Raw genomic sequence first — 72089 nt, forward strand, 5'->3', positions numbered from 1 at the left:
GAAGCAGCAAAGGCGTCACCGAGCTCGCCGAACTGCCACCCGCGATCTACCCGAACTCAGAGGCAAGGTAGAGGTAAGTTCGGGCGAGGTAAAAGCTACTCTGCTTCTTTCAATTCCTTCCCCCTGTCACCAAAGCTCCTTGTTGTCCCCATGCCAAGGGACTTCAAGCTCCCCCATGCCAAGGCCATTCATGAAAATGGCCAAGACCAAAATAGATGTGGATGAGGGTACCCTCTCCGTCGAATGTGACGGAGAGACTATTAAATTTAATATTTTTGAAACTATGAATTACCCAATTGAAGACTGTTCGATCTATTCGGTTGACACTTTTGATCCAACTGTGCAGGAAATTTTTGAAAAAGATATGAATGAGGAGTCAGAATCGAGTGCACAATTGGATACGAAAGCCCCTATTCCAGATTTGAACCCGCCCATGATGGATGGAAGGGGCACACCGGAAGCTGCAACCACGAGACTTAGGGTAGTAAGGGATAACGTCGAGCATAACGACGTTAAACAATTGCGCTTGTGGGAGGCAACCCAATGTGTTTAGTTAATTTTGTTATTTTGTTTGGTTTTGATTTTTGTGTTTAGCAGGAACCCAACAAGACAAACAGGGAAATACCCCCAAATCCTTCTACTTTATGCATAATCACATACATTGGGGACAATGTATAACTTAAGTGTGGGGGGATTAGGGAAATCTGATGCAAAATTTGGGATACCTTACCTTCTTGAAATTTCTGCTCCCGAAAACTTATCCTTGAACGATTTCAACTTATCAGGAATCATGTGCTTAGGCTAAATAGATAAGATAGGATGCAAGCATGACTAACTGAATCTTTCTTGGCTGCATATGGTACCTCATGATTTTAATCGATCAATAGGCAAGATGCATAAGGGTTTGATTGATTTTCACATAATTATCTGTCAAACATGGGTTGATTATTCTAGAACTTGCTGTATTAGGCATATAGAGACCACGATCAATGAATTCATGGATCAGGCAGTGAAACCCTATTATTCTTGTGAAAAAAAAAGGAGTTTGAAAATAAAATCGTGACTAATGTGAGATGGAGCATAAAATGCACTCACATCTAGAAACAAAAACAAGTGTGAAATGGAGCATAAAATGCACTCACATCTAGAAATGAAAGCAAGTGTGAGATGGAGCATAAAATGCACTAACATCTTGAAAAGAAGGCAAGGGTGAGATAGAGCATAAAATGCACTCACCCTAGAACCCCAACCCCATTCTCACCTTCAGATCCTAAGAAGTCACACTAAGTGGTGGAGATGTGATACATAGCAAGCTTATGGCAATAAGCACACCTTGTTTTGATTCAAAGAAAAGTAATTGCATATGGCTGAATTGGTTGTTAAAAGCAATGAGCACCCGTGCAGTCCAAGGAGATTCAGCCCTGCAGGCTTGTCTCCTTGACTATCGATTTAACTTGAGACCATGAGGAATGGTGATTTGCGATCACTCTTGGACAAGAAAAAGGGGAGAAAGAGATGAAAAGGGAAAGGTTACCAAGTCTAGACTAAAGCATGCAATGAACCAGACCTCATGTAGAGAAAAAGAAAGATTGAAAATCAGTAGTTGGTTTCTTTTGTGTTACTTGAGTTTTTGCCTTGCCCGAGGACGGTCAAAGTTTAAGTGTGGGGGGATTTGATGAGACCAAAAAGAACCCTGTTTTTGTCCCCTAATATTCACTCTTTTACATTTATTTAGCACTTAAATGGACTCATTACTCTTGTATTTCGATTCAGGGCAATAAAGAAGGCAATTGGAAGAAAACAGGACAAATCGGGTGATTTTGCACAGTTTCGGAGACATTCAGTAATCTAGGCCTAACTCTCAATTCCGGACTCTGAATTGGATAATTCAAGAAGCATTAGAAGGATGAAAGGAAGGCCCACAACCTTTATGTTTTGGGTCTTGATAGATTCAGCCCGCATTGAGTACGAAAATAATCCCGAAGTTGGAGCAAGTTCGTAGCCAGGCCCATTTCACAACTTAAGCCCAACTCGCAGAAGTACCTTGAAGCAGCCCAAGTTTTAAAGTATCCCAACTCGAACTCAAGAGTCAAGAGTCCAAACCTCGAATGTAATCTCCAAGGAGAGAGTCTTATCAGATCTAAAGTCTTGAATGTAATCCTAGAGAGATAAGAAGATTGAGATTAGATCATTAGATAAGAGATATGATAGGATTAGTTCAAAGAAGATCAAGACTCCCAAAGATAAGATGATCTCCTAGAAGGAGTTGGAAAACAACCCTCTCCTTTGGCTATATAAAGAGGGGGGCGAACCAGCTCTAGCATCACTCACTCTTAGATCCAAGAGATCATCAAGAAGACCAAGAAGCTCAAGAAGGCAGTTCGGCTATGGAGAAGCAATGCATGGAGATTGCACGAAACATGAGCAGCTAAGCTTCTTTTTCTGTTCAAGGGGGGGAGGTTCGATTGTGTCATTGTGAGGTTCTATAGTTAATTTATTTTCTTGCTTTTTAATTCAAGTATTCATTGATTCTTGAGCATATTTTTAGTGGATGTTAATGTTAATTAGTTTGACAAACTGAATTAATATTGATTTTCCTACTGCTATCCATGATTTCGGTGATCCGTAATTGTCACGAATAATGGTACAAGTAGCAATTAGGTTGATATCTTTTTGGGTCAATTGTTCATGATAGCCTTTGACCAATGTTTTAACATGGTTCAACCTAAAGGAATCGATGGAACAAGATTCAGTAATTGCAGCTATCTCAATTATTGTTATTTTGGTTTAACTGTTTTCACAAATCTTAATGCTATCACTGTTTAACATGGAACGCTATCGTACCTAGTTGAGTGGTGATAAGTGTTGATCGAATGCTGGGTTTGGTCAACTGAATTAGGAAAACACAAGGTTTATTATGGCTATCCTAATAAATCTAAGGTTAAATTCTTGAATTGCAAGAATGCTGAAATTTACCTAGGATCTATGGCCAATCGATTCAACCCGAACCCTTGAACCAGAATTCGGTAAGATTGATTTTCTCTTGTTTGTTTAAGTGCTTTCTTATTCTTTTAATTTTAGTTATTAAATTTCCCCACTCAATTATAGTATCCATTCGGCTAAGAGATTACTGATTTGCTCCCTGTGGGATTCGATCTAGCACCACTTTTACTGCAAACATCTTATTGTGGGACTAGTACTAATTTTGAGGGCTTCAACAAACCCGTCACACTGTCAAAAGAGTAGCCCGCACTTGGTACCGAAACCTCATGCCAGGTTCAATAAGGAGTTGGGCGCAGTTCGTACAGGTCTTCATCTCCCACTTCGTCACCAGTAAAAGGTGCCCGATGACCCAAGAAAGCCTCCTTAGCATAGTCCAGAGGGAAGGAGAGTCCATCCGGAACTACATCAAGTAGTTTAATGACGCTTGCTTGCAAATCCCCGATCTAGACCCTGCAGTTTGGCTCACTACGGCCAAGCGGGGCATCACCCACAAGGAGTTCAAGTGGCATGTGGTTGTCAACCAACCCAGGATCGTGACCTAGTTCCTCGAACTCGCAGATCGGTTCATAGGGACAGAGGAGGTGATCAACCAGAAGGGCGAGCAGGCCCTTGAAAAAAGGAAAAGGGAACCGAAGCCCCTAGCTCCAAGTGACAGCAAGAAGAAGAAGGACCAAGCTTGGGGGGCAAAGCCAATTCAGCCTTTCCGAGCTCCTGCAGCAGAAAGGGACTACACGCCCCTCAACGCAAAGCGGGCCGAGATCCTCATGATGATCAAGGACGCCCCATATGTGAAGTGGCCACCTCGGCTTAAGGCCGACCCCAATGTTAGGAATAAAAATTTGTATTGTAGTTTTCATAGAGATCACGGTTATAGTACCGAAAATTGTAAAAACCTCCGTGACGAGATAGAAGAACTCATCCGTCGCGGATATCTGAGAAGTTTTGTACAAAACAATAATAATAATAAAGCTGGTTAGTAGGGGGAGCAGAATAAAGAGGTTCCCGAGTCCAGTAGACAAGCAGAACAGCCACAGAGGCAGCCTCCCGATGAGAGACCAGTCCAAGGGACCATACATGTAATTGTCGGAGGATCAATTGTTGCGGGCTGCATTTCGGCTGCAGCTCGGTCAACAGCCTGCAAGGCCGCCAGGGAAGAGCTTAACCCCCCGAAGTGGCCAAGGGTGGAGGAACCGATCTTCTTCACAGAGGACGACGCGCGAGGGGTCCATTATCCCCATGATGATGCGCTGGTCATAAAGATAAAGATCAACGACTTCGAGGTCAGGCGCGTCCTAGTCGACTCGGGCAGCTTTGTAGACAATTTCTTCAAGGCGGCCTTCGGTCAGCTACAGCTCCAAGAAAGCGACCTGAAGCCCACAAACACTCCACTTGTGGGATTCAGCGGTGAGGAGGTCAGGCCTTTAGGGAGTGTCACTGTACTTGTGGAGGTCGGCACCTGGCCTAGTGTGGTAAGGCTCAACCATGAGTTCCTGGTGGTCGCGACCCCCTCCCTGTACAACGCAATAGTAGGTCGGCCCATCACCCACTCCTTACGAGCAGTAGTCTCCACCTACCACCTGGCGATGAACTTCCCTACAGACTTTGGAGTCGGAGTGACGCGAGGTGATCAGCTTGAGCCCCGCAAGTGCTACATAGCTGCCCTCAAAAGAAAGGCCAAGGTAGCAGACGACCTCGAGCTAGAACGACCTGCGGTGCGAGCTGCACCTACCGAAGAGACCATCCCCATCCCGGCTTCAGCAGAGGACCCAGCTCGGGTACTTCAGATCGGTGCTTCTGTTAAAGAACCCCTGCAGTCTCAACTGGTAAGTTTCTTACTCAAAAATTTAGATGTTTTTGCATTGTCAGCGGCAGAAATGCCCGGCATAAACCCCAGCATTATAACTCATAGGCTCAACACTGATCCTGTAGTTAGGCCCGTTAGACAGAAGAAATGCAACCTAGCCCCAGAGCGATGGAGGGTAGTCGACGAGGAGGTCGAGAAGCTCCTTGCAGCTGATTTTATCAGGGAAGTTCATTACCCGAGCTGGGTGGCCAACCCCGTTCTAGTGAAAAAGGCTAAGGGTAAATGGCGCATGTGCGTCGACTACACCGACCTGAATCGAGCTTGCCCAAAGGACTGCTTCCCACTTACCAGGATCGACCGTCTAGTGGACGCGACCTCGGGGCATGAGTTGCTGAGCTTCCTAGATGCCTATTCGGGCTACAATCAGATCAAGATGGACCCAGCTGACGAAGAGAAAACTGCCTTCATAACTGAGTTTGGCCTGTACTGTTACAAGGTCATGCCCTTCGGGTTGAAAAACGCTGGGGCCACTTTTCAAAGGCTTGTAAATAAACTGTTTGAGCCATTAATTGGCAAAAATGTAGAGTGTTATGTAGACGACATGGTCGTCAAAACCCAATTTTCACATGATTTAATACAAGACTTACATTCATCTTTTGAAATCTTGTGTAGATTTAATATGAAACTAAATCCGAACAAGTGTGTCTTCGGTGTCACCTCGGGTAAGTTCCTAGGGTACATCGTTAACCGGCGAGGCATTGAGGCCAACCCGGACAAAATCAGAGCCATCCTAGAAATGAGACCACCCCGGAAATTGAAGGAGGTTCAGAAGTTGAACGGCCGGTTAGACGCTCTGAGCCACTTCATGTCCAAGTCAACAGATCGCTGCTTGCCCTTCTTTAACGCCATAAAAAGCAAAGGCTTTGAATGGACCAAAGAGTGCCAGCTTGCGTTCGACGAGCTCAAAAGACACCTCGCCAGCATCCCAGTCTTAACCCGACCCGAAGAGGGTGATGTTTTAGAGCTATACCTCTCAGCAAGTGACGAGGTGGTCAGCTCGGTACTAATAAGAGAAGTAGATCGGGTCCAACGACCCGTCTATTATGTTAGTAAAGTGCTACAGGGAGCAGAGACAAGGTACACAGAGATAGAAAAGTTAGCCTATGCACTGGTCATAGTAGCCCGAAAGCTTCGCCCGTACTTCCAAGCTCACACCATCGTTGTCCTCACCGACAAACCTCTTAGGCAAGTCTTGCTCAAGCCCAAGGTCTCAGGAAGGCTGACAAAGTGGGGTATCAAGCTCAGTGAATACAAACTCCAGTATAAGCCGCGAACTGCTATCAAGGCCCAAGCCTTAGCAGATTTCATCGCAGAATGCACCTTTAGCTCCGAAGTCACCAGGCCGGTGGAACACGAGGTCCCTAGTGCGGGTGAACCCGGGGTTCCTGGGCTGGTTGAGCTTGAGCACCACGAAGTAGCAACTAGCGCGGCATCTCTCCTAGTTAGGCCAAGCGCGAACTGGGACGAGGAACCCTGGATCCTTCACGTAGATGGCTCATTAAACCGGTAGGGCAGCGGAGCTGGGATTGTTCTGTACGGGCCAAGCGGTGTGAAACTGGAGTACGCACTACGCTTTGAGTTCGCGGCATCCAACAATGAAGCAGATTACAAGGCACTACTAGCTGGGTTGGATCTGGCAAAGGAAGTAAAAGCCAAGCACATTGTCGTCTACCTCGATTCCCAGCTCGTGGTCAATCAGGTTATGGGTGAGTACGAAGCTCGTGAGCCAACCATGGTAGCTTACTCGGCCAAAGTAAGAGGGGCTCTGCTCAACTTCCAGTCACACTTCATCCAGCAAATCCCAAGAACAGAGAACGCTGAGGCCGACGCCCTTTCCCGGTTAGCCAGCACTGGTGATAACACCATGAGAACTGTTTATATAGAGAACTTGCCTCGGCCTAGCATTCTCAGGGGGTAGAGGAGGTTGCTCCCATCGTTCAAGCAGAGCTGAGCTGGATTGATCTGCTCACGAGCTTCCTGCTACACGGAACCCTCCCCGCAGATCGTAATGCCGCCAGGAGGGTAGAGCGTCAGGCAGCCAAATACGTCAAGATAGACGAATGGTTGTACCAAAGATCCTACACGCTCCCCTACCTGCGCTGCCTGCGACCCTCCAAAGCCGAGCTCGTCCTCCATGATACTCATGAGGGCCTGTGTGGTGGACAATTGGGGGGCAGAGCCCTCGCTCAGAAAGCACTACGACAGAGGTATTACTGGCCAATGATGAAGGCAAATGCGACCGAGCTCATCAAAAATGCGACAAGTGTCAAAAGCACGCCAACATCCACCACCGGCCTACCGCTGACCTAAAATACCTCACTAGCCCGTGGCCATTTGCACAATGGGGGATTGACTTACTCGGGCCATTCCCACCAGCGACAGGGCAAAGGAGGTTCCTGGTGGTGGCAGTTGACTACTTCACGAAGTGGGTCGAGGCTGAACCCCTCACAACAATCACAGCCCGGAATGTGTAGAACTTTTTTTTGAAGAACATAGTGTGTCATTTCGGATTACCTCGGGTACTGATCTCCGACAATGGTAAGCAATTCGAAGACATCAAATTCCAAAACTGGTGCCAAGACATGGGAATTCAACAAAACTTCACCTCAGTAGCGCACCCTCAGGAAAACGGTCAGGCGAAAGTCACGAACAGAGCTATTCTCTGCGGACTAAAGGCGCGCCTGGACTGAGCTAAGGGACTATGGGAAGACGAGCTGCCTAATGTATTATGGGCCTATCGTACCACGGAAAAGACCGCCATAGGAGAAACCCCCTTTAACCTCACCTACAGCACTGAAGCAGTCATTCCAGCCAATGTCGAAGTTCCCTCATTGAGACTAGAAGCGTATGATGACAGGGCAAATGAAGACGAGCTACATACCAACCTTGACTTACTTGACAAAGTACGGGACCTCGCATACATCAGGACCGCGGCCTACCAGCAAAGGGTAGCTCGGTACTATAACATCAGGGTCAAAAAGCGGACTCTCTGCATTGGCGACCTGGTTCTCCGTAAGGTTATGGTGCCTAAGCCCGGTGTTGGTAAGCTCGGTCCGAATTGGGAAGGACCCTACCGAGTAAAGCGAGTACTCGGGGAAGGAACATATGAGCTCGAAACCCTGGAAGGGAAACAAGTACCTCGGGCATGGAATATTGTCAACCTAAGGCAATATTACCTATAAATAACTAAGTAGACCACGTGTCACTCTCAGAACCTAAGGGCCAAAATGCCGAGCTAGCAAAGACCTCAGCGCAATAAAACCCAGTCGTTTCTACGCCATGGGCGAACTCCAAGAGCAGACCACGAGTCACTCTCAGGGCTTAAGGGCCAAAATGTCGAACTAACAGACTCCAGCGTAATAACCTAGCCGCCTCTATGACACGAACGAATTCTAAGGGTGGCTGAAGCCACTCCCCCCCCCCCCCCCCCGGCCAAGGGGCTAAAACACTGAGCTGACCAAGGAGCTCGGCACCACAGTACATAATGTATCGAGGGTGCAAGCAGACCAGTAGATTCTAAGACGCTTAGCCCACCTCGGCGTACAACCAGAAGACAGTTCGGGCATATGCCTTACTATGTCAATCACCTCGGTGTACGCTACAAGACAATTCGGGCATATGCCTTACTATGTCAATCACCTCGGTGTACGCTACAAGACAATTCGGGCATATGCCTTACTATGTCAATCACTTCGCACACTCAACTATGACAGCTTGGATAAAACAACACTTGGAAAAGAAAAGTCAATTTCATTAACAAGTAAGTTTTGTACAATGAGCTCGACAAAAAAAAAACAACAACAACAGACTAAGCTCGCAGGCTCGGAATGCAGAAAATAATCACTTCGGGGGCTCTTCATCTCCGTGCGGGATCTCCTCGGGAGCTTCAAGCTGATCAGGGGCGTCTGCTTCTTCGTCACCGTCCTCCTCCTTGAAATCCGAATCCTCTGTGGCTTGACGAGCTATCTCATCCGTGATTCGCGTCGCAGGCTCATAATACAGAAAATAATCACTTCGGGGGCTCTTCATCTCCGTGCGGGATCTCCTCGCGAGCTTCAGGCTGATTAGGGGCGTCTGCTTCTTTGTCACCGTCCTCCTCCTCGGAATCCGAATCCTCTGTGGCTTGACGAGCTATCTCATCCGTGATTCGCGAGGTGGTGATGGCGCTCGTGTCAAGCTCGGGGTATGTGTGCCTTATCAGCCACCTGCTAAGCTTGAACCCCTTGCGATAGGCCTCTCCTAGAACGGCATCGAATTTGTTAGACTAGATGTACTCCGCGAATGCCTTGATCTTTGTTTCCTCTATGGCTTGAGTAAATATCTCAGTCTTCTCCTTGATGTCAGCCTTGAGGAACTCCACCTCGTGTAGGAGGGTCTTCTTGTTCTCCTTAAGGCCTTCCACTTCTGCCCTGACTCGCCCCTCAATGCACCCTTCTCGTGTGCCAGCTCCGCCTTGAGGGCCTCCACCTCGCCCCTCAGCACGTCCTTCTCGCGTGCTAGCTCGTCCTTCTCCGCCGTCAGCGTCGCAATAGCGTCCCTCTGGGCCCTGGCGCCGCTCTCCAACCGGTGGATTTGCTCGTGAGCTGCCCTCAGATCGGTATGAGCTACACGGGATGACTCCTCGGCGGTCAGAGCCCGCTTCAGGTTCCTCTCAAACTAAAGAGTTAAGGCATGCACGACGAAATTCGCCTGACAAAGAAAGTTGGTTAGTAACAAAGAAACATACATATAAAAGAAAGAGAGAGAAGGGAGAACTTACCACCATAGTGTGGGTAGCAGCTCAGGCTCCGAGCTGGGCAGGGGTGAGTAGATCGGCCCAGGCCGAGATTTCCTCGGAATAAACGGCTCCTTTGCTTTTCCGAAGGCCACACTAGGGGACCAAGATACTTCGACCCCCATTCGGGCTCCCCGAGCTGGAGACCGCCGTCTCGACTGTACGAATGGGCTCGGCGGAGACCTCAGCTGCTACGTCGACAGCCCCGGTGATAATCTCGGGCTTTGCTACTGCCTTCTTAGCGGGCTCGGCCGAGGTCTCGGGCTCCCGAGGTGGTATGGACTCCTCCAAGTCAATGATCGGAGGAGCGCCAGGGAGCTCGGGCTCAGAAGAGGGAGCTGGGGGAAGCTTGGACTCGGGAGTGGGGGCCGGCGGTGACTCGATGCGAGCTCTCTTAACAACCCGCTTCTTCCTCCCCTTCATATGCTTGAAGAGTCTATCCCCCTTAAGCTTATCCGCTTCCATGGGACCTGCAACAGAGCTCGGCATTAGTACTCGAGTAAAAGAGAAGGAAGGTGCAAGCCAAACAACTAAGGTACTAAGACTACCTACCCAGGCTCAAGCCGGCCTGGATGAGCTTGCTCTCGGTGATGTAATCCTTGTAACAACACCCGATCTCAGCCCACGACTGGAATGTCTCCCTTGTCTTCTTATCGAGGATGATGTCGTGGTCTTGGATAGTCGCCCTCCAGTGAGTAGGGAAGGGCCACCCCGCGGGGTTCTGGACTACGAAGTAGTCTTGCTTCCAAGTCGGGATCTTGCTCGGGAGCTTATGCATCAACTTGAAGCCCGGGCAAGGGAACAAGTAATAGGCCCTCCTGTGCTCGGGGAGAACGCATGAAGTGCTCTTCTTTATTGTGAGGATGGAACAAAATATGTCCAAGTTCAGGGGGAGGACATACTTGTAGTAGAGGGAGATGGTCCCGACCATGTTACGGACCGAGTTCGGGTGGAGCTGGTCTATTGTAACGTTAAAATGGTTCAGGACCTCCACTATAAGTGGATGGAAGGGAAGGCGGAGCCCGGCTATGAGCTGCTCCCGGAAGATTACGACCTCGTCAGGGCTGTGCTCCCATGGGAAGTAACCCGCAGGTAAACTGTAGGTGTACTCCCCCGGCAGGTTGTACTGCCGAATAAGGTAGCGGTGCCTCTCCAGGGTCATAGTAAAGGGTCCGAACCTATCTGGCATCCGACCTCGGTGAGAGGTGGACGCCAATTTACCCGAGGCCTCCCGCACCTCGAGGGATTGGACTCCAGCAGGGTCACCCTGAGCTGAGGTACCCACCTCGAGCTCATCTAGCTGACTATCGAAGGAAGACATAACAGAATTAAAGAGGAGCTAGGGTGACTCACCAAAGAAAGATGAACCGGACTGGGAAGAACTGACCCGAGCTGGAGGCTTTGGACGCGAGCTCAAGACTACGGCTGAAGATTTGTGGCGAAGGAAAAATGGCCAGGACCCCTGCTATTTATAGCCATGGTATGCGGGCATCAATGGTTGAGATCGTAACAATCTGACGGTCCTCATGAAAACCGGTTGTGCGACCCTCGAGGCGAAATCGATTTAGCGCATTTTTTGACATCCGCGGAGTCCCTAAGTCGCATGACGTCCGCGCGTAGACCGTACGCGACCCAAGCGATGGGGAGTGAGGGGCAACTGATGTAGGGTGATTTGGCGGACAAGAAATCTTAGGCCTCGAGCCAAATCCACCCGGCAGACCGCAAACTCCCCGCAGCTGGGTCAAAACCCCCAGCATGGGGAGTGAGGGGCAACTGATGTAGGGTGATTTGGCCCGACCTCGTAGCACGGGGACACGTGGACATGACCTGGCATAAGTGACAACTCAGCGCGGTAGCCTGGCCACAACTCGGCGTAACAAGCTCACCGAGGCCCGACCAAATGACTCAGCGGGTGTGACAACTCGCCGAGAAGCAAGGCCCAGCTCGCCCCAAGCCTGAGGGTGGAGCGCCCCGAGCTCCCTCCGTGCAAAGGGACCCGTGCTCCCCTTGAGGCCCGAGCTCCTCCTAAGGGGCTCCGAGCTCTCCCTCCCTGAGAAGGGAGCACCCCAGCTTTTGGCTAAGTGTCCCGAGGGAGAAACACCTTGGGACAGCACCGTCGAGACTCTTGTTCGTACTTGCTTAATGCTCACCTCCAGTGCGAGCACCTCGGCGTACCTCGGCACCTCGGTGCAAGGCAATCCAGCCCCAGGCGGTTCGGTGCAATGTAGCTCGGCAACCTGCAGGGAAGATCCGCCTAACATCCGTAGCTGTCGGATCTGGTGGCAGCGCCCACATCTCTTGCCAGGCAGTGTCGTGCCTGCCGTCTCTGAAAAGCATGGCATGCCTGACAAGTCCGTACCCTGCAGCAGCAGCCTGCACCTGCCACCTCAGCCCTGGCAGTAACGGCTAGGGCAGTGGTAGTTACGCCTGATGTGACTGAGCTCCGGTATAAGAGGACCCCGACCCTCACGAAGAAAAGGTATTTGAAGCTAGCACTTTCAGCACTCTTAACTCTCTGTGTTTTCCTCAGAGTTCTAGCTTAGCCATCGGAGTGTTCCCGCCGGGAGAGCTCCTCGAGAACCCTTCACGTTCCTCTTCATCTCAGGTGCCGTCTGTCACAGCTAGGAGCCAAGTTTCAGCCAACTAGGAGTGCCCAGATCGTGCTGCGTCAATCTCTAATGAGGAATCCAACACCAGATTTGAGAGTTCCAAATGCCCCGTCTACATTTAGTTTGATCATACCATGAGGTGGTCTACACCACTGTTGTTGGTGTCTAGAGTGACTATCTTGGCGTCCAGAATGAGTAATGGGAAGGTGTGGAGCAGCACAAAGTGTGGTATAATAGGAATTAGCTTGTAATAAGACGGTGGCTGGGCTGAAAACCTTGTGATTGAAGTAATGGTCATTCGACACTTCTAAATGTTCCACATAACTAAGGACCCAAGATCATATCTTCATTAATTAGATGAAGTTGATCCATTATCGGAAATAATTTCCCAGGAATTGCAAAAGGTGCTCCAATTACTACGCTTTATTTTTCAAAGTTCAAACCTTTGGGCCATGAGAACTACTTTCTTTTCTTTTTGGTGATCAGATTCCATTGTACTAATTTGGATAATTACTACCTGTGAGATGATTGACCTGGATCTTTCAAATCCTGTAATTTTATATTTCTTCCATTCACATCTTCACACTTACAGACTCAGAGATCAGCTAGAACTTGTATCAAGTTTGAAGAATGTATTTCATTCCATCATCCACCCATTTACTTTAAATTGATCTTTTCACATGTAAATCTATTTTGCAGGTTTTCTATCTGCATTTTCATGACCATCAGCAACAAAATTACAATGAACCAATGGCATGAAGTAATTGATGGCCTAGAGGATTTGCTGTATAACTAGTCCAAGGTTAGTCCATGAATCATGACCATCAGCAACAAAACTATAATGACAAGTACTTGCCGGGAAAATAACTTCTTCCACCTGTGATGGTGGTGGTGACCACAATCCTGCTTCAACGACATCTTTGCTCACTGGTTTCTGTCTCAGATTGCAGGAAAATCACCTTGAGTTAATCAGAGGTAGTGAGCTAGTTATAGAAATCCGTATCTCGCGCCAACAAATTTATAGAGGGAATGAAAGAAAGGGAAAACAATAGGTTAAATAGGTTTTAAGAGAAAAAGGCAAAAAAAAAAGAAAAAAAGTTTAGTGAGATATTTTGGTAATTTAACGCATTCCGTTATCTGACTTAACGGTCAAGGGGGGTCTTTGTTTATGGTCATAGTACAGGGGGGTCTTTGTCACAAAGCAAAGGACAAGGGGGTCTTTGTCACAAACCCTATAGTATAGGGGGTCTTTGTAATTTACCCAAATACTAATAATAATAATAATAGTTTCAAATTAATGAAAAGGAGAAAAATACGCATGTGCTTATATCATTTGGAGCATCTTTGTTTGCTTAATCTTCTTTTGTCATTTAGTGACCTTTATTTAATTAGATATCATTTATTTAAGTAGTTTTTCTTTACTTCTTATGGAAGGCTGTTGTTGAAGGGGATGAGAGATCCATCGTATGGACGCCCAAATCTTGTAGAATAAAGGGGCGAATTTCAAAAATTTTTCTCTCCCTTTCAATTGGGAATCACATTCCCTATTTAGAAAATCATATTTTCAATGATCAATCTTGAACCATAAACTGAACCAGATCTGAACCAAAAGGAGTAGGAGAGGATTATACCTGATGCGGAGAAAAAGTATCTCCCAATGAAGGTGTTCACACCCAAGGAAGGATCCAAAAACTGCTCCCACTGAAAATGACGTCTGCTCCCACTAAAAATGACGTAGTGCAGGATGGAGCAAAATCAACAGTATTCTTCTCCAAGAATTCTGTCCTTCGTAAGAAACAGCAGGATGGCATGTGAGCACAGCTTCCTATCAATTCTTTCTCAAAGAACTGATGTCAAGATCGAATCTTGACTTCTCCCACAACTAGAGATCGAACTGGATGTCTGGCGGCTGCGGGAAGGAGGCGGCAAGAAAGATCTTTGCAGGGATTGCAGAAATCTTTCTTCTCTGATTTTAGCTTTGAAGAGGATCTGATTATGTGATTCTTCTTAAGGCTGCCGCCCCCTCCTTTTTGTAAACCCAAAGGATTAGCTCCTTATCCAATTAGGAGCTGCTGATCCAAATCATATTTGGATCAGACCTCTCTTTAGGTGATAAGGATAAACCATTATCTTATCTGCAGATTAGATCAGCCCTCTCCTAATCTCATTAGGAGGCTTCTAGATCTGAATCATATTCAGATCTGGACTCTCTAAGTGGATAGGGTTAAGACCCTATCCTATCTATTGATCCATCTCAGAATTCACCCATATTTAACTTATTAAATAAGTCCAGTTCGAAATGGGCTTTAGGCCCATTAAGCTTATGTACTCACTTAACCTTCCTAACATCTACCCAGTTGGGCTTCTTTGTATGGCGTGGGACCCAAGCATTGATCTACACATCAGCCACATGGGTTCGGCCCAGCCTTTCTTACATGGCCTGGCCGAATACAATGTTATGAACAGTGCACCCCCTGAAACCCATCAAATGGGCTCTATGGGCCCAACACTTACCCTAAGTGGTCCCTGGGCCAAGCCACCTTGTAACACCTAGGGACTATGGGCAGATGCAAGATTAGCCAATCAGGTATTATCCTCAATGGTCTTACACTTAACCTCTCAGCCCATAATGATCATACACTGCCCGACAAGAGAGGACCTCTCCCTCGGCTGCAAGGAACAGTGCTTCACTCTCTACTTATATGGATCCTAGGAATTAAAATCTTCTTGCAAACATTTTAGAAACCATAATATATATATTTTTATATCTCATATAAAATATATTTTGCAAAACAAATCTTAACGATTGAAATCGGTTGCCGGCAGTCTTGGTTTTCATCAGTGAGAGTGCATCCCCGATCATTACTTTTGTCCGACAAAGGGGCTGATCCTATCACTATGATCACCCACTCAGATGAATTCTCAGACTGTCCCAACATACCCAGGTTTTGACCCCCTCTAAGGATCTCACTGATTGGTACATCAAAGACAGACCAATCCGACACCTAGTGCAATATCATAATCGAGTCTAGGGATCGGGTGTAGCTTTCCAGTTTTGCCCATCAATCTCCAAGGTCCAGGGCAATACTGAAAATTTGGTCCAGTTCAAAGATTCAATTAATCCTACATTGTATGTGCCTAGGGTCTCACCCTGGCAACTGAGACAGGCCACCCCAACCGACTTGGTGGCACAACAGTGTCAGCCTTATCAGGATAGGTCTCCCCAGACCGACCCACTGGCTGTGAACATTCTAAACTAACACGATTCTCATTAAGTGTCTAGTTTAAGGGTATTACACAGAAACATACCAAGGGAACATGAATAAAATATGCATTTTTATTCATTTACAATAAACTCATAAAGTACATCATTCTGATTGAAGCTAAGGGCATTCAAAACTGTCCAACAATTGTTACCATGTGGGCCCCACCTATTGGACCCCGGAGAGGGGTGCCTAACCCTTTCCCTCTCCCATTTGACTCTTATTCAGATTAGTTAGCCAATGCCACGGGCTTTGGAGTCACTACTAAAATGAAAAATGATTTTGAAAATTATTTCCGGAGGTCCCATCACTTCCATTTCTTAAATTGATGGGTTGTGGCTCCGATTCCAGCCCAAGTGAGCCGTTTTCTTGATGCTCACAATAATCAGTCCCTTGGGAAGGCACGAGATGCCGCCTCGCCAAATATATTACCACACAAATAATTAAAACACAAAAACTAAAACCAAAGGTGCATGATTACAAATACATAATTACAGTTGTGCCCTATTTTGCCAAGCTATCAGCAAAAGCATTAGTTGATCTCCTCACCCACTTTACAGTAGTAGACATATTCCTTGTCAAGTGTTCATCACATGATATGCCTTTACCGCGTATCTATATTTTGAACCTTAGTTGCAGGTGTGAGATTTTGTGCCACAAGTGTTTATCACATGAATAAAATTAATAAAAAAATACATAAAAGAAAATAATAGAGGGAAAAAGAGTAAATGTTGGGAAACTGCAGAAGAACTGAGCTAATCTCTTCAGGTGACAAGGTCGGGAGGTTGGTTTAATAGATAGGATGTTGGCAGAGTGTAAAGTAGGATAGGGGTAATAAGGGCAGGAAAAAAATTGGAATAATGACAAAAAAAAAAGAGAAGAGGAGAAAAGTAGTAAAAATATGTAGTAGTAGAATTTCAGCATAGAATATGATAAATAAATGGTAGAATCCAATGGATAATAAAGGAATAAATATAGATGGAAATAGGGTCCCGCAAGAAATAACAAAAAAAGTATGTATAATTGATAAAATAAAAAAGAGAAGAAATGAAGATATAATAATAAAAAAGGAACAAATAAAAAGATTAAAAACTCATAATTTTTTAATAAAAAATAATAATAAATAAATGAAAATAATAAAAATAAAATGGGTAGAATTTACATTTTTGTGTTGGCATGCTCTTGGGGTTTGCATTTTTTATTATTGTGTTGCTTGATTAATTGTGTATTTGCCATTATGCTTGTTTGAGATCACCATGTGAGTTCCATTTATTGGACCCGGGAGAGGGGTGCCTAATACCTTCTCTTTCCCATCCGAATTTTAATTAGTTGATGTCTCGGATTATTAGAGTCATTATTGAACCAAAATAATTTTGATATTATTCTTGAAGGTCTCATCACCTCCATTTCTTAATCTAATGGGTGGCCACTCCATTTCCAGCCCAAATGAGCTATTTTTCCAACATAGATGAGTTAGGGTTGATCCGTAGAGGTACCTTTCCCTTGGGTTTGGCTTGATTTGTGACCTCAACTAGATCCAACCTGGCCCGAGTTGATCCATACCCGGCCCGAGAGGACTATTGCTATGCTAAATGAGCTATTTTTCCGACATAGATGAGTTAGGGTTGATCCGTAGAGGTACCTTTCCCTTGGGTTTGGCTTGATTTGTGACCTCAACTAGATCCAACCTGGCCCGAGTTGATCCATACCCGGCCCGAGAGGACTATTGCTATGCTATCCATTCTCTAGGACCAAAGGGTTTAGGGTTTTACTTGTAGGAATTTTGAAATGGGAGGTTTCGTGGCTTTCGTGCCGGATTCTTTTAAGCCTCAGAGATGACTCTGGCCATTTTCGGCTTGTTAAACTTCACAATTTCTGTTTATTACGTTTGATTATCCTGGTCCCTAAGTGCAGTGTTCCAAATTTCTGCAACAAAGAAAGTAAAATTTCAGGTATTGTGTCGAAAACAGGGTTTATGGTTGTTTTGTTTGGAGGTTGGACCTCAACAGTTGCTTGTTTTTGTTCTCCAGTATTTGGCTAGTTTTTAGTACTTCGTTGACTTCCTCCTAAACAATCGGAATTTTCTCGTGTAAGCATTTAGTTATATTTCAATATCCACACCTATTATTTGCAGATGGGTAGGTTCTACACCTTGAGGTCTGGAACCATCTTGGCTTTTTATATTAGATTGTTTTTGGGTTCTTTTGAGAGACCAAACATTGCGTATAATGGTGTACTCATTGGGTTTCGATGTGTAACTTATGAATTTTGTCTGTTTTTAACTTTTCATCTAATTCTGATACATGCAGGAATATGGGATCACAAAATATCAGAGACCTCTTGACATCGTTTAGTCCTTCATTTGATTTCTTTGCTATTAGTTCTGGAGATGGTCGGATTAAGGTACTATTTGCCTAGTCTAGGAATTGTTTAAAACTAAAACTACTAGAAATATAAGAAAGAACTACACTTTGTGAATGAACGATTTTGGGTTCACTGCCTAGGCAAGCATTTTGTGAATTGGTCCTTATTTTATTAGTATTAAGTTAAAGTCGTCATCATATAGATACTGTGTTTTTATGAAGAACACCAATATACCTTTTTCTTTAATTTTTATGCATTTCATTTTGTAAGGATGGATGGAATGTGTTAATAGGGAATTTTTCCCTTTTTTGCAGATTTGGGATACTTTGAAGGGGCAGCTCCAGACCGAGTTTGCTGACATTACATCAACTGATGCTGGGGATCTGTACACAAAGCCAGAAAAAGGGCACCTTTCAATTGACTACACCTGCATGAAATGGTTATCATTAGAGAGAAAGGTTCACTTTCTGCATAGACTCAACTCAGAAGTCTGATGTTTTTTTTTATGCTTTTTAATGTTTGACCTATATCTTTGTCATTTTGATTAACCTTTTGGGGATCTTATTCCTTGATGATTGCCAGAGAAAAAAGGAAGTTGCGCATTCATTGCTAGTTTTGGGGACAGGTGGTGGTGATGTTTTAGCATTGAATGTATCTGCTGGTCAATTGAAGTGGAGAGTTAGTGACTGCCATTCTGGGTAAGTGTCTTGTTAAGAGTTTGTTGTTCCTTGGCATGCACATTTGTAAGGCAAAATTTCCTAACTTTCCATCAATGTTTTAACTCAATTCAATCATTTATCTGGTTAACTAACTTTACTTGCCATCACCTTGGACATGGTACTAGCCTTATCTGTCAGGTTCTTTTGCCTAGACCCTAGAGTTTATTCTTTCTTGAAATTTGAGTTCTGGATGTAGCATGGTCAGTCTTTTAAAAGTGAGAAGTGCAACTAAAGTGCAAGGGTTTTTCCTAGAGTCCAATGTGCAAGGTACAAACTTTTGAATGAATAAGGTGCTACTTTTGGAAAAAAAATTAAAACAAAAACTTAACATACAAGAATATGAAAATCTATATTCTGAAAGGAATAAACTATTTCCTATCAAAAAGAAAATAAACTGTTTGAAAAAAAGCCTATTAGCTCATTCAATTAGAGCATCGAGTTATTAACATGAAGTTTGTTGCCTTGGTTTAAACTCTGAACATCATATGCTCAGCCTTCAATACAATAAAATACCTATTCAACCTTAAATTCAAGGTGAATTCATCAAAATATATCAATAAGTTGCACCTGGGTTTAGGTGAGGCACATCCCATAAAATGAGCCTTTGCTTGAGTCCACAGAAATGCACCAAATTAGATAGATCCACTTTCTTGTTTTTCTGGACAAGTGCTTCATAATTGATAAATTCATACTTCATAATAATTTTATATGCTTTTGAGATTCAGATTTTTCATAATCATGTATATCGTATTAGACCATGTTTGAGTTAGCTAGTAAGTTACCATGCTATTATAGTATTATACCATTGTTTCCGTTTTGCAATGCATGGGTACCTTATGTCATATTAGACCATCAAATTCTACTTAACAGTTTTGTTAAGTAGACAAGAAAATCCATGGTAGTATGAATAGGGTGAACTTATTTGTGTTTTAAGCCTTTTGTTTTTGCTTTTTTTTTGCAATCTTCTATCTTGCAATTTAAGTCCTAAAGTGCATTACTTTCTTAAATTGTTATATGCTAATGTAAAGTGGCTTGAATAATCACAAAGCCAAATACATTCTCTAACCAGTGACCACTTTTTCTTGATAATGAGCAGGGGTGTCAATGCCATTTCATTCTCCACCCATGCTTTATGTATATATACTGCAGGAGTTGATGGTATGGTTTGCCAAATTGATTGCATGACAGGAAACCTATTAAGGAAGTTTAAGGCTTCTACGAAGACAATTTCCTCAATTGCCATCTCGCCAGGTATATATTTTTGATGAGTTCAATATAACAATGTTTTATTGATTAAGGAAGTGAATGTTGTACAGGATAAAATGTTTTTTTTGGGTTGCTTTATATGCATCTGTTGCTGTCTAGTATGGAACTTAGAGGATGTGGGAGTAGGAAACTTTTCTGTTTTGAGTGATTTCATTCTAATGCTAACAACAATTTTCGCAGATCAGGTATCAATGTTTCCAGAGCTGTCCCAATTTAAAATCACAGTCTAAAAATGGTATAAAACCTGGGAAGATGGGGTGCTCCATCAGTTATTTGGTCAAATAGTGCATTGAGTTTGGTGTGTTAGTATACCCAGAGCACTTGGTATAGAAAGATGAAATTGAGATTGGATCAAATTATGCCAGATATTTTGTCTAATTGGACACCTCTAACACCTATTAAAGCAATCTGCTTTTTCATCAATTACTAAACCCACTACATGTTCTTTGACCAAATCCAATACATGTTGCTTTGCTTTGTTAATGCTTCTATCAGACACTCTTTTAGTTTATAAGAGTATGTTTTGGGGCTGTTTGCCAATATGCATGACTTTGCTTTTTGAAACAAAAACAACTTCCATGTGTTTCTGTTTTGAAAAACAAAGCCATGCATATTGGTGAACAACCCCTTTGTTTATTTGACACTTTTTGGTTGGTATATAGATGCTTGTGCCACTCATGATGGTTATTCACTCTTACCAGATGGAAAAATGCTAGCAACTGCAGCTGGTCAGTTGAAGATTTTCAATTGCTCAGATAATAATAAAATACACAAATTTTCTGGCCATCCTGTGAGTGTAAAGCAGTTGCTATTTAATCTTTTGTTCCTTGCTTCAAAATTTCTTTCACTACCTGTTCCTTGTCAATTTAAGCAAGTTATCTTCTGCTGAATAGGGGGCTGTTCGTTGTATGATCTTCAGTGAAGATGGGAAGTACATCCTCTCTTCTGCTGTTGGTGAGAGATATCTTGCAGTATGGAGATTAGGTGGAAGCAAAAAAAAGTCTGCCAGCTGTGTACTTGCAATGGACCATCCTGCTGTTTTTCTTGATTGCAAGTGCAGGGAAAATGAAAGTACAGACGATGTTGGTCTCTATATTCTGGCTGTTACGGAAACTGGTCTGTGCCATTTTTGGTATGAGAAAAATATTGAGGAATTAGGCAATACCAAACCCACGATAATCTCATTATCAAGTGAGGCTCAGATTACAAAGAATGATTCTTTACATGCAATATTTGCTGCCAAATTACAATGCCCTGTGAAACCTGCCTCTGCACAGATATTGGTTGCCTGTGGTTCACTAGTAAAGCCATCATTTGAGAAAATCTTAGTGCGGCATGGTGTAGACATAAAGTTGAGTAGTTATCAAGATGTGGTTCTTCTGCCAATGGGTCAGTCCAACAAATCTAAGAAAAGGCAGGATTTACAAATTGGAGGTAAGTCCTCACAGCTATTTATGGCCATTTTTGAATGTGTTTCTTCTGAAAAATTTGAAAGTAAACACTTGAACGGCAATGCTTTGTGCAATCTGATTAGGAGTAGTTGCAAAATATTCATCTAATACTGTCTTGAGAATTCATCCATTTTTTTGGGTCCCAGGATTTCTTCACCCCCTTTTTTTGGGTCCCAGGCATAAGAAATCCTTGTTAAGGGTCATTTTTTGGTGCAATGGTAAAACTTTGGGTTGATAAACATGAGAGTACAGGTTTATGTCATAGACTCACTTTGTGTAAAAAATGCCAAAAGCTAAGTTCGGATCCAGTCCACCCCTCTTGCAATCCTGTATAGCAGCTCATAAGAAGTCCTAGTTAAATAATCCTAGTTGGATGATGATATCAACTATTAACCATCTAAGTTCTATAGTCTTGTGGACTATTTCCCAAATTATATCTAACCTTCCTAAATAATGCCATAAATCAGATGTTGCAAAAATCTGAATGTTATTCTGGGATGGCTTTTCAGCCAGGATGTCCTTTATTTTGGAACTATTGAATAATGTGGGTCCAGAACCTGCTTGACTATGAACTGTGTATTACTCTGTTAATGGGTTGGGCAGAAATGACAGATCCTAACTGATGTAGGACAGCATAGGGGTTGTAATATTTTAAGATCTGGTTATGGATTTACATAGCCATCCATCGTTTTCAAGGCGCCAAGGCAAGGCTAGGCGACCATGGGGCGCCCAGGAACCTAGGGCGCCTAGGTGGGCACCTAGCCCTCGCCTAGGCGATGGAATTTAAAACTAAAGCTTGCCGATGGATTACTACCCCCTTTGAACTAGTTTTTATTGGTTTTATGTATTCTGCACTTACTTTTGTGCTTGTATTTCTTGCAGTGTTGCTTCAAGTAGGCAAAACAATATATTAGATTTGCAACTTACAAGTTAAAAGTTAGAACTTGAAAGAACTGAAGGGGGCAGAGCCCCTATTTTAGATCAACAATACATAGGGAAAAAATACTAAAATAAAAGAAGAAAATGAAAAAAGAAAAGTAGGGGGTGGAGTCCCTGTTCTAGACCCAGAATATCTCGTGAAAAAATATTAAAACTAAAGAAGAAATATGAAGAAGAAAAGAAGGGACGGAGCTCCTGTTTCAGAAATCAATGATGAGAACAAAAAAGCTAAAAAAATTGAAGAAATTAAGAACAAAAGAAGGGGGCGCAGCCCCTGCTCTAGACCCAGAAAAGCTGGTGAAAAAAATACTAAAATAAAAGAAGAATATGAAGAATAAAAGGAGGGGCGGAGCCCCTGTTTCAGACACCAATAATGAGAAAAAAAAAGCTGAAAACATGCAGGAAATTTAAGAACAAAAGGAGGCGGAGCTCCTGTTTTAGTCCAATAAAATGATTAAAAAAACTTGGGGAAAAGATTCAAAAAGGAAGAGGAGAAAATGGGGCGTAACCACTGTTTTAAAGCAGGAAACAGAGAACAAAACGAACCTTAACTTTAGAGGACTGTGTGGGAACGATGGAAGCTGTTGTTCTCTCATCTTCCTTAGTTCGATACTTCAATTCTATTGTCAATGTGAAACCCTTTTACTTTCCTCAAAACAAAAGTATGATAACATGCAATAGGTTCTATTATAAAAACTAAAACAACCAATAAAATAGTATATATTTTATATTTTTTATTTAATAGATATTTATATAGTATATATTTGCTTCAGCCCACTAAGCATGCGCCTAACATAGTTGGCATTTGGGCGAGGCATTCTTTGAAAAGCGCCTAGTCGCCTAGGCGTCGCCTTGACAACTATGTAGCCACCTTTTATTGGGATTTATGGCCCAATTTAAGAGTAGATTTTTTTTGGAAAAGGTAATGTAATTTTATTCAAACCAAACTCAAATACAAACTGAAATCAGACCCAGGAAGGCAGTATGAAAACAGCCTCAGAAATAGAAACCCAAGAAATCAACTTGCCCACTGCTCTCTGAATTACATCATCAGGACTTTTAGCTCTATTACAGAAAATTTTACTATTCCTTTCTGCCCAAATGGACCACAAGACAGCAGCAGGGATGGTCCTCCACATCAAAAAAAAAATAAATAAAATTAAGAGTATATTTGATTGAAAACATGTAAAAATTTCATTTACAAATGCACATATACATATTTTATACATATATAGATGTACATATGATTAGAAACAAAAGATGTTTAATATAAACATAATACATATGTATGTATTTGTTCAGATGGGCTTGGGTTGGGTTGGGCCTGGGTTGGATTGGGCTCAGGCTATACCTGAGACCTCAACCCAAGCCCAACACAAGTTAAGGTCAGGCCTGAGTTTTCTGACCCAGGCCCAACCTGCAGCCCCAAAACTCAGGCCAATCCATGCAAAAGCTCAGGTTGGGCCTGTTCAAGTTGCACCCCTATGTCCACCTTGACTTGGACCGACCCAATGACTCTCTCTCTCTCTTTCTCTCTCTCTCTCTCTCTCTCTCTAGTAGGGATGATACTGTGGTTTTGGTTTTGGTCTCATACTTGAATACCCTTGGATGCAAATTTTGTAAATTTGAATATGTAAGCTTCTATCTCAAGATCTTTATGAATCACTAATTACTTGTCTTGTTTTTGCAGTCACTGCTTTAGACCGCTCGAATGCAGAAGATGCATTAATTCCAATTCCAAGGATTTATGACTTTCATGATAAAAAGAGAAAGCACCGACGCTCTAGCATAGATGCTGAAACCGCTGTTGATTTAGACAGTAATAAGAAAGAAGTTAACCCTGTGGATAACAATGGTAAGCTTACCATAACTAGAACAGAAGGCACATGTTATTTTCATCATTACAAATCTTGATTGATGGGTATTGCTGAAATCTTTCATTTTAGCTTTTTTGTCTTTGCAACTAGTAGTTAAGAATTTACTTGTGACATTTTTTTGATAAGTTGTACTTATGGCAATTTCACCGTATTTTCTCTAGGATTGCATGGAATTTATTTTCCATTGGTATAACATTATGTATTTTTTGATGCATTATTTATTCGTTTTTGTTGATTTATCTGCTTATTGTTTTGGTTTATGCAGTTGAGAAGGAAAAAGTTGCAGCAGATACTGTTACAATATGTATTGAGGACCGCCTTAGGTCATTAGGAATTCTTACAAATGAAGCTGATGTTACTAGAGAAAGTTTTCCGCAGATTAATTCAAGTCTAAATTTTACTATGTTCAGTGATGCTTACTTGGAAGCCAATATCCCACAAAAGAAGGTTTATGTATTAAAATGAATAGGACAATGAATAGTTTGGAAGTCATGATTTCTTTTTGCATTTCTTGATAACTATATTTTAATTTCCAATGACCAAGTTCAATTGGTTTGATTCAGTATCCATTGCTGATTATATCTTCTTCTTCACCAGATTAAGGCAACTGTTTTGTCCATGACACCTCCTGATGCACACAAGTTGCTGACAAGCCTGGTGGCCATGTGGAAATCAAGGTTTATTAATTTCTTTTTCTTGGAACATATAGGATTTCCAACATACTGAACTTTATAAACCGATCATACAAATTATTTATATTTGTCAACAAGTTATGAATGTAGAGTTTTTTTTTTGTTTCAGGCAAGGACAAGAAGTTCTTAGGGGCTGTTTGACAACAGCAGAAGTTGCTGAACTGAGACTTTGCATTTTAGTTATTAAAATAATAAGTAATAAAATTTTCAAGGGTATAGTGATCTACCGAAGTTCAGTTTCACCATTTAAGGTGCTCACAACCTCCTTGAAAATTTATTCACTAAAAAACAAAGCAATAAGCTTTTCAGTTCAGCATATTCAGCTGTTATCAAACATCCCTTTTATTATTAATACTTGGAAGTTGATCAAATAGTTACTTTTCTGTCATTCTTTTTTACATGGTGGATCCCAGTGAGTCATATCACATCTTATAAATTATGTTGAACATCAATCTCTGGACATTATGGTTAAACTGTAAACATCTTCAGCAGGTCTGGCATTGGAAAGTATGTTCTTCCATGGATTTATAGTATATTAGTGAATTATGGTCACTATGTCATGTCTCAAGAACCGTCAAATCAGTTGCTTGATTTCTTGTACAAGGTAAATGTTTGTTCTTTTGAAGTTATTTCCACCTACTAATTTGTGTATGAAATTGATATTCATATAAGCGTTATCTCTATTTCTTTCGTATGTTAGTTCTATCCCTGTGATAAGTTGAAAACTTGAAATAGATGAGAATTTTGGTAATAGAGTTGTTTAAATACAATAAGAACAAGTCTAAGGCTTGTTTAAGGCTTTAAGAAAAAAGGAAAGAAAATGGAAAAAAAATTTAAGGCTTGTGTTTGAGAAAGATTCTGCAATGTGCAGAGATTGCCTCCTTCCTTCTAAGACTGAAAGCTATGACCTGATCTTTTTGGCTCTTTTGCTGTAAATTGCAAGAGATATTGGACCTACCTTCAATATTTCTAGGATTCCATAATCACCCAAAATCTTAGAAACTTGACAAGACTTGTAATCTAGTAATGACATTCTCTGTTCCATTGTTATGCTTACATAGATAACCCAAAATAAAAATTTAGCTGATTAAAAAATATAAATATGTAGTTAATGGGTTCAACTATGATACCAGAAAAACTTGTAACAATCAACCGATATCATAAATTAACCAATCAGGTGGTATTGATTAAAATTCACGGAGGGTTTTGATCGATCAAAGCTCATATGGTATCATCAGTGATTTAAAACATGCACCTGAGGTGCATCTAGGCACACAGGTGAGGCACATTTTAGGGTATGCGCCATGCCTAGGTCCCAGACACAACACTTTCATAAGGTATGTGCCTTGTGCTTTACCCCAGAGTCTTAAGAATATGAACTTGTTTGGGCTTGCCTCAAGGGACTTGGTACAAAGCCGGCTCGTAGAACTGGGAATAAATAATGTTTAATATCACATTAAGTATTTGAAATAATGGAATTGGGAAAAAAATAAAGAGATTGAGAGCTTTACATGCTCGAATATGTTTTATATTGTATGCTTGATTTTATTTTTAAAATTTTCATTTTAAATATGTTTTACATGTTATGTTTATATATTTTGATTTGAGATAATAAGTTATTTTAAACATATATTTTAAAATTTAAGTATATTTTTAATTAATATTCTGTTTAACATTTTTTACTTTTTTTGCAATTTTTATTTTTTAACAGTTTTCTTTCTTGCGTTTTTGTACTTTGCTTCAAAAAGGCATGTGACTTCCCTTGTGCTTGGGCCTCAGGCACAAAAGCCCCTTGTGCTTTTAAAGCACTGGGTATCATACCTTTCTGGCAGCATAGATTTGTAATACTGTTCAGATCTAAATTTAATAAGTGTATTTGAAGCTTTATCTCTCAACTAACTAATTGGTGTCAGTAGGCCTTTCCTTGAACTTTTTGGTTATCTGATTTCGAATTTTTTATTGATAATGAAGATTTTATTAATGATTGGAAGTAAAGAGCTTACAATTCAGAGCAAATCAACTACACAACAAGGGCTATTCCACCTCTAAACTCCCCAAACCCCTGATCATCTCACAATTGACATTTCAGAGGCAGGGAAAGAGAGCTATGGGAAGTTGTGAGCTGTATCTCTACCAGAATAAATTCCCTTCTCTTGATGTAGTCAAATTATAATGTTTGTTTAGTTCTTAAATGGTATAACTCCTCTAGGGTCTCATCTATTCTTGGTGTGGATCTGATAGTTGGAGATGACTGGGGTGGCTCAACCCCATTTATTTTTATCCAAGTTATCCCCTCAACCTTTATATATGGTTGGGATGAACTCCATTTATTTTATCCAAGTTATGTCCCTCAACCTCTATATTCAGTTGATTTTCTTTGTAATGATAAAATTTATCTCTGAATTTGTTTTCTGTATTTCTTTCTTGAAAGATCTATAGTGTGCTCATCGAAAACCTTAAATTTTATGTTCACTTCCATCCAAAACCTTTATTTATTAATTGAAGAAGCCCCAAACAAACTTATAAGTTGCTTTAGTCACTATCCTTTCTCCTCAAAGGATAACTGTAAAAGAACCTTTTAATTTATCCAGAACTCAGACTTTTGTTTTTAAGGTAAGGTAAATTTATTGAATGAAAACAGAACCATACAAAGAAGCCCCAAAGGAGCAAAGGCTGAGAACAGACTCTCAGCTTACATTACAACTCAAACATACTAATAGACGTTAACTGAGTCCCCAAGACCCTAGGATGGAAGCCTTTCACGCCTGCAGTCCAAGACACTAATTTTCCCACTGCACGACACAAGACAGTCCACCTCCTTTATTTTGAAAGATTCTTCTGTTTCTCTCCGCCCATATAGAGCTGATCACAGCTGCAGGGATAGCCCACTACACACTTCTAGCCAGCTTAGAAAGACCTATCATATCCCAACTCCTTAACAGATCTGATACCTGCTTTGGCATGACCCAGGAAATACCTTCAGAAGAGAGGAAATGATTCCATAATCCTGCGACAAAAGGGCAATGGATGAAGAGATGATCGTTGTCCTCCTTTGCTTGACCACACAGCTCACAAAGCATGTTCTGAATCAGAATTCCTCTTTTTGCCAAATTCTGTTTAGTTAGGTTTTTATCCAACACTATCACCCACAGCAGAGCATTCACTTTGAGAGGAGGAATCTGAGTCCACAAGATAATCTTCTGGCAAAAGAATTCACAGTGAAAATTCCATCTGCGTTCCACTTCCAGATCCATGAGTCTTCTTCCAAGGGGTTCAAAATCTGACTAGAAAGCAAGTCTAACAGATCCACCACTTGGCCCACTTCCCAATCTTGGAAAGGTCTTCTGAAAGCAGGACTCCAGGCAAGACTATTCCCAATCAACTCACAACAATCTGCCAACATTGCATCTTGATTCTCTGCAAGTTGGAACAGTTGAGGGAACAGCTCTTCAAAGGACCTATTATTGCACCACTTATCTTTCCAAAACTTCAAACGAAGTCCTGAACCCAACTTAGGGATAAGCCATTTTGGAGCAGAGGTTAGATTTCCATAATTTTCTTCCAAAGAGAGCAACCCAAGGAAGGAAGGTTCAAGGTGGTTAACTAGTCCTCTCTATCTGTTTCATACTTGGCTGCAATTAAAGATCTCCACCAACTAGTTCATTCTCTAGCAAATATAGTTCCATTTTCCCATTAAAGCTCTGTTAAAAGTTTTCGGACTTCTCACCCCCAAGCCATCTCTTTCCTTTGGAGTTAACACCTGTTTCAAACTGACTAGGTGTATTTTCTTTTCCTCCTCCCGATCCTTCCATAGGAAATCCTTTTGGAGCCTTTCTAATTTCTGCGCCACTTTAGTGGGTATTGGGAAGAGAGAGAGGAAGTGGGAGGGGAGGTTAGACAGAGAACTTTTCATAAAGTGATTCTACCCCCCAAAGAGAGATATTTAGCTTTCTAGGATGCCATCTTCCTTTCTAATCTTTTCATCACCGGTTCCCAAATTAGAGAGGAAGAGCATTTAGCCCCCAAGGGAAGAAGCCCTAGATACACTGTTGGTAGATACCTGATCTGACAAGCAAGAGCTTCTGCTAGAATTTCAAGATTCTCAACCTTCCCCACTGGAATTACTCTACTCTTGGCCCAGTTAACCCACAAACCTGTTACCACTTCAAACCAACTCAACACTCCAAGCATGACCTCCTGTTGATCTAGATCTGCATCAATAAAACACAATGTGTCATCTGCAAACTGAAGTAATTGAACCTTTTCCCCTCCTGGTGCTGACCCCAACCCCTTCCACAAGCCTTCTTCACTAACTCGGTGAACTAATAGAGACAATATCTCCATTATACAAATGAACAAAAGAAGGGAAAGGGTGTCCCCTTGTCTGAGGCCTCTAGAACTTTTAAAGAAGTCTGCCAATTCACCATTAACTAGCACTTTAAATTTGGGGGAAGAAACACAAACATTGATCCATTTCCTCCATTTCTGACCAAAATTCATCTTTTCCAAGACTAAATCCAAGCATTTCCAGTTAACATGGTCGTAGGCCTTTTCAAGATCCAACTTACAAAATCAGCCCTGTTTTACCCTCCCTTCTCCTCGAGTCTATCAGTTCATTTGCCACCAGGACACTGTCTAACATCTGTCTACCCGACACAAATGCAAGTTGGTTCTTTGCAATCACAGAACTCAGCATTGTTTTCAATCTTTCTGCTAGAGCCTTTGCCAGAATTTTATAGAAACTATTTAGCAAACTGATGGGCCTAAAATCTTTAATGTTAGTTGCCCCTTCAACTTTAGGAATTAAGGAGATGAAAGTGGAGTTTAGACTTCTTTCCAGAGCTGCATTTTGATGGAAATCTTGAAATACCTTCATTAAATCCTCTTTCACCACCTCTCAGCACTTCTTATAGAAAAGACTACTAAGACCATCTGGCCCTGGGGATTTATCAACTTCCATATTCTTGATCACATGCCAAATTTCAGCCCCAGTAAAGGGGGCTTCCAACTCTCTTTGTTGAAAATCAGAAATCTTCCTAAACCCAAGATCCATCGAAAATGGTCTTCTAGCCCAAATTTCCTGGAACAATTCTGAGAAGTATTTGGTGGCAATTAATTTCATCTCAGCCCCATCCTCTCCCACTAGATCTTCAAACTCCAACCTCTCAAGCTGATTGAATCTAATTCTTGCATTTTCCATTTTATGGAATGAGCTGGAGTTTCTGTCCTCCTCCTTAAGCCATTTGACCTTGGCAAAGCCTCCACTTAATTTCATCTTTAACAGCTAGCCTATCAATGGACATCTTTGCTTCCATCATTCTCTTTCTATCTTCCCCTGTTAGAGGACCAGATTCCTCAGCCACATCCAACTCTTTGATCACTTCAAGGCACCTTTTTTTCTGATTCTAAGGCTCCACGGAGCTCTAATCTCCAAGACTTCAGGGTTTCCTTAACTGCTTTGATTTTTTTGCAAATTTGAATGAACTTGTGCCTTCTAGCTGGTTTTCAATCCATTTAGAGCTCAACAAAGGAACCAACCCCTCCTCTTCAAACCACATATTTTCCATCTTGAAAGGTCTTTTTATTTTTTTTGGAATTTGTTTACCACACACCAACTGGATAGGAGAGTGGTCCGAAACTGGTCTTGGGAGGGCCACTTGCTTTATGAGACTAAAAGCATTCTCCCAATCCGGAGATATGAGAAACCTATCTAACTTGACCAACGCCGGGGACTCTTGGTTATTGGTCCAAGTAAATTGGGTCCCCAGCAAAGGAAGATCAATAAGATCAAAACAATTCACAAAATCTCAAATCTTCTTAGAACCCAGACTTGAACCTGGCTTCCACAAAATTAAATTTAGTACTCAGTTCTGGCAAAAGGTTGCTAACTATGCCAGTTACCAAAACTTCCATGTAGGTTTCTATCATTGTTTTACAAGGCTTAAGCCTTGATGTGTGAGGCGGTATGCCTTGAGGCGAGACACACAGGTTTGGCTTCAAGTCTTAAGCCTCACAACTTTGATGTGAGGATTAAGCCTTTGTCAGAATGAGGCATAAGCCTCAAGCCTCAAGGCGTAAAAAGGCGTAAGCCTCAATTATCAATGATTAATTAGTGATTTAATGCAAATATATATATATATATATATATATATATAATTTAAAACAGAAAAAAACACTTCAATAATTATATTCCAAATAAAAAAGTAAAAATGAAAAACTAATAAGACAAATAAAAGTCTATTAGTTTTTATTAGTGCTTTAAGAGAGTCCAATGCAAAAAGGACTAGTCAAGTTCTTAGTTTCTTTTGGATAAATCAAGTGAGATTTTTCTTATTGTTCTAAATGTAATGTCTCAAGTTTGTTATTTTTCTCATTTCTTCTCCTAATTGATTTTTTTCTTAATAATAATAATAATATCATTATTATTTACATAGATCAAATCAACTAAGTTCTTTCCTTTCTAAATTTTTTTTTACAAGAAATATAAAATGTTTATAATTGTTAGCTGATTAGTTATTATTTTATTTAATGCTTAAATGCCAAAAATTATTTCTTATAAACTTCTTTTTTATTGATATGTGTACCTTCTATCATTTTAATTTAGTATATTATATGTTATTTTCATAAAATTTACAAACTTCAATTATTTTTTTTCGTAAACTTTGAGGCTTATGCCTCACCTTTTTGGGCCATTATGCCTCAACTACGCCTTTAGCCTTTTAAAACCTTGGTTTCTATGTTTTAAAACTGACCCAGAAATCTGGATTGAACAAATTGACTTATTCTGTTCACTTGGAACTGATGATCAAAATTGTTCAAAACTCTGGACCTGGTCAGCAGTATACTTTTAGGTTCAAGATCTAGAGTTTGATGATTCCTGATTTGAGCAGTGGCTCCATCTCATCCACTGACATAGCTTGGGTCTCTCATTCAAGGTCCAGCTCGTAAATTTGTTTTTCTAAATGTGGTTATTGGATTCTGGGTTTAGGGATAATAAAAGATAAATACTTGGGATTTATTTCCAAGGAAACAATAGTAGGTTTAGGTGACATTTTGGAAATAGGATTATGTGTTTGTGTACATTGGCATGTTTTTGTCAGCAAACAATAATTTGGTTGAATGACTGGAGAATTAAGTACTGATGACTGATGGTTGTAATTGATGATTCTTAAATCTAAGAATTAAGGAGTAATAAGGCGGTTGGGGCTTGGATGGGATAAACTATTTCCTTTCTTTAAGAAAAATGGAAGAAGCAAAGAAAGGTCTAGAAAATAAAGAATGGATCTGCTGGAAATTTTCCAATGACCGAAAAGAAGTTTAAGTGGCTGATCCAAGAGATGGAGATATAAGGAGTCTGGTGGATTAGGGTTTGGGAACATCCAGAAGAGGAGTGCAGTGCTGTTAGGGAAATGGTTGTGGAGATTACTGAGGGATAAGGACAAACTGTTGACAGCGGTGATTATAAGCATCCATGGGATGATGCCATCCTTGGAAAGCTCTATTCATGCCATCCTAACTTTTTACCCTATGTTAGGTACAACCTGTGTTCTGGGGATCTGGTAAGATTTTGGGAACATGTGCGGGTGGGGAATTCACCTCTTAAAGACCAGTTTCCTTTGATGTGTTCTCTTTTTACTTACAAAAATGATCCTATTTCCACCTTTTTATCCTCTTCTTCTCTAGGGCCTGAACTAAATTGGGCTTCAGAGACTCAAATATGGACAATGTCTTGGCTTTGATCCAAATTCTCCAAAACGTTCTCTTGGATCCCTCTAAGTTGGACTCTCGAATTTGGACTCTTTCTTCTTTTGGATCCTTTACTTGTGCCTCCTTCAAAGCACTTTCACATCCTTCTTCCAGTCCTGGGCTTTCTTTCCCTGTTAAAGAAGTATGGGGGAAGCTGGTCCCACCAAAGGTTGGGGCTTTGTGCTGGGAAATATTCTTGGAAAGAGTTTACACTTGTGACCTACTTCAAAGAAAGAGGTCTTTTTGGTGCTTGTCTCCTAACTGGTGTACTCTTTGTGGAGCCAACGGTGAATCTTGTTACGACTTATTTATTTCCTGCCCATTTGCTTCTTCTATTTGGGATTGGTTTCTTTCTTTGCTTCTTCTACAAAGCCTCTTTGACTCTTTTGTTGATTGCTGGACGAAAAAGAGGGGAAGAATATTGTGGAGATGCATAAGGGCAGCGGTTTGTTAGACAGTTTGGATGGAAAGAAGCCAAAGAATTTTTGCCAAAAAAGAGAGAAGTAGAGAGCCAATCATAGAAGTGAATCACTTCTAGGGTGGTGCACTGGGTAAAAATAGTGGAGATATTCAAGGACATTCATACAGAGACATTGCTAAACAACTGGAAGGAAATGACAATATCTGCTTCAAGCAAAAGTGTTGCTCAGCCTCTATGGTCTCCACCTTGTGCAGATTTGTTAAGCTAAACTTTGATGGAAGCAGTGAAGGTAACCCTGGTCCATCAGGGATTGGTGGAGTTTTCAGGATGAATGAAGGTTCTGTCATAGCATTGTTCTCAGGCCCAATTGGGGCGGGGGACTCATTGCGGGCATTATTGCTTTGATGGAAGGTGTGAAAAGAGCTAAGGAACTAAGTGTTAGCAAGCTGATCATTGAAGGAGATTCTAAGGTGGTAATAAATTGGTTAGGGATGGAAGGTGATGGATTGCGAGCATAAATTAATGAATGAAAACACTTACGTGGGTAACTCAGGGTATGGAGGTGAGAGTGCGATGGGTCAAAAGATGTGCCAATTCATTTGTAGATGCACTTGCTACATTGTAATGTTGTATCTTTTTGGGGGCAGTTAAGAGAGTTTTCCTCCCCACACCTTTGTAATTGAGTATTTCTCATTACTGAAAACTTCTGTTATTGATAGAAAAATAAAAAACGGAGATAAAGCTGCAATGGGTGAAGAGTTGTGCTAATTCTTTTGCTGATGCACTTAGAAGGGATAGTTTATTTTGGGCTTTGTTGTAATCTGAACTTGTTTTTGAGGGTTAAGAGAGTTTACCCCTCCCCTTACTTTCTTGTATTTGTTCTCTCTTAATTTTAATAAAAGTTTATGTTATTGATAAAAAAAGATTGGATCTCTAAAAGAAATTATGGAAAGTGTACTAGATTTGGAAATAATTAATATTTAAAGAAGATATGAGGCTGACTTGCACAGTCGTAATAGAAATAATGGACTTACCTCTGTTTAATCCCTTGGAAGTTGGAGTCCTATTAGCCAATGATGTACACAAAGTTGCATAGACTGTGCATGGTCCTGCTACATAACCATAAGAAGTCCAATAGGGTGCAGACAACTTTCCTTTCCAACTCCTACTTATACCCTGCCAATTACTGAGTAGGTCTTATACAATTCTAGAAATCAAATCAAGAATCTACTTGGGTATTGAAAAGTAAAAGTAAAACCCTGAACTAGAAACTATGCCATTGGACCTGTTAGCTTCTTATAGGATTTTGATCCAATGCTCATATTACAGTCTTCTTTCATTCTATCAAATGACATTGCCTACTTTTATCTGGTTCACAATTTTATTGGCCATGAAATTTAATATAGCTGTTAAGTTGCCTTTTCTGTTGGAATTGTTATCTTGCTAGTTATCTGGAGCTTTCCAATCTCTATCATGAGAAATATGTTCCCTGGTGTGATTTCTTCCTAATATTTGGCTTCCATTTTCTTTTTAATTATATCTTTGCAGTATATTCAAAACAGTTTCTCATTTAATAAGCATGCGTGATGGTTGTGCTTAGATCATGTTTTCCTTTTTCCAGATGACAGAATGCAAAGGAAAAGCTGTTCAACCTTTGTTACAGTTGTCTGGCCGTTTGCAACTTATATCAGCACAGGTTAACCTTTTCTCTTTATTAAGTTGAATATTTTCAGTGTGAGGTTGTTGGTTATACTACCCTTTTTCCTATTTAACAGATTGACAAGGCTCAAACAATATCAAATGATCATCAGTTGGATGAAACTGAAGATGATGATGATGATGTAGACGAATTTGTGTATGGGGAAGAGGAAGAATTATCACAAAGTGATAGTGAGGACAATAATTAAGAGCATAAAAGTATAAAGCAGTTTCCATGCCAAAGTAAGTACCTTTATTTTCCTCCCTTTTTTGTATTGATTGTTATTAGTGATAAATGTATAAAATTAGGTGCAGAGATTTTTTTAAAGGAGTAATTTATTTACGATTCTTGAAATAGAGTACTAAAGTGAGGGGTTAAGAACGGTAAAGTGTTCCAGGTCAGTGCTGCTTTGGCAAAAAATCATAAAAAGTTTTGTTTTTAATCTTTTGATTGTATGCAATTATATACTTGTTTATTTGTTTTGTTTTTTTGTTTTTTTCTGAAACTACTTCTGATGAGATTATATGACTGAAGTTATGGTTCTAATAAATGTAATAAAACATGGAGGTGTGACGAGAGGATTCCACTACCTAGAGGCATGAGGCATAGTTCAGTTGGACTTTCCTAACTGTTATTTGTCATTTGCACTGATTAAAAATTATCACCAACTCGTGTATAATTTTGCACTGATTAAAAATTATAAATGTTTTGACTGCAAATGGTTGTATTAGTTGGACTTTCCTAACTGTTATTTGTCATTTGCAGTTCAAAATTTATGCCATTTTGCACACAAGTGAGCCCGAGAAGAGCATTTCTTTGGCTACTTTACAGCTCCCTCACCTGTACGGTTCACTTCTTATGGCAATCTTCTATCAATATTATTCAAGCTTTCCTATCTTGGGCTACAAATGTTATTTTTATATTTTTGTACCATTCTCTGATCACCAAGTGGGAAATATTTTTGTTTTTGTTTTTTTTTTTTTTAATTTTTTTGGACAAATTGATATCAGTTGAATGTTAGTTTTTGTAATTTATGTGAGAATGTGTAAATGTGCGAGAAAATGCTTTCATTAGTTGTTGCTTTAATGGTTTGTGATTGGGCTTGATGGTTTTGAACCAATCTTACCACTCAGAACAAAACGTAGTTATGAACCAATCTTATCATTCATTGTGCTTAATGCAGTTAACCCTTTAATTCTTCTTTCTTTTTCTTATGCAAAGATCCTTTAATTGGGTACATAAAATGGTTTCTACTCGCTTAGGCTGTGTAAAATGACTCTGGATCTCCTATCCATAATCTGTTCCTACATCCATATCCACAGACCGTAACGCCTTGTACTTGGAACATCTCCCCATGAATTACAAAGATATTCCCAATGCATGCATGTAGTGTTCTGTGGGAACAGTTTGTAGGTAGGAGATCCGAGATCATGTGAAATGGAATTAGACAGCTAAAAACTGATGTTTCCCAGCTTACTTGTTTGTTTGTCAAACTTGTCACGCACGTGTCCCAAAACTTTCCATAACTACAGCCTTCAAGGAATTCGCAATTAACTCCATCAAATTTGTTCACTTGAAGACAGCAATAGGCTTTTTGGTTCAGCAAACTGAGCTTAAACATGATGACAACTATGTTCTGCGGTTTTCATGGTAAACAACTCTTATTTAAGTCTATACTTTTAGCCATGGTTTTGAAAACCGGACTGGACCAGATGGACTGGATCAGATGGTAGGACCAGTTGACCTGGGAATCATTCAAGCAACTGGTTCTATGGCCATTCATTCAAATTTCAAATTGGACAGTTAGACCCAGGAATTGGTGGCCAAAACAGTTCTATGAACAGTCTGGTTTTTAAAACCTTGACATTAGATGGTAAATAAGACTCTTCTAATGGCACCAAATGATGGTGGTCTTTGCTTTTTGCAAGGATTGAAATATCCATGCATATCATATATCCTGATATGTATTGTTTTGTTTTTCTTTTTTATAAACCTTGTCATGATATGTTTTGATACATTAATACACAGTTTTTTTTTTTTTGAAATATTTAATAGATCTCAATTATCTTCTCCAACTCAAGGTTCAAAATATCGATACGTTTGATAGGTTGGTAGAAGTGTATTGAATAGAGGGGCCGGTTTTTTTTTTTTTTTTCCAAATCCAGTTCAGAGGGGCCGGTTTAAGGTCTGCCCACTCCCTGAACCGGTCAAAACCCCAAAACACTCCTTGGAGGGGTGTATTGGAAAGCCCCCGATATGATACATATTGGCCAATACGGCCCGATACATATCGAGATTTCGAACCTTGCTCTAATCCCATGATCATTACGAGACACGGGGATAAGTGTGTATTGATATTCTAATCTTTATTGGCAACATGTGGCAAATGTGGCAAATGAAGCCATGAAGGTGATCCCAAACTCTAATTTTTGATCATGTGATGTAGCCTCTAGTTTGCCCTCTAGCCATCATCGACATGAAGAATATATACGATCTGGAAGCTAATCGGTAATCTTATTCCTACCTGTTTCATCTTTCTTTTCCAAAGTGCAGAAGTTCTAAATATGATGTAAACCATAGTTTTTAAAACCGACCTGGTGATCGAACTGATTAGGGGTTCAGTTATCGGATCAAACAGTCCGATCGTTCGAACCGAACACTTGGCCCGTTCTGACAAAAAATAAAAAATTCAAAAAAAAAGGTCAAAACTGTTTGAACGATTAACTATCCGGTTCAGCGGTTTGCTGACTAAAATCAACGGTTTTGGAGAAAAATCCAGTTTTTAGGAAAAACGGACCTGACCGGTTCCTGGTTTTTCTGATATGATCCGGTTTTGAAAACAATGATGTAAACAACGAACGAGGACAGAGGAAGATATTTTCCAAAGAAGTGGAAGTTGAGAGGTGCGTGCAAATAAAAAAAAAAAACACCGCTTTCTTAGCCACAGTAAGAGTACAGACTGTTAGACTTCCATCAAGTCCTTGGCAAACTAATCTTATCAACCCAAAACAAAAAATGCGAACTGGTGCCACTCGGATTTCCATTGCAACCATCTTTCAGAGTTTTAGAGGTTTCATCTATTGCAGGTTGGTCAAAGCTAATTTTAGGAGATTGCAGGCAAGCTATTGACTTGTTATCGAAGGGAGCTTCATTTATTGCTTAAAAGAAGAAGCTTGCTTCTTTGCTCAAGATGCGACCAATCTATGCAAGGGTTCAAGTATAAACTGTAAAGCTGTCCTGGGTGAACCATAAGGCAAATAAAGCTGTACATCTTTCAGCAGCAAAAGGTTTCGGTGGAAATCAAGAGTTATTTTGTTGGCTATCCATGGATAAAAAAAAAAAGATTATACCCATCTTCTGCTTGTAATAGTCCTAGATATCTTGAGTAATTTGTGCTTATTCAAGATGTCAATTTGGATAGGAACAGAGTGAACTTTGATTAATAGCCCAAAAGGCCTAAAGCTCTCTCTCTCTGTTTCTTCAAAATTAATGGTTGAGTGGGTTGGGACAAGGTGGGTTTGGATTGAAAACCCATCTAATTTGAATTTGAATTTAATGGATCATTAACAGGTTGGTGGATAGATCCAAACTTGCCCAATTGCCACCCCTACATACAGGATTTTTCACATTTTAATAGCTGAAGTGATTAGATATATGGTCTATTTGATGAATTCGTTGATTGATTTGAGGATTTGCACTTGTGGAAAAAGAACACTCTAGAGAGATACAACTGAAAAGACAATCTAGAGGCACAAGACACTATAACCACAACATAAACACACCAGGACTAGGGGTGAAATTTGGGTCAGGTTGGATTGGGAATTTGTCATTTTTCATTGGTACCAAATCCTAACCAGTAACCCCAGCCAGATGTAGCTAAAATTCTTCAAGTTGAACAATTGGACTTGCAACCCTAATCAGGATCCTGTTAATACTTGGAGCACAAAAAACAATCCAATCTTACAACTCTTCATTTATTTATGAACCAGTCTTTCAAAGAGAGTTGAACAAGGTGCTCCAAGGGGGTCAGCTCCTAAATGTGCTTGATATGATAGTGATGTAGGCGCATTCGGCTGGCCTGTATGGGGCTCATGCATGTCGAATAGAGGGCGCCAGTATAGACTTGTTAGACAGTTGTATGCCCTTAGCTTCAATCAGAATTATGTACATTATGAATTTATTGTAAATGAATAAAGTACACATTTGATTCATGTTCCTGTGGTGTGTTTCTGTGTAATACCCTTAAACTGGACACTTAATGAGACTTGTGTTAGTTTAGAATGTTCATAGCCATTGGGTAAGTCTGGGGAGATTTATCCTGCCAAGGCTGACACTGGTGTGCGGCCAACTGTTGGGGTGGCTTGTCTCAGCTACACCTAACCCCTAGACTTGATTATGATACTACACTAGGTGTCGGATTGGGCTGTCTTTGATGTACCAATCAGTGAGATCCTTAGTGGGGGTCAAAACCTGGGTATGTTGGGACAGTCCGAGAATTCATCTAAGTGGGTGATCATAGTGACAGGATCAGCTTCTTTGTCGTACAAAGGTAATGATCGGGGATGCACTCTCTCTGATGGAAACCAAGACTATATATATATATATATATATATATATGTTATGGTTTCGAAATGATTTGCAAAAGGTTTTAATTCCCCGGATCCATGTAAGCGGAGAGTGCAACATTGTTCCTTGTGTTTGATCATTATGGGCTGAGAGGCTAAGTGTAAGACCATTGAGGATAATACCTGATGGGCTAATCTTGCATCTGCCCACAGTCCCTGGGTGTTACAAGGTGTCTTGGCCCAGGGACCACTTAGGGTAAGTGTTGGGTCCATAGAGCCCACAAGATGGGTTTCAGGGGGTGCACTGTCCATAACAGCGTACTCGGCTAGGCCTTGTAACAAAGGCTGGGCTGAACCCATGTGGCTGATGTGTAGATCAATATTTGGGTCCCACGCCATACAAGGAAGCCCAACTGGACAACAGTTTGGAAGGATAAGTGAGTACATAACTTTAAATGGGCCTTAAGCTCATTTCGAACTGGGCTGATTTTATCAGTCAATTAAAGGGGGCGAATTCTGAGATGGATCAGCTGATAGGATTGGGCCTAGACCCTATCCACCTAGAGAGTCCAAGATCTAAATGAGATTTAGATGTGGAAGCCTCCTAATTAGAATAGGAGATGGCTGATCTGATCTGCAGATAAGATAAGGGTTATCCCTTATCACTTAAATGGACTTCTAATCTAAATATGATTTGGATTAGCAACTCCTAATGGGATTAGAAGCTGATCCCTTTAAGATTATGAAAGGAGAAAGGGGCGGCAACTGTTATTGATTGATGTTCAATTCTCTTCAGAGCTGAAAATCACAAGAAGAGAGATTTCTGCACCCTACGAATTTTCTCTTGCTGCCTCCTTCCTGCCACTGCCATCACCTTTAGTTTGATCTCCAGTTCTTGGGAGAAATCAAGATCTGATTTTGATTCCAATCTTTTGGGAAAAGATTGGTTGGAGCTGTACTCATAAGCCATCCAGTTGATTCTTGCGAAGGGTCAAGTTCTTTTGGAAGAACATTGCTGATTCTGCATCATCCTACACTGCGCCATTTTTAGTGGGAGCAGATTTTGGATCCTTTTTTGGGCGTGAACACCTCCATTAGGAGATATTGTTTCTCCGTATCAGGTACATCCTCCCTCCTACTCCTTTTGGTTCAGATCTGGTTTGGTTCTTGATTCAAGATTGATCTTTGAAAAACATGTGTTTCTAAATATAGGGAATTCGATTCCCTGCAAAGATGGGAGAAATTTTTGAAATTCGCCCAATCCATTCCCCAAGACTTGGGCGTCCATGTGATGGATATCTCATCCCTTCAAGACTCGCCATGAGGACGCTTGAGGTTACCTAATGCAGACTAGGCAGACCCAACCGCAGGGCGCCGCGTGGCTCTGACAAAGGATATTGCCAGGCTCTCGTACAACTCACATCTGGGCCATCCGAGCCTAACTACCCCCTGACAGCTCCGACTATAAATACAAGGCACCCCCCACAAGGTAAAGGATTCAAAACCATTGTGATCTATAGTGCCATTTCCCCTAAGGACTTAGCGCTATTTGTGACCTCGTCTGGACCCGTTGGCTCCAAGCTCATTGCTTATCTTGTGCACATACTAACTTGACCGTCGGAGTCTTCGCCTCGGGTTCCCACCCGAGGCCTCTAACACCTTTGTTAGACAATTTTGTATGCCCTTAGCTTCAATCAGACTGATGTACTTTATGAGTTTATTATAAATGAATAAAAGTGCATATTTGATTCATGTTCCCTTGGTATGTTTCTGTGTAATACCCTTAAACTGGACACCTAATGAGACTCGTGTTAGTTTAGAATGTTCACAGCCAGTGGGTCGGTCTGGGGAGACCTATCCTGACAAGGCTGACACTGTGGTGCCACCAAGTCAGTTGGGGTGGCCTGTCTCAGCTGCTAGGGTGAGACCCTAGGCACATACAATGTGGGATTAATTGAATCTATCAACTGGACCAGATCTCCAGTATTGCCCTGGACCTTGGAGATTGATGGGCAAAGTTGGAAAGTTACACCCGACCCCAAGAATCGATTATGATACTGCACTAGGTGTCAGATTGGGCTGTCTTTGATGTACTAATCAGTGAGATCCTTAGCGGGGGTCAAAACCGGGGTATGTTGGGACAGGTAATGATCGGGGATGCACTCTCACTGATGGAAACCAAGACTGCCGGCAACCGATTTCAATTCCTGGGATCCATATAAGTGGAGAGTGCAACACTGTTCCTTGCAACCGAGGGAGAGGTCCTCTCTTGTTGGGTAGTGTATGATCATTATGGGCTGAGAGGTTATGTGTAAGACCATTGAGGATAATACCTGATGGGCTAATCTTGCATCTACCCACAGTCCCTGGGTGTTACAAGGTGGCTTGGCCCAGGGACCATTTAGGGTAAGTGTTGGGCCCATAGAGCCCATTTGATGGGTTTCAGGGGGTGCACTGTCTATAATAGTGTATTCGGCTAGGCCTTGTAACAAAGGCTGGGCCGAACCCATGTGACTGATGTGTAGATCAATGCTTGGGTCCCATGCCATACATGGAAGCCCAACTGGGCAGCAGTTAGGAAGGTTAAGTGAGCACATAAGCTTAATGTGCCTGAAGCCCATTTCGAACTGGGCAATTTAATTAGTTAATTATGGGGTGAATTCTGCGATGGATTAGCAGATAGGATAGGGTTTTGACCCTATCCACTCAGAGAGTCCAGATCTGAATGTGATTCAGATCTAGAAACCTCCTAATGAGATTGGGAGAAAGCTAATCCAATCTACAGTTAAGATATGGGTTTATCCTTATCACCTAAAGAGCGGGCTGATCCAAATATGATTTGGATAAGCAGCTCCTAATTGGATTAGGAGCTGATCTTTTAGGTTAATAAAAGGAGGGGGCAGCAGCCTTTAGGAGACACACAATCAGATCCTCTTTAGTGCTGAAATCACAGAGAAGAAAGAATTAAGCAACCTTGCAGAATTTTTTCTTGCCGCCTCCCTGTTCTTGCCGCCCCTGTTTGCCAGTTCGATCTCCAGTTGTGGGAGAAGTCAAGATTCAATCTTGACATCAGTTCTTTTAGAAAGAATTGATTGGAAGCTGTGTTCTCGTGCCATCCTGCTCATTCTTGCGAAGGATGAAGTTCTTGGAGAAGAACACTACGGATTCTGCTCCATCCTGCACTCTTCAGTGGGAGCAGTCTTTGGATCCTTCTTTGGGCGTGAACACCTTCGTTGGGAGATATTATTTCTCCGTATCAGGTATAATCCTCTCCTACTCCTTTTGGTTTCAGATCTGGTTCAGTTTATGGTTTAAGAATGATCATTGAAAATATGATTTTCTAAATTAGGAATGCGATTCCCAGTTGATGGGAGTAAATTTTTTTTTGAAATTCGCCCCCTTATTCCGCAATCTTTGGGCATCCATACGATGGATATCTCATCCCTTCAGTGGTATCAGAGCCATGGTTCATATCTTGAACCAATTTGCTTCAGATCTAAACTTGCGAAATGGGCCGAAGGTGTTCTACCCGATTTGTGCAGATATGGGTTTTGGGAAATTTGTTCCCAAAATTAATGGGCGAATAATCTGAAATTTATTTTACATAAATCTGATTATTATTTAGAACTGTTCTTTATGATTTTCTTGATTTATTGGCTGTTCGTACAAGAGGAGATCGAAATCTTGATTTGCGCAGGGAACCTGCATTTTTGCAGTTTTTGAATTATTTTGTTACATTTGGTCTGTAAATTTTTTTTATTTTTTTTTATTTTTAGATTGAATGTATAGGTATTCAATCTTATGTAATTATTAATAGAAATAAAATTTCTATTTATTTTATTTTGGATCGGAGATGGCAGCGCAGAAAAGGAGATTTCGCAGATGGGAGAACTACAATTTGCGATTTGCAGTTTATGAAACTGCAAACTGTGATCTAACCACTGTTTTGCAGGATGGATTGTGCGAACAGCCCTGATTAACTGATTCTTGATTTTCTTTTACCAGTATTTAATTTCAGATTATTTTCTTGAATTAAAGATTTAATTATAGATCAAACCCTAGACCCATCGCATACGGGGAACTGGGGAACGGTCTCTATGTTCTACATCCTTCTCTAGAAACTAACATAACCGATACTACGTCGACTAAAATCTCCAAGAAGAGAGCCCGTGATACAGTTAAACCCACCTGTCAGTGGCATTACCGACTTGGCCACATCGGTGTTGATCGAATCACAAGGTTGGTAAAGGATGGTCCTTTGGATTTTTCAACTGTAGAAGATCTTCCCACCTGTGAGCCTTGCCTACAAGGCAAGATGACGAAACGACCATTTAATGGTAAGCCTGAAAGATGTACAGGCACACTTGACCTAATACATACTGATGTATGTGGTCCCCTGAGTGTTAGGACACAGAATCAACACGTGTATTTCATCACCTTCACAGATGATTTTTCACGATATGGTTACGTGTAACTGATGAGACACAAGTCTGAATCCTTTGAAAAGTTCAAAGAGTTTAGACAAGAGGTCGATAAACAAATTGGGAGGGAAATTAAAGCCCTTCGATCAGATCGATGTGGCGAGTATCTCTCTGACGAATTCAGGGACTACTTAAAGGACAATGGAATAGTATCACAATTAGCTCCTCCTGCTACACCCCAACTTAACGGTGTTTCATAGAGGAGGAATAGGACCTTATTAGATATGGTCTGGTTGCTTCTCATACACTTAGAGTTACTCACATCTTTTTGGGGTAACGCATTAGAGACTACGATTTACGTGCTGAATCGGGTTCCAACCAAATTGGTTCTGAATACTCCATATGAACTTTGGACCGGAAAGAAACCAAGTGTTAGACACTTGAAGATTTGGGGTTGTCTAGCACACGTTAAAAGAACGAGTGCAGACAAGTTGGAATCCAAGACCAGCCGTTGCCTATTTGTAGGCTACCCAAAAGGCTCTGTAGGTTACCTATTCTATGACCCAAGTGAGGAGAAAGTGTTCTGCAGTCGAAATGCACAATTCTTGGAAACCGATTATATCCTGGACACCCATCGTCAGGAAGTTGTTCTTGATGAGGAGAGCTCAGGAGCAGTGGGAGATGTCCCACAAGTTCCAGGTAGTGACCAACCTAGAAGATCCACTCGGGTATCCAGGCCACCAGTCCGTTATGGTTATTACTAGGATAGTTATCTGGTGGAAACCTTGACTAGTGAGGAGGATTCCGTGACTTACGCGGAAGCTATGTTGGACATAGATTCCCAGAAGTGGGTGGAGGCCATGAGAGCAGAGATGGACTCAATGGAGACCAATAGAGTCTGGACTCTAGTAGATCCACCCTTCGGGGTAAAAGCAATCGGTTGCAAATGGATTTACAAGAGGAAGAAGGGCCCCGATGGTCGGATTGAGACCTTCGTGGCTCGTCTAGTGGCAAAAGGGTACACTCAGAAAGAGGGCATCGATTATGAGGAAACCTTTTCGCCTGTGGCCAGGCTTAAATCCATTAGGATCCTGCTAGCTGTAGCAGCATACCATGATTATGAGATTTGGCAGATGGATGTCAAAACAGCATTCCTGAATGGAGATCTTACTGAAGATATCTATATGCAGCAACCGCAAGGCTTCATTGCTGCAGGTCAGGAAAACATGGTATGTAAACTTAATAGATCCATTTATGGACTTAAGCAAACTTCTAGAAGTTGGAACATCTGTTTTGACTCTGCTGTCAAATCGTTTGACTTCGAGCAGAATCCGGATGAACCCTGTGTCTACAAGAAGTACTGTGGAGATAAGGTTACCTTCTTGGTTCTGTATGTAGATGACATTCTACTCATTGGGAATGATGTAGGAATGTTAACTACGGTGAAAGTATGGCTTTCACAGCAATTCTCCATGAAGGATCTTGGAGAAGCCTCCTATATACTGGGTCTTCGACTCTATAGAGATATATTGAAGTAGATAATAGGATTATCCCAATCTGCTTACATTGACAAAATAGTCAAAAGATACAACATGAAAAACTCCAAGAAAGGAAATGTTCCTTTCAGGCACGGAGTCACTCTCTCCAAGAAGATGTCTCCCAAGACTTCTGTGGAGATTGATGGCATGAAAGACGTTCCCTATGCCTCTGCCGTAGGGAGCATCATGTATGCCATGCTGTGCTTTCGTCCTGACATTGCTAAGGCAGTGAGTGTAGTAAGCTGATTTCAGGCCAACCCAAGGCAGGATCACTGGACTGCTGTGAAAAACATACTTAAGTACCTTCGAAGGACAAAAGAGTTTTGTCTAGTATTCGATGGTAGCTCATTACAAATCCAAGGGTATACAGATGCCGATTTCCAGTTGGATCCGAATGATAGAAAGTCTACATCTGGATATGTTTTCATGATAGGATCGTGTGTTGTTTACTGGAACAACAACAAACAGGGGTCCACTGTAGACTCCATGACCGAGGCCGAGTACATTGCCGGATGTGAGGCTGCCAAAAAATCCGTGTGGATGAAGAAGTTCATTCACGAGTTGGAAGTAGTTCCGTCCAGCACATCACCCGTCCCATTGTTGTGTGGCAATGGAACTCCGACTTGAGAAACACGTGGAAAGCATGGGACTCCGGCTTGTACCTGATTGGACCTAAGTGCAAGTGGGAGCTGTTAGACAGTTTTGTATGCCCTTAGCTTCAATCAGAATGATGTACTTTATGAGTTTCTTGTAAATGAATAGAAGTGCAAATTTGATTCATGTTCCCTTGGTATGTTTCTGTGTAATACCCTTAAACTGGACACCTAATGAGACTCGTGTTAGTTTAGACTGTTCACAGCCGGTGGGCCGGTCTGGGGAGACCTATCCTGACAAGGCTGACACTGTGGTGCCACCAAGTCGGTTGGGGAGGCCTGTCTCAGCTGCCACGGTGAGACCCTAGGCACATACAGTGTGGGATTAATTGAATATATGAACTAGACCAGATTTCCAGTATTGCCATGGACCTTGGAGATTGATGGGCAAAGCTGGAAAGTTACACCTGTTAGACAGTTTTGTATGCCCTTAGCTTCAACCAGAATGATGTACTTTATGAGTTTATTGTAAATGAATAAAGATACATATTTGATTCATGTTCCCTTGGTATGTTTCTGTGTAATACCCTTAAACTGGACACTTAATGAGACTCGTGTTAGTTTAGAATGTTCACAGCCAGTGGGTCGGTCTGGGGAGACCTATCCTGACAAGGCTGACATTGTGGTGCCACCAAGTCGGTTGGGGTGGCTTGTCTCAACTGCCAGGGTGAGACCCTAGGCACATACAATGTAGGATTAATTGAATCTTTGAACTGGACCAGATTTCCGGTATTGCCCTGGACCTTGGAGATTGATGGGCAAAACTAGAAAGTTACACCCGACCCCTAGACTCGATTATGATACTACACTAGGTGTCGGATTGGGCTGTCTTTGATGTACCAATCAGTGAGATCCTTAGCGGGGGTCAAAACCTGGGTATGTTGGGACAGTCCGAGAATTCATCTGAGTGGGTGATCATAGTGACAGGATCAGCCCCTTTGTCGGACAAAGGTAATGATCGGGGATGCACTCTCACTGATGGAAACCAAAACTGCCGGCAGCCGATTTCAACCGTTGAGATTTGTTTTGCAAAATATATTTTATATAAGATATAAAAGTATATATGTATGGTTTCTAAATTGTTTGCAAGAAGGTTTTAATTCCCGGGATCCATATAAGTGGAGAGTGCAACACTGTTCCTTGCAGCTGAGGGAGAGGTCCTCTCTTGTCGGGTAGTGTATGATCATTATGGGCTGAGAGGTTAAGTGTAAGACCATTGAGGTTAATACCTGATGGGCTAATCTTGCATCTGCCCACAGTCCCTGGGTGTTACAAGGTGGCTTGGCCCAGGGACCTCTTAGGGTAAGTGTTGGGCCCGTAGAGCCCATTTGATGGGTTTCAGGGGGTACACTGTCTTCAGCAGTGCATTCGGCTAGGCCTTGTAACAAAGGCTGGGCTGAACCCATGTGGCTGATGTGTAGATCAATGCTTGGGTCCCACGCCATACAAGGAAGCCCAACTGGGCAGCAATTTGGAAGGTTTTTGAGTACATAACCTTAATGGGCCTTCAGCCCATTTCGAACTGGGCTGATTTGATCAGTCATTTAAAGGGGGCGAATTCTGAAGTGGGTCAGCTAAAAGGATTGGGCTTAGACCCTATCCACTCAGAGAGTCCAAGATCTAAATAAGATTTAGATCTGGAAACCTCCTAATTAGATTAGGAGACAGCTGATCTGATTTGCAGATAAGATAAGGATTATCCCTTATCACTAAGGGACTTCTAACCCAAATATGATTTGGATTAGCAACTCCTAATCTGATTAGGAGCTGATCCCTTTGAGATTATAAACGGGGAAGGGGGTGGCAGCCTTTTACATCATCAACAGCATTCTTCTCTTAAAGAAAGAGAGATTGAGAGATTTCCCGCATACTGTGAATTCTCTCCTGCCGCCACCTTCCTGCCATTGCCATTCCTTCAGTTCGATCTCCAGTTCTTGGGAGCAATCAAGATTTGATCTTGATCTCAATCTTGTAGGAAAAGATTGGTTGGAGCTGTACTCACAAGCCGTCCAGTTGATTCTTGCGAAGGGTCAAGTTCTTTTGAAGAACATTGCTGATTCTACTCCATCCTTCACTGCGCCATCTTCAGTGGGAGCAGATTTTGGATCCTTCCTTGGGCGTGAACACCTCCATTGGGAGATAGTATTTCTCCGTATCAGGTATAATCCTCTACCACCCCTTTTGGTTCAGATCTGGTTTAGTTTATGGTTCTAGATTGATCCTTGAAAATATGATTTTCTAAATAGGGAATACAATTCCCAGTTGAAGGGAGAGATAAAATTTTTGAAATTCGCCCCTTATTCCGCAATCTTTGGGCGTCCATAGGATGGATCTCTCATCCCTTCAGTGGTATCAAAGCCATGGTTCAAATCTTGAACCAATTTGTTTCAGATCTGAACCTGCGCTAATGGGCAGAAGGTGTTCTACCCGATTTGCGTAGATATGGGTTTTGGGAAATTTTGTTCCCAAAATTAATGGGCGAATAATCTGAAATTAATTTTATAAATCTGATTATTATTTATAATTGTTCTTTATGATTTTCTTGATTTATGGGCTGTTCGTACAAGAGGAGATCGAAATCTTGGTTTGCATAGGGAACCTGCAAGATTTGCAGTTTCTTGATTTATTTATCACATTTGGTCTGTAAATAATTTTTTATTTTCTAGACTCAATGTATAGGTATTCGATCTGTTGTAATTATTAATAGAAATAGGATTTCTATTTATTTTAATTATGGATCGAAGATGGCGGCGCAGAAAGGGAGATTTCGCAGAGAAGAAGATTTCGCAGATGGGAGAATCGCCATCTGCGATTTGCAGTTTGTGAAACTGCATTCTGTGATCTAACCTTTGTTTTGCAGGATGGATTGTGCGAACAGCCCTGATTTACTGATTGTTGTTTTTCTTTTATCAGTAATTAATTTCAGATTATTTTCTTGAATTAAAGATTTAATTAAAAATCAAACCCTAGACCCATTCGAACCAAGATTGGTTCAAACTGTTTGGACCAAATCTAGGGTTTAATTAAGGCTGAAAGTCAGCCCTAATTTTCCCACTAATGGGCCTAAGGATTGATATTTAATTGAATGGTTAATTCGGCCCAACCTGTAAAGGCCCAGTTTTAAACAGTTAAAACTGCTAAAAGCCCACTTAACCCTTAAAGCTATATGGGTTGAACCGTTCGGCCCATATACCTAGATAATGTTAATGGTTAATATTATGGATTTAAAATGGGCTTCAAATGGGCTTTATAGATAATTAATTGATTGGATCAATTTATCCCTGCATGTGATGTATGGATGTGTGATGTGCTACGTACATGGGCCATAAGTACTTGGCCCATGCTCAATCGACAGTGGCTCTTTCGCACACCATGGCTGAATGCACATCATTGCCATGGTGTCCCTTTTGGTCATTGAATGACCTCCCTCAGTGGTGGGCCGCACACCTCATCATGAGGTCTCGTGCGGAACCCTAGCCGATTTAGGCCCACCAAAATCTGGCTTTATGAAAGTCAGTGGGAGCCACTTTGGTTTGACCTAAAGATAAAACTAGGGCGTAATTATCTGTTCCCTCCAGATAATATGAGTGCATGTGATAGGGAGATTCATATGATGAACTTTCTAAAGGCCTTCCATCATTAGCACGAAGATGGGTCCTTCAGTAATGAGGAAACACACCAGAAAATGGGCTATCCATTTGCTGTTGGGCTTGTCTAAGTGTTTCATAAGATGATAGGGGCGTCATAGACCGATGTGGAAGGGGCTTCACGAGAAAATGGGAACTCTCTCACGGTACCTTGGCGTTCACGAATATGATGGGTAAGCACTCACTGGACAGAAAGGTTTACCTGAAAACGGCTCTGAACCTTGTCTGACAGAGGCCAAAGGGAAAACTCATATGATGAGTGGATATGATCCTTCACAGAAAGGTGGTGGGGTTATGCAGCAGAAACAGTTGGTTTCATGCACCCTATGTGATTTCCCACATTTCCAGAGACAACCCGTAGTCTCCGTCACTGAGAAAGGAGGGAAATCTCAGAGATGAATAAATGGAAATGGATCGTAGATTAAAATCCATATCTATGAAATGAACATGAATCAAATTAGGTCGTGGACTGATGTTTGCTTTTTTATCAGAAAATGGCAAACAGATCATTTGCAAAGCTACTTGATGACAACAAGTTGAAGGGCCCAAACTATGCTGACTGGTATAGGAACCTTATGCTGGTCCTTGCTTCTGAAAAACTTGACAAAGTGGCAAAGAATCCTGCCTCGGAGCGTCCGGGAGATAGGGCTTCTGAGGCCCGAAGGAGAGACTATCAAGAATGGGAGGAGAAAAACTCCCTTGCCCGGTGTTACATCATTGCCTCTTTGGACAATCCGATACAGAGGGAGTTCGATAAGATCGAACTTGCCAAAGACATATTGGACAGTCTCAGGACAATGTATGAAGAGCAGAATCATTCTACTCGACAAAAGGTCTTGAAACAGTTCATGACCACACAAATGTCCAAGGGTCAACAAGTTCACGACCATTGTCTTCGGATGATGGGATACATCAACGAACTGGAGGCTCTTGGATCCGGGCTGGACCTTGCAACCCAGATAGGTGCTATCCTTAACTCTTTGCCTCCTTCCTTTAATCCGTTCTTCATGAACTATAACATGAACAAGCTGAATGTCAGCTTACATGAGCTCAGCAATATGTTGCAAAGAGCTGAAGAACTGATTAAAAAGGATGAGCCTGTAGCCATGCTTGTTGAAGCTGGCAAGACAGGCAAGAGAAAGAGGAAGGCAAAGAAGCCTCAGAAGAAAGCCACTAAAAAGCAAGAAGTAGAAGAAAGACAAAGCATCGGATGCCTGTCACTTCTGCAAGAAGACCGGCCACTGGAAAAGGAATTGTCCTGCCTACCTGGAATCCAAGAAAGGTAACTTCGAAACTTGTGTTATAGAAACCAATTTATTGGTAGCTTCTGCGTCCTGGTGTATTGACTCTGGGGCTTCAACTCATGCGTGTAACTCACTGCAGGGGTTCAAGGTAAGCAGAAGGCTGAGTGAAGGAGAAGTCACACTCTACTTGGGGACTACTGCAACTGTTGCAGCCGCGGCCATAGGAACCGTGGAATTATATTTTAGAGAAGGAAAAATTGTACTAAAAGATTGTCTTTATGTACAAAATTTAAGAAGAAATTTGATTTCTGTCTCAAAACTGTGCGCAGATGGTTATTCTGTCTTCTTTAGTAATACGATTACTATTAAAAGAAACAACAGATTCATCGCATACGGGGAACTGGAGAACGGTCTCTATGTTCTACATCCTTCTCTAGAAACTAACATAACCGAAACTACGTCGGTTGAAAACCCCAAGAAGAGAGCCCGTGATACAGTTAATTCCACGTGTCTGTGGCATTACCGACTTGGCCACATCGGTGTTGACTGAATCACAAGGTTGGTAAAGGATGGTCCTTTGGATTTTCTAGCTGTAGAAGATCTTCCCACCTGTGATCCTTGCCTACAAGGCAAGATGACGAAACAGCCATTTAATGGTAAGCCTGAAAGATGTACAGGCACACTTGACCTAATACATACTGATGTATGTGGTCCCCTGAGTGTTAGGACACGAAATCAACACGTGTATTTCATCACCTTCACAGATGATTTTTTACGATATGGTTATGTGTACCTAATGAGACACAAGTCTGAATCGTTTGAGAAGTTCCAAGAGTTTAGACAAGAGCTTGAGAAACAGTTAGGGAGAGAAATTAAAGCCCTTCGATCCGATCGTGGTGGCGAATATCTCTCTGACGAATTCAGGGACTACTTAAAGGACAATGGGATAGTATCACAATTAGCTCCTCCTGCTACACCACAACTTAACGGTGTTTCAGAGAGGAGGAATAGGACCTTATTAGATATGGTCCGGTCGCTTCTCATACACTCAGAGTTACCCACATCCTTTTGGGGTTACGCATTAGAGACTGCGATTTACGTGCTGAATCGGGTTCAAACCAAATCGGTTCCGAATACTCCATATGAACTTTGGACCGGAAAGAAACCAAGTGTCAGACACTTGAAGATTTGGGGTTGTCCAGCACACGTTAAAAGAACGAGTGCAGACAAGTTGGAATCTAAGACCAGCCGTTGCCTATTTGTAGGCTACCCAAAAGGCTCTGTAGGTTACCTTTTCTATGACCCAAGTGAGCAGAAAGTGTTCTGCAGTCGAAATGCACAATTCTTGGAAACCGACTATATCCTGGACACCCATCGTCAGGAAGTTGTTCTTGATGAGGAGAGCTCAGGAGCTGAGGGAGATGTCCCACAAATTCCAGGTAGTGACCAACTTAGAAGATCCACTCGGGCATCCAGGCCACCAGTCCGTTATGGTTATGATCAGGATAGTTACCTGGTGGATACCTTGACTAGTGAGGAGGATCCCGTGACTTACGCGGAAGCTATGTTGGACATAGATTCCCAGAAGTGGGTGGAGGCCATGAGGGCAGAGATGGACTCAATGGAGACCAATGGAGTCTGGACTCTAGTAGATCCGCCCTCCGGGGTAAAGGCAATCGGTTGCAAATGGATTTACAAGAGGAAGAAGGGCCCCGATGGTAAAGTTGAGACCTTCAAGGCTCGTCTGGTGGCGAAAGGGTACACTCAGAAAGAGGGCATCGATTATGAGGAAACCTTTTCGCCTGTGGCCATGCTTGAATCCATTAGGATCTTGCTAGCTGTAGCAGCATACCATGATTATGAGATTTGGCAGATGGATGTCAAAACTGCATTCCTGAATGGAGATCTTACTGAAGATATCTATATGCAGCAGCCGCAAGGCTTCATTGCTATAGGTCAGGAAAACATGGTATGTAAACTTAACAGATCCATTTATGGGCTTAAGCAAGCTTATAGAAGTTAGAACATCCGTTTTAACTCTGCTGTCAAATCGTTTGACTTCGAGTAGAATCCGGATGAACCCTGTGTCTACAGGAAGTACAGTGGGGATAAGGTTACCTTCTTGGTCCTGTATGTAGATGACATTCTACTCATTGGGAATGATGTAGGAATGCTAACTACGGTGAAAGTATGGCTTTCGTAGCAATTCTCCATGAAAGATCTTGGAGAAACCTCCTATATACTGGGTCTTCGACTCTATAGAGATAGATCGAAGCGGATAATAGGATTATCCCAATCTGCTTACATTGACAAAATAGTCAAAAGATACTGCATGGAAAACTCCAAGAAAGGAAATGTTCCTTTCAGGCACAGAGTCACTCTCTCCAAGAAGATGTCTCCCAAGACTTCTGAGGAGATTGATGGCATGAAAGACATTCCTTATGCCTCAGCCGTAGGGAGCATCATTTATGCCATGCTGTGCACTCGTCCTGACATAGCTCAGGCAGTGAGTGTAGTAAGCAGATTTCAGGCCAACCCAGGGCAGGAGCATTGGACTGCTGTGAAAAACATATTTAAGTACCTTCGAAGGACAAAAGAGTTTTGTCTGGTGTTCGACGGTAGCTCACTACAGATCCAGGGGTTTACAGATGCCGATTTCCAGTCAGACCCAGATGATAGAAAGTCTACATCTGGATATGTTTTCACGATAGGATCGTGTGTTGTTTCCTGAATGTCAGCAAACAGGGGTCCTAAGTAGCAAATTAACAGTCCACAACCCAAGCCGAACACATTGCCGTAGATGCGGTTGCCTTATGAATGAAAGTGTTCATTCCTGAATTTGGAATTCTGCACATCACCCGTTCCACTGTTGTGTGACAACAGGAGGTTGATGTTGAGAGGTAGCAGCAGCGGAGAATGTGGCAGACCCATTGACTAAGCCACTAACACAGAAAGTGTTTATGAAACACATGGAAAGTCTGGGACTCCGGCTAGTACCTGATTGGACCTAAGTGCAAGTGGGAGCTGTTAGACAGTTTTGTATGCCCTTAGCTTCAATCAGAATGATGTACTTTATGAGTTTATTGTAAATGAATAAAGATACATATTTGATTCATGTTCCCTTGGTATGTTTCTGTTTAATACCCTTAAACTGTTTAATACCCTATCCTGACAAGGCTGACACTGTGGTGCCACCAAGTCGGTTGGGGTGGCCTGTCTCAGCTGCCAGGGTGGGACCCTAGGCACATACAGTGTAGGATTAATTGAATCTTTGAACTGGACCAGATTTCCGGTATTGCCCTGGACCATGGAGATTGATGGGCAAAACTAGAAAGTTACACCCGACCCCTAGACTCGATTATGATACTACACTAGGTGTCGGATTGGGCTGTCTTTGATGTACCAATCAGTGAGATCCTTAGCGGGGGTCAAAACCTGGGTATGTTGGGACAGTCCGAGAATTCATCTGAGTGGGTGATCATAGTGACAGGATCAGCCCCTTTGTCGGACAAAGGTAATGATCGGGGATGCACTCTCACTGATGGAAACCAAGACTGCCGGCAGCCAATTTCAACCGTTGAGATTTGTTTTGCAAAATATATTTTATATAAGATATAAAAGTATATATGTATGGTTTCTAAATTGTTTGCAAGAAGGTTTTAATTCCCGGGATCCATATAAGTGGAGAGTGCAACACTGTTCCTTGCAGCCGAGGGAGAGGTCCTCTCTTGTCGGGCAGTGTATGATCATTATGGGCTGAGAGGTTAAGTGTAAGACCATTGAGGTTAATACCTGATGGGCTAATCTTGCATCTGCCCACAGTCCCTGGGTGTTACAAGGTGGCTTGGCCCAGGGACCTCTTAGGGTAAGTGTTGGGCCCGTAGAGTCCATTTGATGGGTTTCAGGGGGTACACTGTCTTCAGCAGTGCATTCGGCTAGGCCTTGTAACAAAGGCTGGGCTGAACCCATGTGGTTGATGTGTAAATCAATGCTTGGGTCCCACGCCATACAAGGAAGCCCAACTGGGCAGCAATTTGGAAGGTTTTTGAGTACATAACCTTAATGGGCCTTAAGCCCATTTCGAACTGGGCTGATTTGATCAGTCATTTAAAGAGGGCGAATTCTGAAGTGGGTTAGCTAAAAGGATTGGGCTTAGACTCTATCCACTCAGAGAGTCCAAGATCTAAATAAGATTTAGATCTGGAAACCTCCTAATTAGATTAGGAGACAGCTGATCTGATTTGCAGATAAGATAAGGATTATCCCTTATCACTAAGGGACTTCTAACCCAAATATGATTTGGATTAGCAACTCCTAATCTGATTAGGAGCTGATCCCTTTGAGATTATAAACGGGGAAGGGGGTGGCAGCCTTTTACATCATCAACAGCATTCTTCTCTTAAAGAAAGAGAGATTGAGAGATTTCCCGCATACTGTGAATTCTCTCCTGCCGCCACCTTCCTGCCATTGCCATTCCTTCAGTTCGATCTCCAGTTCTTGGGAGCAATCAAGATTTGATCTTGATCTCAATCTTTTGGGAAAAGATTGGTTGGAACTGTACTCACAAGCCGTCCAGTTGATTCTTGCGAAGGGTCAAGTTCTTTTGACGAACATTGTTGATTCTGCTCCATCCTTCACTGCGTCATCTTCAGTGGGAGCAGATTTTGGATCCTTCCTTGGGCGTGAACACCTCCATTGGGAGATAGTATTTCTCCGTATCAGGTATAATCCTCTCCCACTCCTTTTGGTTCAGATATGGTTCAGTTTATGGTTCTAGATTGATCCTTGAAAATATGATTTTCTAAATAGGGAATACAATTCCCAGTTGAAGGGAGAGAAAAAATTTTTGAAATTCGCCCCTTATTCCGCAATCTTTGGGCGTCCATAGGATGGATCTCTCATCCCTTCAACACCCGACCCCTAGACTCGATTATGATACTGCACTAGGTTTCGGATTGGGCTGTCTTTGATGTACCAATCAGTGAGATCCTTAGCGGGGGTCAAAACCTGGGTATGTTGGGACAGTCCGAGAATTCATCTGAGTGGGTGATCATAGTGACAGGATCAGCCCTTTTGTCGGACAAAGGTAATGATCGGGGATGCACTCTCACTGATGGAAACCAACTGCCGGCAACCGATTTCAATTCCTGGGATCCATATAAGTGGAGAGTGCAACACTGTTCCTTGCAACCGAGGGAGAGGTCCTCTCTTGTTGGGTAGTGTATGATCATTATGGGCTGAGAGGTTATGTGTAAGACCATTGAGGATAATACCCGATGGGCTAATCTTGCATCTACCCACAGTCCCTGGGTGTTACAAGGTGGCTTGGCCCAGGGACCATTTAGGGTAAGTGTTGGGCCCATAGAGCCCATTTGATGGGTTTCAGGGGGTGCACTGTCTATAATAGTGTATTCGGCTAGGCCTTGTAACAAAGGCTGGGCCGAACCCATGTGGCTGATGTGTAGATCAATGCTTGGGTCCCATGCCATACATGGAAGCCCAACTGGGCAGCAGTCAGGAAGGTTAAGTGAGCACATAAGCTTAATGTGCCTGAAGCCCATTTCGAACTGGGCAATTTAATTAGTTAATTATGGGGTGAATTCTGCGATGGATTAGCAGATAGGATAGGGTCTTGACCCTATCCACTCAGAGAGTCCAGATCTGAATGTGATTCAGATTTAGGAACCTCCTAATGAGATTGGGAGAAAGCTAATCCAATCTACAGTTAAGATAAGGGTTTATCCTTATCACCTAAAGAGGGCTGATCCAAATATGATTTGGATAAGCAGCTCCTAATTGGATTAGGTGCTGATCTTTTAGGTTAACAAAAGAAGGAGGGGGCAGAAGCCTTTAGGAGACACACAATCAGATCCTCTTTAGTGCTGAAATCGCAGAGAAGAAAGAATTAAGCAACCCTTCAGAATTCTTTCTAGCCGCCTCCCTGTTCTTGTCGCCCCTGTTTGCCAGTTCGATCTCCAGTTGTGGGAGAAGTCAAGATTCGATCTTGACATCAGTTCTTTCAGAAAGAATTGATAGGAAGCTGTGCTCACGTGCCATCCTGCTCATTCTTGCGAAAGACGAAGTTCTTGGAGAAGAACACTGCTGATTCTGCTCCATCCTGCACTGCGCCATTTTCAGTGGGAGCAGTCTTTGGATCCTTCCTTGGGCGTGAACACCTTCGTTGGGAGATATTATTTCTCCGTATCAGGTATAATCCTCTCCTACTCCTTTTGGTTCAGATCTGGTTCAGTTTATGGTTCAAGAATGATCTTTGAAAATATGATTTTCTAAATAGGGAATGTGATTCCCAGTTGAAGGGAGAGAAATGTTTTTTGAAATTCGCCCCTTATTCCGCAATCTTTGGGCGTCCATACGATGGATCTCTCATCCCTTCAACCTTCTCCTTTGCAGATTCACTTCCGCAGGAGCCGTATCTTGTCCCTCTTCAGATGCCCTTCTCAGTACTAGCCCTTGGCCTCTTCAGTATCTGAAGGAGCAGCCCGCCTCGGCCTCCAGCCCTCAGTCTCGGCTCATCTCCTCCGAACTCTCAAAGCTTTCGGCCTTCCTTCAAAGCTTGGGAACAAATTTACTTTGTTGCCCTCGACTAACCTGAGCATCAACACGTATGTTCATGCATCAATGTTTAAAACCTTGCTTGATAGTATGGTGGAGATTTGGGTGGATCTACAGTGAAGGACAATTTGGTGCATATCTAGTGAAGGGATAGAATCTTGGATTGGACTCAGTGCATGACCTAGTTCATTGGAAACCCACTTCTTCCTGGATTAGTACATTTTCTCCAGTGGTCACTGTACTCAATTAGTTCTGGCTAGCCTCAGCTGCCACCCCAACAACCCAATGCTCACATTTGTGTTCTGAATCAGAAGAAAATGCGTCTCAACTAGGCAAGTTGACACTGCTGGCCATCACAATTTACAGTGATGTAGTTCTAATTCCAAAAACATGGAGATCTTTATTCATCAATTTCCTCATACCAGTCCATAGTTTCGTTGTAAGTAATATTCTGCATCTTCTTGGATACATTCCGTTGTAAAACCTGGGCACATACATCTGGGTCCAAATAATATATGCACATGGGAAGCTCAAGCAGGTGCTACTATACAAAAGGAGAGACAATGTGGTCATGAATCTTCAGTAGGAGCCACCTCCACAAAAATAGCAAATCACAACCCTTTGATTTATGACATATAGGACTGTCAATGGGTCAGGCAGATCTGACTGACCCCAACTGAACTGACAAAATTATATAGTATCTGGGTCTGCAATACATGTAATGTGTCCCAATTATAATTGGATAGGTATCAATTATGGTTGTTCCAGTCTGATTAAAACCCAACCCAACTAAATACGTATCATATATATATATATCATTGTGTATATGTATATTGACATATTTCAAAGATAGCCCTAATACCTAGTTTTCTTCTCCATCATAAAAAAATGCCTATTTTTCTTATGATATACTTGCCATATCATATTATGATGTCCAATTGTGTCAAAAATAAATTCATTGTCAAATTACAGGTTTGTATAGCTATCCGATCTTAATGGGCCAGACCTAGGGGTCATTGCCTGGTGTATAGCTATCAATTATAATCTTAGGATAAATTGCAGATAGATACCCTGTATTTTGGGGTAGTCTCACTTTAGTGTCTGAATTTTCAAATGTGCCATATTAGTATCTCAACTTCCAGAAATATGCATTTAAGTCCAATTCCATTAAAGTACCATTACAGTGAGGGGCAAAATTACAAAAATACCCATTTTAATTCTCTTTTATTTACTGTTCATCTTCTTCTACCTTCAGACTTTGGATGTAAATCAGCAGCAACATTTTCATAATTTACAACCAAAGCGCACTTGAATTGAGCATTTATCAACTCTGACTCGCGTTCCAAGTTTGAAGGTAGAAGAAGGTGCCTATTTGCAATTTACCCAAAATCTTAAGACTTGTAAGCATGAGAATGCAGGTTTAGATCTGGGAGTGGCCACTTCATGTCAAAAGAAAAAAAAAAAGAAAGAAAAAGAAAATCAAAGGTTAGGACTGTATCCAGTCTACCCTTCCCAAGATATAGTTGGGACCAACATTGGATAATGACCTTATTTATTTTGACCGACCTTCCATCTCCAATTTTCCAACAATTACACCTCTTGATAAGCTGTTTTGTACTCCAAAACACCTCTCCATGCCCACGATATACCATGCCTAGGATTGGTCTCCCAAAAGTTTTGATTATTAAGGTATTTACTTCTAACCACCGTCACCCAAAGGTTCGCATGGCAAGTAATTACTTTCTAACCCAACTTTTCTAATAAGACTTTGTTAGTCCATTTGAGGTTCCCCACACCCAAGCCACCCCATGCTTTAGATGTGCAAACTCTTTTCCAATTAACAAGGTGAATGGGGTTTTGACTCCTAGAATTTGACCACATAAAGTCTCTTTGAGCTTTTTCCAACTCATCAATTACATTATTGGGGATTTTGAAAGATTGCATAACAAACTAGGGAACCATTGAAGCAACGGCATTGATTTAAGTGGTTTTCCCTAGGTATTTTTTTTCCATCCCACAAGTTTTCTCTTCAATTTCTCATTGAGATTGTTAAAAACATCCTTCGACACCCTTCCATCAATGATGGGCACCCCAAGATAAGAATTGCTTTTACTCCCAATCGGAATCTTAAAAATTTTGGACATAATTGTTTTATGTCTATTTGGGATATTTTTGAAGAAAGTCATGGCCGATTTAAGGTAGTTAGGCAGTTGTCCTGAGGCATTGGCAAAATTATCTAAAATATTTTTAATTTTAAGGAAATATCATCATTGAAATTGAGATTTAGCTACTTTAACTGACAAATGCAATCAAATTATAAACTCCTCAAGAAGTAGAACACCAAAGTGTGAGATAAACACACGAAGGGATTTTTGGAAAATAAGGCAATGGTTTGTACAAAAAAGCTCATGATAACCAACATATAAGCAAACAAAAGGATATAATGTGATGGTAGAGTCAAGATAAAAGCTGAGCATCGACTGAAAAGGTCAAAACATCTCCTCAAACTGTAGTACAAGGAAGTATTTAATTATCAAGAAATGCACAAAGACATGAAACATTGGAATGGTAAGAAGGAAAATCTTCAAAACTTAAAGGCAAAAGTGCCTTTAACCTCAACTCATATGAGAGTAATTATGTCCAAATAGGCTATATTTGGATCATATCAGATGAGAGTGTATCCTCTCTTCCAGATTATTACTTAAAATTCATTGAATTCAAAAGTATGCACGATAGAATTATAAGGTGTTAACCAGGGATTTAGTATAGGAAAAGCCTTTATCACAGGGGGTCTCCCCCAATTTTTTTCTTCTTTTTTTTGTTTTTTCTTCTCTTTTTTTCTTTGATAACATAAATGATGGATTATGAAGCTGAGGCATCAATAGAGAGAAGTTTCTTCATTGTCGGCCAAATAGGTCTGTCTAGTGCTAATTTGTTGATTTTTCAAAGATCAATGAAGTCTTGTTCATTATGACGAATGTGGCATGGGATATGGGTTATAAATGATGGATTAAAAGGCTCAAATTACAATTAATATAGGCATCGAATGCTTAGATCATCTCTTTAGGGATTTAATTTAGGGTCTACTCTCATCATCATATTTTCGTCATCTTTTCTTATCTTTCTTTTTTTTTTTTTGATTTTTATCAAGTCTCTTTTCATAGCCATATGGATGGAGATTGCTCTTTGTATTCTTCATTAACATGAGTTGTGCCTTCATATTGATAAGGGAGGACTTTATTTTGGGACGAAATGTAAATAGGTTGGAAAGATCAAGATCAATGAGTGAATGTCATCATGAAAAATCCCATAGTGATAAAATCATCTTAATTGTCATTTTCAGCAAAGATGCCAAAAGTTTATTCCCTTTTTTTCTTTATCTTTTCTCTCTTTTTTCTCTTCTTTTTTTACCCTTTCACCCATTTTTCTTCATTTCATTTTCTCTTTTCTCTCTTCTTTCTCTTTTATTTGAGCCCTTGCTCAGTTTTAATTGCATTCTGCTTGTTTAGACACTCACATGCTAGGAAGTGTTTATTGTGAAGAAAAGGTTGACAAAAAGGCTCAAAGGGCCAATTAAGGGACTTTACATCATATTATTAGGATTGAATGCACAAGGTTAAACAAACGGCCAATGATGGCCTCCCTTCATTTCCTTATTGAGTGCATTTACATACTGAAGAAGTACATGTTGAGCATAGTATGTGTTAATCAAAAGCCCTTGGGCACCCTCATTCTTCTCTCTCTCTCTTTCTCTTTCTCTCTCTCTTTTTTCTTTCTACTCTCTTTTCTTTTTTTTTATTTATTTTTTATCCCTTTGATGACCCTTGAGGTGCATCCCATGGATTTGGCTAGTTTGTCAAAAAAAGGTCTAACACATAAGCTTAACTGGTTAACTAGCGACTTTTGTGAATTCAAGGGATTATTGGGGAAAGAGAAATGACCGAGGACGGCCTCTAATCCTTTCTTTGATTAATCGACAGAGTACAAGGTTCAGGTGGTGCCTTTGTTCTATGTCAGCTCAGACATTATTCAAAGGGAATGTGTTATATTCTAATGACTTCAATGTTGCCCCAGTTTGGACAAGGAGGATGGCTTTATTATGGGTTGAAAGGTCAAAAAAGAAAATTCGACTATAAAGCTCTTGATCAACAACCAACTGTTCTTCAAGCATGCTTTTGCGAGTTCGAGAGGGAACAAACTTTACCTTTTTCTGCAAATAAACAACCTTGAATGGACACTCTCTAATAAGTAAGCACTGTTAGACAGTGTATGCTCTTAGCTCCAATCAGAATGATGTACCTTATGACATTTAATGTAAATGAATAAAATACATATTTGATTAATGTTATTATGGTGTGTTTCTTTGTAATACCCTTAAACTGGACACATATGAGACTCGTGTTAGTTTAGAACCTTCACAGCCGTTGGATAGATCTGGGGAGATTTATCTTGCCAAGGCTGACACTGATGTGCCGCCAAGTTGGTTGGGGAAGCTTGTCTCAGCTACCAGGGTGAGAACTGAGGTACATGCAGTGTGGGTTTTCTTGAAACCCTGAACCGGACCAGAATTCCAGTATTGCCCTGAACCTTGGAGATAGATGGGCAAAACTGGAAAGTTACACCTGACCCCTAGACTCGATTATTATACTGCACTAGGTGTCGGATTGGGCTATCTTTGATTTGCCAATCATGAGATCCTTAGAGGGGGTCAAAACCTGGGTATGTTGGGACAGTCTGAGAATTCATCTAAGTGGGTGATCATAGTGACAGGATCAGCCCCTTTGTCGGACAAAGTGAATGATCAGGGATGCACTCTCTTTGATGGAAACTAAAGCTGCCGGTAGCCGATTTCAACCATGGAAATTTGTTTTGAAAAATATATTTATATAGAGATATACGTATATAAATTATGGTTTCAAAATGTTTGCAAAAGGTTTTAATTCCCGGGATCCATGTGAGTAGAGAGTGCAACACTGTTCCTTGCAGCCGAGGGAGAGGTCCTCTCTTGTCGAGTAGTGTTTGATCATTATGGGCTGAGAGGTTAAGTGTAAGACCATTGAGGGTAATACCTGATGGGCTAATCTTGCATCTGCCCACAGTCCTTGGGTTTTTATAAGGTGGCTTGACCCAGGGACCATTTAGTGTAAATGTTGGGCCTATTAAGAGCCCATGGTGATGGATTCAGGGGTTCACTGTCTCCTACAGTGAATTTGGCCAGGCCTTGTAACAGAGGCTGGGCTGAACCCATGTGGATGATGTGTAGATCAATGTTTGGGTCCCACGCCATACAAGGATACCCAACTGGGCAGCAGTTTGGAGGATAAGTGTGCACATGGACTTAATGGGCCTAAAGCCCAATTCGAACTGGTTTAATATGATTAATTAAAGAGGGACAGTTCTAGGATTTAGATCAGGAGATAGGATAAGGGATTGTCCCTATCCACTCAGAGAGTCCAAATCCAAATAGAGATTTGGGTCAGAAAACTCCTAATTAGATTAGGAGGACTGATCTTTATTTATAGATAAGATAAGGGATTATCCTTATCTCTTAAAAGAGTCCAGATCCAAATACAAGATTTGGATTAGGAAACTCCTAATGGGATTAGGAGAACCTCTCTTTAAGGCTATAAATAGAGGAGGAGGGCAAACCCCAATTCATCAATCAGATTACTGATACAAGATAGAAGACAGCTGCAGTTGGACTGATGCCATCTTCTGCTCTTGCCTTCTCCTTTTTCTTCCGCCATTGCCAGTTCGATCTCCACCTGTAGGAGCAATCAAGAAAGGTTCTTTATATCAGTTTTTGGAGAAAAAATGATTTGAAGTCGTGCTCACTCGCCCTCCATCGGATTCTTGGTGAAGAATCAGGTTCTTGCTGAAGAACCACCCTGTTAATTCTGCTCCACCCTATGCTGTGTCATCTTCAGTGGGAGCAGTCTATGGTGATCTCCTTGGGCGTGAATACCTTCATTGGGAGTTACTACTACTCTGTATCAGGTATATCCCTCTCTTACCTTTTGGTTTCAGATCTAGTCTGGTTTAGGGTTCAAGATTGATCATTGAAAATGCAGTTTTCTAAAATAGGGAATGTGATTCCCACATGGGAGAGAGAGAAATTTTTGAAATTTCGCCCAACCTACCTGTAGGGTTCGGCTATCCATATGATGGATCTCTCATCCCTTTAGTGGTATCAGAGCTAGGTTCAAATCTTGAACCAAAAATTGATCAGATCTGAAACTTAACAAATGGGCAGAAGGTGTTCTACCCGATTTGCGCAAATAAGTGATTTTTTGGGAAATCAGTTCCGAGATTAAGGGCGATTGATCTGAAATTAAATCTTTTAAATCTGATTTATATTTAGAACTGTTCTTTATATTTATCTTGATTTTTGGGTTGCTCATACGGTAGAGATCGTAATCTTGATTGGCGCAAGAAATCTGTGCTTTACAGTTCTTTTATATTTTGGTCTGTAATTAATTTTTTTTTATTTTCTAGACTGCATGTATAGGAATTCAATTTGATGTAATATTAATAGAAAACTAGGGTTTTTCTATTTTATTTCAATCAAGATTGAAGTTGATTGCGCAGAAGGAAGGATTTTCGCAACTTAGGGTTCACCCATCTGAGATTTGCAGTTTGAGAAACTGCAAGCTGTGAACTAACCTCTATTTTGCAGAGTAGCAGGTCTACAAACAACCCTAGTACTGATTCTAGAATGTCTTTTATCAGTAATTTAATTTCAGATCATTTATTGAATTAATTCTTGAATTAAAAATCAAACCCTAGACCTATTCGAACCAGATTGGACCAACCTGGTTGGACCGAATCTGTGGTTTGATGGGGGCTGTTCTCAGCCCTAATTTTTCACTCTTGGGTCAAGGAATTGATAGTTAATTGCAAGATCTAATTCGGCCAACACCTGTAAAGCCCAATTTTAATGTGTTAAAACTGCTTAAGCCCATTAACTGCATAAAAGCTACATGGGCCGAACTGCTCTTTGCTATTCAGCCCATATACCTAGATAATATTAATCAGTAATATTATGAATCATTATGGGCTTTAATAATGGGTTTTATAGATATTAATTGATTGGATCAATTTTATCCCTACATGTGATGTATGGATGTGTGATGTGCAACGTTCATGGGCCATAAGTATTTGGCCCATGCTGATACGATAGTGGCTCTTGCGCACAACATGGCTGAATGCACATCATTGCCATGGTGTCCCTAAAGATCATTGGATGATCCTTCTTTCGTGGTGGGCCCCATACCTCCTCAAGAGGAACCGTGCGGAACCCTAGTCGTTTAGGGCCCACCGAAATCTGGCTTTATGAAAGTTAGTGGAAGCCACTTTGGTTAGACCTAAATTAAACTAGGGCATAACTTTTGTTCCCTCCTGAAATATGAGTGCATGTGATAAGGAGATTCATATGATGAACCAGCAGGTTCAGGACCATTGTCTTCGGCTGATGGGTTATGTTAATGAACTTGAGGTTCTTGGATCTGGGCTTGACCATGTCACGAAGGTGGATGCCATCCTAAGCTCTTTGTCTCATTCCTTCAATCAGTTCATCATGAACTACAACATGAACAAGCCAAATGTTAGCATTCAGGAACTTAACAATATGCTGTAGAGGGCCAAAGAACTGATTAAGAAGGATGAGCCCATTGCCATGCTTGTAGAAGCTGGCAAATCGGGCAAGAAGAAGAGGAAGGCAAAGCGAAAGCCTATGAAGAAAGCTACTAAGTCTAAGAAGCAAAAGAAAGACAGAGCATCAGATGCTTGTCACTTCTGCAAGCAGACCGACCACTAGAAGAAGAACTGTCCTCAGTGCCTGGAGTCCAAGAAACAAGGTAATTTTGAATCTTGTGTCATAGAAACCAATTTGTTGGTAACTTCTGCTTCCTGGTGTATTGACTTCGAGGCTTCAACTCATGCGTATAACTCACTATAGGGGTTCAGGATAAGCAGAAGACTGAGTGGGAGAAGTAACTCTTTACTGGGGACTTCTGCAAGTGTTGCAGCTACAACTATAGGCATTATAGAATTAACTTTCAGAGAAGGAACTATTGTACTAAAAGATTGTCTTTATGTACAGAATTTGAGAAGAAATTTGATTTCTGTTTCAAAACTGTGTGCGGATGGATATTCTGTTCTTTTGAGTAATACAATTACTATCAAAAGAAATAACAAATTCCTCACATACAGAGAACTTGAGAATGGTCTCTATGTTCTCGATCCTTCTTTGGAAACTAACATAACCGAAACTACGTCGGCTGACATCCCCAAGAAAAGCACCCATGATACAGTTAATCCCACGTGCCTGTGGCATTACCGACTTGGCCATATTAACATAGATCGTATCAAAAGGTTGATAAAGGATGGTCCTTTGGATTTTCTAACTGTAAAAGATCTTCTAACCTGTGAATCTTGCCTTCAGGGTAAGATGGTGAAACAACCATTTAACGGTAAGCCTGAAAGATGTACAGGCATTCTTGACCTTATACATACTGATGTATGTGGTCCCATGAGTGTTAGAACACATAACCAGCACATTTATTTCATAACATTCACCGATGATTACTCTCGGTATGGTTACGTGTACCTAATGAGACCCAAGTTTGAATCATTCAAAAAGTTCAAAGAGTTTAGACAAGAGGTTGAGAAGCAGTTAGGGAGAGAAATTAAGACCCTTCGACCGGATCGAGGTGGCAAGTATCTCTCTGACGAATTCAGAAACTACTTAAAGGTCAATGGGATAGTATCATAGCTAGCTCCTCCTGCTACTCCACAACTAAACAGTGTATCAGAGAGGAGGAACTGGACTTTATTGGATATGGTCCGATCATTTCTCGTACACCCAGAGTTGCCCACATCCTTTTGGGGTTACGCATTAGAGACTACGATATACGTGCTGAACCGGGTTCCAACCAAATCAGTTCCGAAGATTCCCTATGAGCTTTGGACCGGAAAGAAACCAAGTGTAAGACACTTGAAGATTTGGGGTTGTCCGACACATGTTAAAAGAACGAGTGCGGACAAATTGGAATCCAAGACCAGCCATTGCCTATTCGTAAGCTACCCCAAAGGCTCTGTGAGTTACCTATTCTATGACCCAGGGGAACAAAAGGTGTTCTGTAGTCAAAATGCCCATTTCTTGGAAGATGATTACATCTTGTACAATTATCATCAGGAAGTTGTTCTTGATGAGGAAGGCTCAGGGGTAGTGGGAGGTGTCCCACAAGTTTCAGGTAATGACCAACCTAAAAGATCTACCTGGGTTTCCAGGAGTCCAGTCCGTTTCGGGTATGACCAGGATAGCTACTTGGAGGAAGCCACGACTAGTGAGGAGGATTCCATGACTTATACGGAAGCTATGTTGGACATATATTCCTTAAAGTGGGTAGATGCCATGAGAGCTGAGATGGACTCAATGGAGACCAATGGAGTCTGGACTCTAGTAGATCCGCCCCTTGGGGTAAAAGCAATTGGTTGCAAATGGATCTATAAGAGGAAGAAGGGCCCCGATGGTAGGGTTGAGACCTACAAGGCTCGTCTTGTGGCGAAAGGGTACGCTCAAAAAGAGGGAATCGATTATGAGGAAACATTTTCACCGGTGGCCATGCTTAAATCCATTAGGATCCTGGTAGCTGTAGCAGCATACCACGATTATGATATTTGACAAATGGATGTCAAAATTGTATTCCTGAATGGAGATCTTAGTGAAGATATCTACATGCAACAAACGCATGGTTTCATAGCTGTAGGTCAGGAACACATGGTATGTAAATTAAATAGATTCATATATGGACTTAAGCAAGCTTCTAGGAGTTGAAACATCCGGTTTGAAAAGGTTTGACTTTGAGCAAAATCTGGATGAGCCCTGTGTTTATAAGAAATCCAGTGGGGATAAGGTTATGTTCTTGGTTCTGTATGTAGATGACATTCTACTCATTGAGAATGATGTAGGAATATTAAATACAGTGAAAGTGTGGCTTTCACAACAATTCTCCATGAAAGATCTTGGAGAAGCCTCCTATATACTGGGTCTTTGACTCTATAGAGATAGATCGAAGAGGATAATAGAATTATCCCAATCAGCTTACATTGACAAGATAGTCAAGAAATACAACATGGAGAACTCCAAGAAAGGAAATGTTCCTTTCAGGCATGGAGTCACTCTCTCCAAGGGCATGTCTCCCAAGATTCCTGAGGAGATTGAGGGCATGAAGGGCGTTCCCTATGCCTCAACCATAGGAAGCATCATGTATGCCATGCTGTGCACTTGTCCTGACATCGCTTAGGCAGTGAGTGTGGTAAGCAGATTCCAGGCCAACCCAGGGCAGGAGCATTGGACTACTGTGAAAAACATATTGAAGTACCTCCGAAGGACAAAAGAGTTTTGTTTGGCATTCGATAGTAGTTCACTACAGATCCAGGGGTATACTGATGTTGACTTCCAGTCAGATCCTGATGAAAGAAAGTCTACATCCGGGTATGTTTTTACATAGGATCGTGTGTTGTTTGCTAGAAAAGCAACAAACAGGGGCCCACGATGGATTTCACAACCGATGCCAAATACATTGCCACATGTGAAGCTGTCAAAGATGTCGTATGGATGAAGAAGTTCATTCATGAATTGGGAGTAGTTCCATCCAACACATCACCCATTCCACTGTTGTGTGACAACACTGGAGCTATCGCTCAGGCTAAGGAGCCACGAGCCCACTCGAAGTTGAAGCACATCGAGAGGAAGTACCATGTACTATGGGAGATAGTTGGAAGTGGGGACGTCCTGATTCAGAAGGTAGCATCAGTGGAGAATGTGGCAAACCCATTGACTAAGCCACTGACATAGAAAGTGTTTGAGAAACACGTGGAAAGCATGAGACTCCAACTTATACCAGATTTGACCTAAGTGCAAGTGGGAGTTGTTAGACAGTATATGCCCTTAGCCCCAATCAGAATGATGTACCTTATGACATTTAATGTAAATGAATAAAGTACATATTTGATTCATGTTATTATGGTGTGTTTTTGTGTAATACCCTTAAACTAGACACATGTGAGACTCGTGTTAGTTTAGAAGCTTCACAGCCATTGGATAGATCTGGGGAGATTTATCCTACCAAGGCTGACACTGATGTGCTGCCAAGTTGGTTGGGGTAGCTTGTCTCAGCTGCTAGGGTGAGACCTGAGGTACATGAAGTGTGGGTTTTCTTGAAACCCTGAACCGAACCAGAATTCCAGTATTACCTTGGACCTTGTAGATAGATGGGCAAAACTGGAATGTTACACCTGACTCCTAGACTCGATTATGATACTGCACTAGGTGTCGGATTGGGTTATCTTTGATATGCCAATCAATGAGATCCTTAGAGGGGGTCAAAACCTGGGTATGTTGGGACAATCTGAGAATTCATCTGAGTGGGTGATCATAGTGACAGGATCAGCCCCTTTGTCGGATAAAGTGAATGATTAGGGATGCACTCTCTCTGATGGAAACCAAAGTTGCCGGCAGCCGATTTCAACCGTTGAAATTTGTTTTGCAAAATATATTTATATTTTAGGGATACATCACTAAAATCCTTAAGCGGTTGTGCAAAAGGAAAAGTATGGTATGGATCTTTCAAAGTTTTAATGAAAATCCTAACCATTTCTTCCTTGGGTATGGGGTGGCACAATTTAGATGCCATTTCACGCTAGTGATAGGCATAGTCTATGAAAGACTCTCTACGATTCTGAGTCATGGACTCAAGATCTACTCAATCCGATACTAATTCCATGTTGTAAGAAAAACAGTCTAAGAATACTTCTGATACTCCTTTCCATGATTTCTTTTTCTCTTCTTCAATATTGGCAAACCACATTCTAGCACTCACAGTCAAGCTCTTCTAAAACATCTGGATTAGAAGCTTCTCATCGGAACTATATTGAAGCATATCACCACAAAAGACTTTTAAGTGAGTCTGCAGACAACCTTTTCCATCATATTTCTCAAAGTCAAGTATCTTGAATTTCTTGGGCAACTTGTCATTTGGGTATAAGCATAATTCCTTGAAACCTGCGATTCCGAAATTATGCACTCCCTTCACTTGTCTCATTTCTTCTTTTAATTTTTCCAGATCATCCTTCCTTGGGGTTTGGGACATAGGTGGGGATGGTGTAGTAGTAAACTTGGGGTCATCATCGCTGAAAACACAAAGGGTTTGATGAAGCAGTAAACACAAAGGGAGAGGGTGTAAAGGTGGTATTGGGTGTGGCGGATGTCAGGAATGGAGAGGACATAGAAGGCAGGAAAGCTGTTGGCACGCTCAGAGGTGTGAAGGTAGGAAATGTCCTCAATGCCGGTGGTTCTAGCCACAAATTTTCTTCACGAAAGGTTGAAAACTGGGTTATCACATCCTGTAGCTTCTCCCGAAGTTTGAGGTACTCATTGTATGGGACCGAGGCTGGTATCCTTGAGTCTGGCGAAGCAAACAAAGACCTAGATGAAGGGGCAATTGTAGGGTCATTCTTAACTGAGTCTTGTGCCATGGCTCGGGCAACCGATAGGGTAACTATGTGATAGGTCGAAAGTTTAAGATTCCCAATGGTGCTTTCTTGGTAACATCACTTAGTTAGCAACTGCTTCTTTCTTTATTTTGCTCTCACTCTCTCTCTCTCTCTTTCTTTGAATTTCTTATTATTTTTTGAAAATTTTGTGTTTTTTTTTTTAATTTTGATCATTATTTATTCTTTATGCTTTTGCACTTTTTAACCTTGACTTTTTATTGCTTATTTTTTATTTTTTATCATTTATCTTATTTTATTTTTTAATTCTCATTTTCAATTTTCTTTTTCTTATTGTTTCTCTTTCTTTTGCTTCATTTATTTTTCATCATTTTTTTATTATTTTTATCACTTTTGGATGATTTTTTTACTATTTAATTTTTAATTGTTTATTATCTGTTTTTGTTTTTGTTTTTGGATTTTTAATTGTTGATTGACTTGATCTGACTTTTTTATTTGATTTTGTTTTTCTTTTTCTATAATTACTTCTCCAAAGGAAATAAAGCTAATTAAAAAATTTGGTTTCTTTTTCCTTATATTTCTTATTTTTAATAACTTTTTTTAGATTATTATTATTATATTTTATATTTTTTATCTGTTATGAGTTTGCATTATATCTTTTTGTTTTTGTTTTTGATTTTTTTCTTATATTTATGATATGATTAATCTTTCTTAACTACCTAAAGGAAATATGCAGAGTTTTTCTTACTCAAGTGATTTTGTTATTGTTGTTGTTGTTGTTTTTTATTCGTTTTTTCTTATTTCCCTCTTTTTTTCTTCCTTCATTTTTCATTTTTTCTTTTTTCCATTTTTATTTTGTTTGTATTTCTATGTTTGTTGATTTTTTGAATTCCTTATTTTATTAACTTATTTCTTCATATATTTGTATTTTTTAAATTGTTAATTATTATCATATAATTGACAATTTATTTGCATATATTACCCTTCCACTAATAGCCTTCATTTATTTGCATTCTCTTTCCTTCTTATCATATATAACCCTTCCACCGATAGCCTTCATTTATTTGCATTCCCCCCTTATCTACTACATAGTAGATCAAATGACTTAACTCAAGCTACTTAGATCAATAAGACGAAGCAAATAACTACTTAATCCAATACAACTAAACCCAAGAAACAAAATCTAAACTAATAAGCAATTAGCCATTAATATAATAAATGAAATAGTAATCTAGCATTAGCCATAACAAGATTGATATAACAAATAACACAGGTTAATAGAATGAGCAGGATGACAAGATTACAATGATAATCATCCGAGAAGAAAATGGATCAAGCAAACATGAAAGAAAGAAGAGCTGGAACTGGTTCAAGGAATCATCATTGCTTCTACTTACTTACTGGTGTGATTCGGAAGCGTGTCGTTAAGCACTTCAGAACAATAGTTTAATATTTATAAAATTTTCCAACTCTCAAACAAATACTAATGCAGTAAATGGGTGAGAATAGGTCGAATCCACAGGGAAGTGAGGGAAAAATTAATATACACTCAAATCTGGACAAGAGAACACAAGAGGGAAGTGCAAAAATATAAAAATTAATTAATTAAACTTAGAAAAAATATAAAATTGGAACAGTACTAAAAGTTACAAGTGTAGAAACATAAATAAATTAACAAAAGAAACGAAACAAAAATTTGTAATCCAATCAGAGGTAGCAGTCTCCAGGTCTCTCCTTTGACACTCGAACTTCTCGAGCTAGGCCTTCCATCTTACCTGGCCGAATTGCAGATCTGCAGAAAATAAAACGAAGATCAAACAAAATGAAAATAAATTGCAAAAAGTAAATAATGAAATTGGAATTGAAAGAACAAAAATTAAAACTAAAATGAAGTAAAAGTGGTTGGGATCCGATTCTAGAGGTGGCAGTAGTGGTGTTGGCGAATTGCAAGTAGGAACCCCTCCTCTTGCCTGGGCGTCCTCCTCTTCCTCTGCCCTTGAACTTCTCAAGATCAGCCTTCCATCTTACCTGGGGGTAGAATCCAACCCTTTCTCAGGAGCCCTAGGGTCCTTTTTATAAAGAAGGGAGGATAGAATTGGGACTAGAGAGAAAGAGGGGGGTGGCAGTTGGGTTTTAGCAAAGTTATGGGTGCCGTAGGATTTCTAATGGAGGGTTAGGATGGTTTTGGGGAGATCCTAAGGCTAAGAATAGAAGGAGAGAGTGCCCAATATTATGTAGGGCTGAG

General features: G+C 41.1%; 1 protein-coding gene across 3 annotated transcripts; it reads left to right on the forward strand.

Moving 5' to 3' along the window:
* Positions 1-17274: 17274 nt before the first annotated feature.
* On the forward strand, positions 17275-35773 carry LOC104590897 (transducin family protein / WD-40 repeat family protein). Of its 3 annotated transcripts, XR_016079639.1 has the most exons (15): positions 17276-17465; positions 17823-17916; positions 18192-18335; positions 18460-18575; positions 19693-19847; positions 20564-20652; positions 20756-21296; positions 23943-24107; positions 24395-24576; positions 24727-24806; positions 25311-25425; positions 34610-34684; positions 34764-34929; positions 35045-35084; positions 35453-35563. XR_016079639.1 is itself a non-coding variant. In XM_010249660.3 (14 exons), the coding sequence occupies exons 2-13, from the start codon at positions 17827-17829 to the stop codon at positions 34893-34895; spliced, it is 1884 nt and encodes a 627-aa protein (XP_010247962.1). In that variant the 5' UTR covers positions 17275-17465; positions 17823-17826; the 3' UTR covers positions 34896-34929; positions 35453-35773. The 3 variants fall into 3 exon arrangements, 2 of the variants coding, with proteins under 2 accessions (XP_010247962.1, XP_010247963.1); XM_010249660.3 differs by lacking the exon at positions 35045-35084 and having other exon boundaries at positions 17275-17465; positions 35453-35773; XM_010249661.3 differs by lacking the exon at positions 35045-35084 and having other exon boundaries at positions 25314-25425; positions 35453-35773.
* The last annotated feature ends 36316 nt before the right edge of the window (positions 35774-72089 follow it).

The sequence above is a fragment of the Nelumbo nucifera genome, chromosome 8, assembly GCF_055504915.1.
Source record: "Nelumbo nucifera cultivar China Antique chromosome 8, China Antique-T2T, whole genome shotgun sequence".
Lineage (NCBI taxonomy): Eukaryota > Viridiplantae > Streptophyta > Magnoliopsida > Proteales > Nelumbonaceae > Nelumbo > Nelumbo nucifera.

Excerpts from the sequence above, each read along its gene's own strand:
- LOC104590897 (XM_010249660.3), top strand. The coding sequence starts at position 17,827 with ATGGGATCACAAAATATCAGAGACCTCTTGACATCGTTTAGTCCTTCA. Across the intron at positions 17,917-18,191 it reads CTGGAGATGGTCGGATTAAG|ATTTGGGATACTTTGAAGGG; the intron begins GTACTATTTGCC and ends CCTTTTTTGCAG. Across the intron at positions 19,848-20,563 it reads CTCAATTGCCATCTCGCCAG|ATGGAAAAATGCTAGCAACT; the intron begins GTATATATTTTT and ends CACTCTTACCAG.